The sequence below is a fragment of the Panicum virgatum genome, chromosome 7K, assembly GCF_016808335.1.
Source record: "Panicum virgatum strain AP13 chromosome 7K, P.virgatum_v5, whole genome shotgun sequence".
Classification (NCBI taxonomy): domain Eukaryota; kingdom Viridiplantae; phylum Streptophyta; class Magnoliopsida; order Poales; family Poaceae; genus Panicum; species Panicum virgatum.
Window position 1 is genome coordinate 8,884,471 of NC_053142.1, and position 71,534 is coordinate 8,956,004.

Genomic DNA, 71,534 nt, shown 5'->3' on the forward strand with positions numbered 1-71,534 from the left:
CCCCGTTGAGACAAGCTCCAAGGTTGCCGCCGATCCTCTTGCTAGTGGTGACTCTCAAGTCACACTCTCCCACGTGGAGTGCTCACGCCAAGCTCTAGCACATGATCCGGCCAGACCACTTGTTACTCTTCACATCTCGCTCAACTAGAGTTGCTCTTCGCGGCTCCCGCGGGGTGAGCACAATACCTCTCACAATCTCTTCTCCGGAGCACCGCACATTCTTCTTGCGGGCTTCAACGGAGCCTCTTGCCACAAAGCCATCTAGGAGGTGGCAACCTCCAAGAGTAACAAGCACACCGGCTTGCAACACGATCACCTAGTGCCACACTCTTACAATCTCTCAATGCAACACACTAGAATCGCTCTCTCACTTAGCGAATATGATTAGCACTAACACAAGTGAGTTGGAGGGCTCTCAAGCACTCTCACACATGGACACCAAGTCCCCAAGGTGCTCAGCCACCTCGAATGGCCGGCCACACCCTCTATTTATAGAGGGAGGCCCCAAACTAGCCGTTACCTCAAAAACCCGTCAAAACAGAGTTTTCGCGGACTGTCCGCCTCACAAAAACCAGACTATCCGCCATTCAAACCCAATGGCTAGATCTGCAATGATTATGTGTCAGAGTCGACCATTAGAGCCCTTCGCGGACTGTCCGCGCCCTATGGGCGGACCGTCCGTCGTTCAGACACTCTGAATCACTCAGAGAGGCAGCGCCTCTGGAAAAACTGAAAGTTTGAGGGGCAGACCATCCGCACCCTGGGAGGACCGTCCGCCCTTCACTTCGTGCAACCCACTAGAAGCGAAACCGTCTCTGGTCATTTTCTCAAATGACCTGCGGACTATCCACAACCCATGGGCGGACCGTCCGCCCTTCTACCTCAACTCCCACCAGAGACCCAAGACGTCTCTGGTCAATTTGTTAAGTGACCTGCGGACTGTCCGCGCCGCTGGGCCGGAATGTCCGCAGTCCAACCTTTCAGCCCAAGCTAGAGAAACAACCTCTCTGGACAATTTCTTTAAAACACCTGCAGACTGTCCTCACCCCAGGGGCAGACCATCCGCAGTACGGCCTTCAAGCCCAAACAGAGCTGCAACCTCTCTGGACAAAAGTGAATTATACTGGCGGACCGTCCACCCAACAGGGCCGGACCGTCTGCCCATCATTTCTTTTTCCCATAAGTTGATCAACATCAACTCCAACACCTTCTCCTTTGTAAATTTGCCAACACCATCACGTGAACAACACCATGTGCATGTGTGTTAGCATTTCACAATCATTTTCAAAGGATTTTCACTTGTTCTCACCATGCCACTCGATCCTAGCAACAACGCAATGTTAGATCGCTCAAGTGGCACTAGATGACCGATATGCAAACAAGTTTGCCCCTCTTAATAGTACGGCCATCTATCCTAAATCCGGTCATGCACTTCTCTACACAACCTTTGACCGGTGAAATGAAATGCCCTACAAGTCATACCTTTGCCTTGCGTATTCCATTTCATCTTCCCAAATATTGATGCCACACAAGCACCAAACTCCATCAAGCCTTTTGATCATCATCATAAGTCAACACTTGGTTTGATCTTTCTTGAATGATATGATCCACTCCATATCATCACATGACTTCTTTGGTCCATCGATCTTGACCTTGCTCGCTCTTCACCGTTACCTTGGTCTATCGGTACCAAGTCTTGCTCAAGCTTCACCGCCACGTGGTCCCTCGCTTCAAAGCCTTGACTTGCCCTTCACCATTGCAACCGATCCATCAAGCCAAGCCTTGTCTTGATCTTCTCCACTTTGGTCACATGACTCCATGTCATGTCTCATATGTAATGAGTTCCTCCATCTCACTATATGAGCATAGCATCAACCCTTAGCCATTTCTCCTCCATGGCACATGTTGCTCATACTAGTGTCTTTGTGTGGACTAATCACCTGTGTATCTCAACATAAACACTTATTAGTCAACCTAAGTTGTCACTCAATTACCAAAACCAAACAAGGGCCTTTCAGTACTGTGCTGGGCACCACTAAGGCGTGTGCAAGAACAACTGAGACGACCACCGTCGTCGGTGCGTGCTGCTGCGTTGCGCTGGTCATTCGCCGCGCCGGGAGGCCCCATACCTGGACCTCTACTTCAATTGGAGCCGCAGGGTGTGTAGGCGAGCCCGAGTAGTTGAACGCGCACTGCCGCAACAAGCTGAGCAGCATACGCATCTTTCGCACCACCCGCTGGACAAGGAACCCTCTCCCTACTGTCGGTAGGCGCACCGCTGCCTGCTCCTCCGATAATGGCCACGAGATGGCCCTGGAGACAATAGCTAGGCGCGTCTCCCTACGGAGAGACTGCACCCGCAGTCGTGCCAAGAGTCCACGCGCCGCTGCTTGTAAGCGCACCGCCGCTGTGTGAGAGGGCGCCAGCGGAACTGCTGGGGTCACCGGGGTAGAAGACGCCGGGTCCGGTGATGCAGGTTTTGGCGGCGGCGGCAGCGCCGGGGCTGGAGAGTACATCTCGTTGAGCTTACTTTGCATCTCCTCCAGTAAAGTATGGATGTCACGACAAAGGTCACGACAAAGAACTCTGGCCTCCCCGATGGCTTCCAAGGACGATGAATGTAGAGCAGCCAGCTTCCCGTCGGTCATGTCTGACAGATCACCTGGTCGTCTGATACCAATGTAGTGGCTAAGGGGGTAAACCCTAGCCGATAGTTGACAACAGAGGGAGAAGATCAAGTCCTCTCTGCCCTATGCTTGTTGGAGATTAGGAGGTTGGGAGTAGATTGATCTTATTGCTTGATTAAAAGAGATACAATCTCATCCTTATATAGATGGGCTGACTTGACCCTTAAGAAACCCTAACTTGACCCTTAAGAAACCAATCTAATCTAACCTAATCTTTCCTAAACTAGATGAGCGCTACAGTACCGCGGGTACTGTTCACGCTAGCCCAGGCTGGGCCATCCTGTGCCCAATACCCATGACAGTTCCTAACTTTGGAGAGGATGTACAAGCACAGAGATGTAATGAAGTGTCTGTTCAGTAATGAGGACTGGAGTAGGTCTAAATTGTCAAGCACAGAAACAGGGGCAAAAGTGCGAGAAATTGTGTTTTCACCCACATTCTGGAATGGAGTAGAAGATTGCATGAAAACATCATAACCACTTTTTGCTGTGTTAAGGATTGTCTATGGTGGTGTGAGGCCAGCAATGCCAGAGGTTTTTGCATGTCTGGATCTTGCTAAGAAGAAAATCAGTGACTCCTTTGCAAGCAGTCTTGGAATACTGAAGAAAGTAATGGATATTGTTCACCGGCGTTGGGCAGACCAAACGGGGCAAAAACTATATGAAGCTGCATTGTTTCTGAATCCAAACAAATATTTTGACATTAAGGAAAATGATCGTGCATATGCCTCAAGACTTCGGGAGATGTTCAATGATGTGATTGAGAAAATGATCACCGATGATGATGATTTGATTGCCAAGGTAAGCGACCTAGCTAATCAATGTGAGAACGCCGGAGGTTGCTTTGGAAAGAAACTACCAATGCTGCAGCGAAAGAGAAAGAGTCCATGTAAGTAAACTTCTATCTTTATTAGATTTCAAGCTTTGTTTTCCTTTTGTGCTTTTTGCAAAATTTGTATGGTTTATATCAGTATTGAAGTTCTCCTTTGGTGTTTTGTCTTAATTTTTAGATGATTGGTGGACTGCCTATGCTGGCTCAGCTGGAGACCTCCAAAATTTCGCATGGTGTATCGCTGGTCTTTATTGTTCTTCATTTGGCTATGATCGCAATTGGACTATGTTTGAGTGTGTAAGTACCCAAGCAGAATCAATAAAAGACAAACATATGATGTTTTATTTATCCCAGTGGAAATAGCAGTTTATTTATATCCTTTGTTTCTGTCTCTGCATTTTAGATGAATACTACATACTCCCTCTATTCAACTATTCAAGGCCCATTAAGAAATCTGAAAAATCCATCTATGCAAGGCCTATTCCTGTTTTTGCTCCAAAACGCGCACCGGGCGACGCTTCGTCGTTCGCTCGTGCCGTTAATCCCTCCCACGCGTGCCTCGGCTTCCGTTCCTCAGCGATCTGATGCTCCCGACCCTCTCCATATATTCCTGTGTGCAGCTATCTGTGTGCACAGCGGATCCGTGGAGAGTAACTGATTAATGAGGAGTTAAATGACGTTCGGTGATTAGCGAGGAAAGACTAAATGCTGATTTTGCTCTATTAATTCCTCCTTGGTCTTTGAGTCCTCAACAAAAGGGCCTTGGATAGTTGAATGGAGGGAGTATATAAAACAATTAGAGCGGAAGAAATTGGAGGATCCTGCTTACATCCGATACAACCAGATGATGTCTAATAGGTCCGAAAGGCAGCATTCAGAAGGAAGCAACTTTGACCCTTTGATCCTAGAAGACTGTGAGATGGACTATGATTGGGTTGGCATGTATGCTAAACTTTATGACAGGGATAATCTTCCTTGGAAACTTGTTGAAGAAATCACCTCTGGATCATACACGCTCAAGGCCCACTATCGTCTCAGAAGATCCTTCTATGACATGATGATTTTTTTTTTTTTTTGAAGTAATGACATGATGAATTCTGAAGATGGAGGTTCCATGTCAAGCATCGCAGATGAGACAGATTCAGACACTGAAGAAGACGATGGATCTTTTATGGCTGATGATGAAGACATCGAGGATGATTACGGCCAACAGGATCCACCTACTTCTAGTGATGAGAGTGAGGAACCACCTAGACGTATGGCTGATCCTTTTGACATGGATGAGTTTTTGAAGGACCTTTGAGACGGATGGTGATAGTTGGTACTGACAGAATGTGATGTATGGTATCTAATTAGCTTTGAGAACTCTGGTGTTATGGTACCATGGTGCTTTTGGTGGATGTTAGCATTTTATGTTTCCCTTGGGAACCTTGTTTAATGGCAAATCCTGTTATGGTACTACTATGTTAGTTAATTTCCTTTGCTGCTCTGATCTGCATCTGTGAGAAGAAGATACATATAATCGGTCTGCAGAATTAATAGTTGCCTAGGTGCTCGCTGGACTGATGTTCAGCGGTATCATCGTCCATTTATTTCGATGAAACTGTCAAATCGAGTCGTCCATGTTAATAACGTAGCTGCAGTAACTTTTTTTTCCTTTGTCTGTGCATTAAGATGTCTCTCTTTCTTCAGATACTATCGCTCCATTGGTTACTTTTAGCAAGTATCAACTGCAGGGAATACGATATGTAGCTGCTATAGGCTGGCTCTGAATTATAGTTTCAGTCATTGGTGAGGTTGTAACTTGAGCTGCGTTCTCCTGATTTCAGCTTGAATGGTTCCTTGTGCTTGTAAACATCTTAGCCTTTTTACAGCTCTCTGCTTTGTCCCATAGGCTCGTAGTCGTAGATGCTGAGCATCGCTGCTTTTCTTTTATGTGTTAATTAGGTAAGTATACGTAGTTCTTTGTCATGCTGAGTAAAGAAAATTGCTGACTATTCCTTGAGTGGAAAACTTACCTAGATGTTGTGTACAGGGTTGCTTGTTCTAACTCGAGCTCCAGAATTTTAAATGGAAAATAGAATCTGGGATCAGCTGTACAGAACGGCTCATACGAAACAATGGCGTGTATGGTGAATCTCTGACATTCCTGAACATCAAGTTCATGGAACAAAAACTGTTGAAATTTCCGTAGATGCATAGTTCTAGAGAATTGCAAGTTGTGCAGGTTGCCGGAGAGCCATGAATTCTTCTTCGCCGGTACAACATCAGTTTTGGTAGTGGCAAATAAGCTAGTGACCCGAATAATACACATCAATCGAGCTCGAAGGTGGGTTAAGGGTTATCTTGTGTTGTCCTACTTTCACATCAAATTTAACTAATATAACTTGTGGCCGAGAAAAGGTTGACTTGTCTAATTAAGCGCATCTTGACACAGCACCATGAGCGTATGACATCTTGCTACAATATCATTTGGAAAAAGTCTATTTTACTTCCATCAATGATTCACTTTGTCCGTTTAAAACCCTGAACAAAATGATGAATCAAATTACTCCTTTCAAACTATTTAAATTGGTCTAATCCACTCCCAAATGAAAATTTTCTGTTCTGTTCCTCCATCTAAAAGTTGAATTTTAAGTTCACAAATTGTGAGGTAATAGATAACATTATAAATTATGTGAGGAAAAAATTATTAGTATTCATTATATGTCCAATGTTAAACTTTACTCCCTCCATTCCAAATTGAAAGTCATTCCAATTTTCTTGGAAAGTCGAAGGATCTTAAGTTTAACCAAATTTTTTCAATAAAGTACCAACCTTTATGATACCAAATAAATACCGTTAGATTTTTTATTAAATATATTTTTATAATATATCCATTCGGTGTTATAAATTTTTGTAATTCTTTCTATAATTTTGGTCAAACTTAAAATAATTTGACTCAATGTTGGAATGACTTACAATTTGAAACGGAGGAAGTATTATATGTTCTCAACCTATAAAAATAATCATAAAATAATTTTATATATTTTTGTAACATATGATACAACATCAATAGTCACTTAGCAAAAGTTGAACCTAAAACTTAAAATGTACAATGAAAGAAAAAATTAACAAATATTTATTTGGGTGTAGATTGAACTAATTTAAATAGTTTGAGGAAGTAATAAATTAACATTTTGTTTAAGAAGTTAAATATACAAAGTGAATCATTAAGGTCAGTAAAATAGACTTTTTGCTTGCCGATAAAAATATAATAGTGTGTTGTGATTGCGAACACATCAACGCACGCTGCTGACTGCCTGCAATAACCTCCCTACCCACTGACCTGTGGGGCTATTCACTACTAAAGAAAATATTAATTGCGACCTTTAAAAATGACCTCGGAGGCGGACACGATTTCTAACCGCCTCGGTTAATGCCTGCAATTAACCGAGGTGGTCGTTTTTTATTAACTGAGGCACAAAATCGATTAACCGAGGCGGTTTATAGATTAACCAAAGTGGTCATCCTAACGTAACCGCCTCGGTAAATATATTAATCGAGGCGGGCATGGTAACTCAACCGTCTCGGTAAATCAGGCCCAGCCCGATAGCCCGAAAAGCCCAGTTACGAACACATATATATGTACTTCCTTTCCAGAAACTCTAGCTATATCCTCATTTTTCCCCACCCCTACTCCTCCTGCAGCAAAGAGGCGGCGGCGCGGACTCCCTCTCCTCTCCTCTCCTCTCTCTCTCTCTCTCTCTCTCTCTCTCTCTCTCTCTCTCTCGGACTCCCTCCTCCCAGCCGACCTTACGGCGACGGCCCCGAGCGGGTGCACGAAGGCGCGGCGCGGCGGCGGCCCTGAGCACGAATGCACGCGGTGGGCGCGTTGGATGCGGGCAGCGGGATTCGGCGCCGGCGGCCGAGGGTGCCGGCAGGACTAGCGGGCCAAGTTCTTCCTGGTGGCGCTGGTCGGCAGCAGCAGCAGCTGGGCTCCAGCATGAGGGGCCTCGGCCTCTGCGGGCGAGGCCTTGGCGCCGCGGGCACCGCCCTCTTCCCCTTCATCCTCGGCCGGATCCGGCGGCGGGCAGGCTCGCGGCGCGGCGACATGCGGCAGGACAGCGGCCGGCGCGGAGATGGGCTCGGCGGGATTCGACGTTCGCCGGTGGTGGAGAGAGCGGAGGCGCGGCGGCGGCGGCATCCCCGTGGATGAGCTCGGCGGGCCTGTGGTTGGGCTTGGCGGGCCTGTCCACAGGCTTTTTCTTTTTTTTTTATTTTTTTATTTGATTAACCAAGGCGGTTGTATTATAAAAAACCGCCTCGATTGATGCATTAACTGAGACAGTTTTTGCAACCGCCTCGGTTAATGCCACGATTAACAGTGGCATTCGCTGCGAGGCGGTCGCAAAAACCGCCTCTTTGACCGCCTCGGTTAAGATTTCTGTAGTAGTGACTATCTCGCGACCTCGTGGGCCCACGCAGTCAGTCTCTGAAGGCCCGCTCGTGGGCCGCATGAAGGAATTAGGCGCGCAGTGTCTATGTTGCCATATCATTAAAACATCACTTTTAGAAATTACACTCTACAGCTCATAATATTTTGGTGTAGTTTGCTATTAAACTCATTCTCTCTTCTCTACCTATCATATTTATTCTCCATTTATTATGAAGATACCACCTCACACTTATTGCACAATTTAATAGTGTCCAGCGCATAGGTTCTTGTATCGACACTGGATCTTAGGGCAATCCCAATCCAACACACTACTAGTAGTTTCTATACTTGCCATATCATACAAACACTATACATAGAAACTACATCCTCAATAAATATTTTTTTTCAAAATAAATTGCTATCTAATCATATATCTTCTCTCTCCTTTCTCCTCTATCTCTTCTTTTATCTTGGTTTTTGTATAGATATGGTTTTTTCATATTTTTTTCTCTCTTCGTTAACTCTCCTGGCAACATCAGTTTTTTTGCCTATGTGGTACCATATTTACTACTATAGAAATCAGCTGAGTTGGAGTGTTGAGACTGCCCTTATATTGAGATCCGATTTTTTCCTCCCTCCGTTTATTTTTATTTATTATAGTCTATATAAGCTAAAAAATTTACATAACTTATATTTACTGGTATGAAAACTATGCTGAACTTTGTGCCCTCACTCCACCAGTCCACTCCGCCAGTCCATGCCCCGGATATCAATCAATCAATCACTCCATCCGCCCCTCCATCTTCCCATTCTAATCTGCACAAAGATTGCGAACCCTAGTCGCCGCCGCCCAGGCCAACAGTCGCCCCCCCCCCAGGGCAACCGGCGGCTTCTCCAGGTTCGCACCCACCTCTCTGTCTCTAGTGCGCGAGGGAGCGAGCGATTTTGCTTGCTCGAGCCGATTCGTCGTGGGGAACCAGCGGGTTTATCCCATGGTTTTAGCCACTAAACTCTTTTTTGTTGTTGCGACACGGGATTGATTCTGCGTGTCGATTATTTATTTATTTAGCGGTCAAACTCGTTTTTTGTGTGCGCAAGATTGAACCTTTACATGGATTTTTAGCAAGCAGGTGCATTGCATTTATCCGTCTACAAGAAATTGATTCTGCACTGCATCTGTACATCTGTCATGCACACCACACGGGTGGCAGAAGTAAGGGCATTTGGAGGGAGGTGAAGTAGGGTTTTCCCCCTTTTGGAACCAAAGAAACCAAAGAATAGGCAGGGGTTATTATACATTCAGCTGCTGACAACACAGAATGAGATCAGCATCAGTAGCTAGCTGATTGCTCCCTACATTTTAGCAACTAAATTAGTTTATCTGTGCACGCGATTTACTCTACTAATCTATTCATGGATGGATTCTTGGTACCAACTGAATTCACGTATCTATACTCAAGATTCATTGCTATCAAGTGCTTACCCAAATTTCATCTCTTGCGCAGCTAGCTGAAAGGAAAAATGTCCTCACTTCACCACTTTCGCGCAGCATCTTACCAGAGGAAGCAGCCACGGATGAAGCAAACTACGCTGGGTACATTTTGCAAGACTCCCGAGGCGGTTGTTCGGGAGAGGCGCGCCCCTAGTTTTGTTCAGCCCGAGCTGTCGGAGGAGAAAAAGAAACTGCATGCCCAATTCACCAAGCTTATGACCAAGTTCCTGCAAGAAAATGACCTGCCTCCCAGTGTCATTGACAATATGAACTTTGATATTATGATGGAGGCCATTCGGCAGTGTGGACCTAACTGTGTTTCCTAGTCAGGAGGAGTTGAATGGGCCTCTCTTTGAGAAGGAGATGAACTGGGTGGCTGAGCGGAGGCAGAAGCATGAGAAGGCCTGGGAGTGGCATGGTTGCACGCTCATGGTGGATTCCTGGATCCATCCTAGGAGGAACCTTCACTTGCTCCGTTTCATGGTCGGTAGCGTGGAGGGGATTTTCTTCTTGGGATCCGCTGATGCTACCTATGCATCGGATCATCCAGATTTGCTGGCAGGCTTGATAGAGGAAAGGATTCAGGGCATTGGTAGGGACAAAGTTGTTCATGTTGTCACTGATAACAGCCATAACCTTAAGGAGGCATGCAAGATTCTAATGGATAGGATCCCTACGCTGTTTTGGACCCCCTGCGCTTTCCAGTGCTTGGACCTTATGTTGAAGGACATTGGGAGGTTGGAACAGTTCAAGAAGCGTATTCAACAGGCCAAGCATGTCACCACTTTTATATACAGGCATCCGAGATTTCTCTATGCAATGCGCGAGAAGATGGGTGTGAAGGATCCTGTGGCACCTGCAACCACTCGATATTGCACATTGTTTCTCACTTTGGAAAGGATGTACAAGCATAGAGATGCAATGAAGTGTCTATTCACTAACGAGGATTGGAGTAGGTCTAAGTTGTCAAGCACACAGGTAGGCAGGAATGTGCGTGAGATTGTGTTGTCTACCACATTTTGGAATGGAGTAGAAGATTGCATAAAAGCATCAGAACCACTTCTTGCTCTGCTGAGGATGGTTTATGGGGCTGAGAGACCAGCAATGCCAGAGGTTTTCGCAGGTCTCTATCTTGCTAAGAAGAAAATCAGCAACTCTTTTGCGAGCAATCCAGGACTACTCAAGCAAGTGATTGATATTGTTGAGCTGCGTTGGTCAGACCAAATGGAGCAAAAGCTATATGGGGCTGCATTATTCCTGAATCCAAACAAATTTTTCGACATTAAAGAAAATGATCCTGCTTATGCTTCCAGTCTACGGTCGATGTTTAATGATGTGATTGAAAAAATGGTTGTTGATGATGATGAATTGATTACCAAGGTAAGTGGCCAAGCTAATCAATATGATAGCACTGAAACTAGCTTTTGGAAGAACTTACCAACCCTGAGCCCATGTAAGTAAACTTCTATTTGTATTCAATTTTAAATTTCCTGTTCCTTTTTAGCTTATGTGAAATGGTACAACTTTATATCTTTTTGCAACTTCAATGTTATCTTTCCTTGCAAGCTTTTTATAAAATTGTTAATATGTCTTACATTTAGATGATTGGTGGAGTGCTTATGGTGGGTCTGCTAGAGAGCTCAAAAGTTTTGCTTGGCGTATCGTTGGTCTTTATTGCTCAGCATCTGGCTATGACTGTAATTGGACTATGTTTGACTGCGTAAGTAACCCACCATTAACAGCAAATAGGCATAGATGTCTTTGCCCGTTAGGAAGATAAGTTTACTGACTTCCTTTTCTCTATATGTACATTTCAGATCCATACTATAACTATGAAACCGTCAGACCGCAAGAGGCTGGTGGATAGGGCTTACCTTCGACATAACCACATGATGGCCGATAGATCTGAAAGGCAGCAGACAGAAGGAAGCAACTATGAACCTTTGATCCTTTAAGGCTATGAGTTTGACCATGAATGGGTTGGTTTGCACACTGCACAGCTTTATAACAGGGATAGACTTGCATGGCAACTTGTTGAAGATGTGACCGGTGGATCATTCACACTTGAAGACCACCACCGTCCTAGGATTTACCCCGGGCAAGGAGTTCAGATATGACTGATGAGACAGGTTCAGACACTGAAGATGATGACACTTTTGTGGTTGACGATGAAGATGTTGAGGATGACTATGGCCCACAGGATCCGCCTACGGCTAGTGATGACAGTGATGGACTAAGTGGCAACGAGGGCCCAGGGGGCGATCCTTATGACTCCGGCGATTTCTGAACTGACAAGAGTCTCCTGTGTCTTGGAGGGCCCTGGGGTGTTACGGTAGTAGTATGGTACTTTTGCTAGATGTTGGTTGATAATGTTGCCCTTGAGAACCTTGGTTAATATCAATGCTGCTGTAGGTACTGCTATGGTACCCTTGAGCACCTTGGTTAGTTAATATCAATGCTACTATGGTACTGCTATGTTGCCTTGAGCACCTTGGTTAGTTATTATCAATGCTACTATGGTACTGCTATGTTGCCTTGAGCACCTCGGTTAGTTAATATCAATGCTACTATGGTACTGCTATGTTGCCTTGAGCACCTTGGTTAGTTAATACCATTGCTACTCTGGTACTGCTATGTTGCCTTGAGCACCTTGGTTAGTTAATATCAATGCTACTACGGTACTGCTATGTTGCCTTGAGCACCTTAGTTAATTGCAATGCGATTATGCTACTAGCTAGCATGTTGTGATTTTATCTGCTGCTCTTTGAGAAGATATATATATATATATATATATATATATATATATATATATATATATATATATATATATATATATATATATAATTGGCTTGCCGCCTAATTGTTGCCTAGCTGGTGGTTCACTCCACCGATTTTCACCAATGCTTTTTTATTTGGGTCAGAGTTGTCCTTGTTTGTTGCATGACTCCTGTCAGCACTTTTTTTTTTAGTCTATGCGTTATGATGTTTGCATTTCTGGAGCGAGCTGCCTGTCCGTAAGTCCATTGCTTACCTGTTTCAAACATGACCTGTAGACATGCTGATAGCTAGCTGATGTAGGTTGGCCCCGAGTGGAATGGTTTTCCAGTCAGCAGGTTCTCTGGTTGTGATTCTCATATTGATTAGCAGGGGCGTCATTCTCGTCTTTTCAGCTGCAGTCGTTGTATCTGCATGTAATTAGAGCCCGTTTGGGTCCCGATGGGCTAAACTCTGGTCCTATCACATCGGATGTTTAGATGCTAATTAAAACTATTAAGCTTAGACTAATAAAAAAACTAATTCTGTAACCTCCGGGCTAATTCGCGAGATAAATCTATTAATCCTAATTAATCAATGATTAGCCCAAGTGATGCCACAGTAAACATATGCTAATTATAAATTAATTAGACTTAATAGATTTATCTTGTGAATTAACTCTAAGCTTATGCAACTAATTTCCACACTTCCCCTATTGTTCTATTAGGAGGGGGATTGAGTATCTCTTGGAGGTCCCAATCTCCACCACCCATTTTTGAGGGAGAAGCTTTCGGGTTGGAAGGCTAGGGGAGGACTCCACAGTCGGAAGAGAAGGCGAGGGAGTAGGGATGAAAAGGAAAATGGAAATTTTCTGTTACCGGGAATTGTTTCTGAGATTTTATCGAGATTTTGGTTTATATGGAAATGAAATCGATTACTGAAAATATGGAAACAAAAACGGTATTTTCTTCCGAAAACGAAAACGATTTCGGCCTCTTCTAACCGTTTTCAACAACTATCGTATTTAGCCGGTATTTTACCGCCGATAATACCGAATTTGAGGAGCTGTCACTAGCGGCCCAGTCGCCCCAACCCAACACCACTCACTAGACCTCTCCTCCCGTGGACTGTGACCCGCCCCCCCCTACTGCCTGTCTTCCTCCTGCCGCTCTCGCACTTCCCGGCCGGCGCGCCGGCGCCGCGCCCCCGTCCCCCCTCCTCCCCGCTTGCTCCTCTCCTCCGGCATCCCACCCTCTCTTGACCCGCCGCCGGCCCCTCCAACCTCCCGTGATCTGCCACTGCCCCCTCCGGCCGATGGGCCTCCCACAGTCCCGCCCTCCCGTGACCCGCCCCGCCCGCCCGTGACCCGCCCCCTCCGGCCTCCTGCTCTCCCATGATCCGCCGCTGCCCCCCCTCCGGCGGCGACGCGGCTCGAGCCTCGGGCGGACCGTGGACAGGCACTCGTCTCGTGGCTCGATGGCGGCCCAAGCACGACAGTGTGCGCACGGACGCTCGCCTTGGGGTTCGGCCGTGGCCGGCCGGCGTGCGAACGGGTGCTCGGCGCGCTCGGCTCAGATTGCAGACGGTCGCTAGGCGATGACGAGCCAAGCAGCTAGCAATGGCACTGGCAGGAGATGTGGTTGATAATGATAACTATTAAGAAGTACTAGTAAGAGTGCCCGTGCTAACACTACGGGTGCATTTCAGAAGCACAAAAAAACACCACATGATCCACAGTCCAAAATAAGAATTATTAAAACAACCAAAAGAAGATGTAACATACAATTATTATATTGATAAGTAGCTTGCCCGTACTAACGCTACAGGTGACACTTTGTCCATGCATATTAAAACAACCAAAAGACAATATATATTTCCATAGTCAAGCATAGAATGAAATAATTCACAAAAAAAGAGAGAATATAATGAAATATCTGTTGCACAAAATGACAACCAATTAGTTCACGAGGCACTATCTTCAAATAGACTACAAAGTTATGAAATGGTTCACATAATTATCGAAGGTATTGGTCATGTTCAGCTGTTGCAAGCAAACTCATGTCCTACAAAAGAGCATTGGAGCTACATGAGCATCAATGATTAAATTTTGCTTGGTGCACTTAAAAGAGGTTGCAAATTTTGTGTAGAATGTCAATTCAATGGAATAATTAAATTGAGATTACAAGAACACTTTAATATTAGCTACTCGTTTGCCCTTTTTGGTGTTTCGAAAAAAAGGATTATCAGAGCAGTAATTATCATCACACTTCAAAATTAAGAGTCACATCAAATTTTTACAAGGCAAGCATCATCTATTTTAAAAAAAATTAAAATACTAATAGGAGTATTAACAAATATTACCTTGTGAGTTAGCTGTCCTTGCTCTTCATTTTACATAATCCATGATGCTGCTGATGCAATATGATTATAACTAGAAGTAAAGTACTGTCGACAGCTGACGCACCTTGCAGGTTCCCACTTGCGATGCCTTGATGCCCCCACCCTTCCCCACAGAAATTTAGAGTTTACTTTGTGATGTCATCATTCTAGCAGTCTCCTATTCAATAGATCAGTGAAGCATTTTCTCCTTGATGACGTCAATAATATGATCTATAGCACTCTCATGTTGAACAGATGAGTCAGGCATTGCTCCCTATGACTTGAAATTTCTTTTCTAATACTCAATACACTTGAATTCAGTACAATTTCTTTTCTTGAGACATGTTCTAGCACCACTTTGTTTTAAAAGCAATCAGTGTGTCAAAACCATTAATGTGTGAATTATCGCTTGGTACACACCAAATTATGAAAGGGAGCAAAAAAATTATTTTCACTCAAATCATAGTTTGACGGAAAGCACTATATACATAAGAGATTGCTGAACAGAAGGTTACCTTTATCATAGGAGATTGCTGAACAGAAGGTTACCTTTATCAGAACTTCGTTGGAGCTTCACATTGCAGTCTTTGAGATATCATCTGTTTACTGAAGAATTGCATTGCTATGTGAAGTAGTCCTTAGATAGAAAGATGGGAAGTAAGAAAGAAGACTGACCTGAACGTAAAACTTCAGTTTCAATGGGAATGACTGTTGCCACAGTAGTATGACCAGAACTAATAGGTGATGAAACTACAGGCTGCGGCTGTCTAATGACCAATACTGGTCACAGAAAATAAGTTTATAAATTGTAAAAAAGAATGTTTCAATCACTAAAACTTACTATCTCTTTAGTCTATGCGAAAGCCGAGAGTGAAACTCATGCTAGTGGTTGATCAGATCTGTACCATGTATTGTAGTAAAAGAAGACATGTTACAGACAACACATGTGAACTGCCAAGCAAATTTCCATAGTAGCATAGAGCAGAATAGTATTGTTTAACAAAGTAAGTATTATGCTCCAGCAATTAAACACAATGGAATGCAAGTGAAATGCCAAGCTAGAAATCTAGAGAAAAGGAGGAAATGGAAATGCTTACATCGATATCACTTGTGGATAGACAGAGCCATTTTCTCAAAGATCCAAAGACTTCCACCTGCATGCAATACTGGGAATGATCACCAAATAGTTCAAAGCTATCAGTTCTCCAACACAAGAGAATTAACTTGCCTTGCACAACAGATACTCTTGCACAGCAACTGCCCATGAAGATTTCTCTTCATTAGAATGTGAGATAAAATTGCAGAAGCCAAGAATCTCTGCAACAAATAGTTAATATCTATCAGTACTATCTACATCAATTAAATTCTAAGAAAAATACACAGAGGTAGGACGTTTTACTAATTTCAGTGTAAGAGGGAAAGAACAGCCTTCAGCAATGCTCAACATTGTAGTCGATACAAGAAAAACAGTGGCTGAAACAACCGAATATGATATATATCTCTTTCTCTAATTAATATGCAAATACTCGAGTTTCAAATGCCGCAAGTGGCATAATTAAAAGAACAGTATTGGTGATAAAATTTAGAGTAAAATGCACCGTGGGCACCAGAACTTGCAGCGCTGTGTCAAATAGGTCCATGAACTTAGAAACCGGACATCTAGCCCCTCGAATTTGCGAACCCGTTCACCCCAGGTCCAGCCCGGTTTTGCATGGCTTGCATAACACTGTGTGGCCAGGATTTGCTACAGTAACCCCGGATTTGCTACAGTACCGTGGTTTTGTTTTTTCCTTTTCTAATTTATTTCAGCTGAATTTTGAAAAATCATAACTCTTCGATACGACATCGTATAAAGATGATTTTTATATGAAAATTATAGTCCTCGATGAGATCTACAACTTTCTAGTTTTGAGTTTTTTCATTTGATGAAGTTAAGTTGCCCAAAAAATTATACAAAAGTACAGCACCATAATAATCACGTACTTCTGTTTGTCGCACTAGAAAATTAATATATTTTTCTGTTTGTTGTCAAATGAAGACACTTGTATACTAAAATTTTAACACTCTAAAAGATCTAGATTCTTATAGTTTTAAGTTTTTATATTTGAAGTTGTTAAGATGTCGATAAAACAGTATAAAACAGCATATTAAGTACGCGAAAGACGTTGAGGCTTTATACTATTTTATCGACATCTTAACAACTTTAAATGTAAAAACTCAAAACTACAAGAATCTAGATCGTTAAAAGTGTTAAAATTTTGATATACAAAGTGTCTTCATTTGACAACAAACAAAAAATATATTAATTTTCTAATGCGACAAGCAAAAGTACGCGATTATTATGGTGATGTAATTTTATATAATTTTTTTGAGCACCTTAACATTGTCAAATGAAAAAATTCAAAACTAGAAAGTTGTATATCTCATCGAGGGCTATAATTTTCATATAAAAATTATCTTCATCCGATGTCGTATCGAAGAGTTATGATTTTTCAAATATTCAGCCGAAATAAATTAGAAAAGAAAAAACAAAAATGCGGTAACTGTAGCAAATCCTTGATTACTGTAGCAAATCCGGGCCGCACAGTGCCATGCAAGCCATGCAAAACCGAGCTGGACCTAGGGTGAACGGGTTTGCAAGTTCGAGGGGCTAGATGTCTGGTTTCTAAGTTCAGGGACCTATTTGACATAGCGCTGCAAGTTCAGGTGCCCACGGTGCATTTTACTCTAAATTTTTTTAGATAAGTTTGCATATATTATTGAGTTTTGAGACTGCATTAGGAGAAATCTCTGCAACTACCTAAGAAATACAGGGCTTGCAGTCCCGTACCAGGGGAATTAAAATCATGCACAAATTATGCAAAAGCACAACATCAGAGAGTAGACTAATGCTGACCAGGCAGGAGCAGGCAAGGAGGAAAGACCATGCATATTGGAGAGGGATCGCTGTACAGAATGCAGATTGGAGGCAGAGGGTAGCGACCTGCACATTGGATCTTACGGTGGAGTGACAGGAGGAAGCGTCAATTCCTGTAGATCCAACCGCCGCCTCACCGTTGCTTGCCGGGGGGGGGGGGGGGGGGTGTCTAAGAGCTTGAGACAGGGCGGATGAAAACTTGGGAGAGAGGAAGGGGAAAGAAGAGAGCACCTCCGCATGGGCCGCCGCCGCCGTACCTTCCCCTGGAGCTGGATCGTGCTTCACTTTCCTTCTGCCTCCGCTTCCTGGAGTCGAAATCGAACAGCCCTCCGCTTCCGCGGCGACGGCCGGCGGGGACGGCGGCGGCCGGCGCGAGGCGCGCTAGGGTTGGGGAGCGGGAGGCCGGGAGTTGTCGGCAAAATTGTAGGTGGTGGGAATCGAACCCTGGCGGAGCACTGCGCACCGATGCGGGAGTGCGGAGGGCGGTGGTGGACTGGTGGGGCGGGGCTTCGCGCTAGGGTTGGGGAGCGGGAGGCCGGGAGTTGTCGGCAAAATTGTAGGTGGTGGGAATCGAACCCTGGCGGAGCACTGCGCGCCGATGCGGGAGTGCGGAGGGCGGTGGTGGACTGGTGGGGCGGGGCTTCAACGCGTTGAAGCTGGCAGATCCGAAGAAGATCTGCCGTAGGATCGAGTTGAAACCAGGTAGCAAGCCATTTGAGCCATTGATTTTGAAGTTGTTTTCCTTGCTACACTTTGTTGGGTAAACCAGTTTTGTTATCTCTGCAGGGAATGTTTTTGCTGGGTGTCCGTAGCAAAGAACAATCGGTGCTTTAGAATTTGTTATAAATTAGATATGTACCGCACTACTGCTTGTGTCATTTACGGCGGCAGTTTGGACAACTAGCTCTAAGACAATTTCTTTTACTGCTTGTGTCTATCTTTGAATTTGATTAATGATCGTGTATGCAACTATGTCATGTACACCATATGCAACTATGCGTTAATCGTCATGTATCGGTTGGATATTTGGATTTAATGTCTTAATCGAATCTTTAGTATTTGCATATAAGATGTCATGTAGTTAGTGATATGCTCTATTGTTTGATATGTTTATCATTTTTGAAATATCGTTTTGATGGGTTTCGATCGTTATCGATGTGTTTTCAACCGTATATTTTCGTTTTTGAAATTACCAGAATACCAAAGTCATTTTCAAAAATATCGTATCGTTTTCATTTCCGATGAAAAAATATGAAAGTGGTGGAGCTTTTCACCGATCGTTTCTGACTATTTTCATCCCTGTGCCAGAGTGATCCGAGAGCCTACGGGATGATGGAAAGAAGGACAAGTCTTGTAACTCCTCGTGTCAGTCCGCACTGTTGACAATAATCCAAGAAGAAGGTTACTGACTTGCTCCAGTACCTCTGCCTGCAGAATGATTTAGAAGAAATAGACACTTGTCCCGTACCTCTGCTCGTTATCGAGATAATGCGCGACTGGTCGCGCAGAAACCAATCGCGCAACACCCTACCATATGCTAGCATGTGTAAACTGAGTAGGCGGGAGCGCACCTTCTCCATCCTTACTGGCACGTGTCCCATGCATAGTTGGCTCCCAACATGTGCAGGAGCACCCAAAAAGGAAAACTGTCCCTTTCAGCTAATGTCACTGCTAACGTAGGCATAAAATGTTAGATACTTTAATGATGAGCACCTTCGAAAGACTGAACTGGCAGAACCTCGAGATTGACAAAGTCATCATAGGCGTCTCACGGTCGACGGGTACATCGCCTACCACTAAAATAATAATGTCAGTTGAATCCTAGAATAAACCTAGAAAAATACGAGCACCCTTACCGAGTCGAGGACTCGAATCCAAGTGAATAGATTCCACCATCGAGGATTGCTGTCAACCGACTGCACCAATTAGTGTCGATCATTGTTTTAAATAGCGGGCTAAGCTATTTAGCTTCTAGTCTCAAAAAAGAGCTAATAGCCCGGCTAAATGGAGCTATAGCGGGATATTGCGGCTAAATTACACATAGAAGCAAATAACGGCATCCTCCTCAATCAAGCTATAGCCGGCTATAGCGGAGGCTATAGCTTGCTGTCAACCGGCGCGAGCGACGATTCCGTGAGCCAGTTTAATCACCGGCGCCTTTTACCATCGGGGCTTCCTAGGCTGCATGGCCCGAGCCGAGCCGATCGTGGCTTCCAGCCTCCTAACTGAATACATTAATGGAATGCGAGTGATTAGCTCACGTTAATTAGTTGGCGGTGATTTCGTGGATTCGAGTTCCCGTGCATGTAAGCAAGTTGAGTTCCCGTACGTGCATCAGTGCAAGAAGTCCATAAGGGCACCCGCAGTGTGGTGGGGCATCGCTTTCCCACTGCAGCACCCGATGCCCAGTTCCAAAAATCAAGCATTGGGGACAGTACTATTACCAATGCCCACTCTTTCCAGTCAATAAAATAGTATTATCCAATTACATGGCCGTTGGGCTCAACCACCAATGGTCACCACGGCCGACCGTTGATTTCAAAAGACACTGCATATATATAGACACATTACCATCTCCACACAACACTACTGACCACAATCCTATTAAAAAACCAGCCGTTCAAATAGACAAGTCCTCTTCTGGAAGCCTCACAAATCTGCTCAACTCCTCACTCTTTAGTTCAGATCCACAAGTTGCAAACACACAACCGCAGCAGTAGAGCCAAAATTTCCAGCCACGCCATTATCCCATGAACTACCCACCCCAAAACATTCATCCAAACTTCCATGGTCATTACCCACACAATATCAATCCATTTCCAGGTCCAAGCTACCAGAGCGTGCCTCCCACAGCAGCAAGCTACCATGGAGGTCCTTTCCCAAGAAATATTGGGCAGTATTTGCCAGGAGTTCTTGGAGGTTTTGCAGCTTATAACCCAGTATCTCCAGTGGGATCAATAGCCTCCTTTCCAGGCAGCGGAGGCAGGGGTTCGCGGGTACTTGCTGTACAGGTATGCTGGCGCCCAAGCCAGGCCCCGACCCTTGCGCCGCCATGGGCTAGCTGGGCTGCCTCCGACGGCCTGTTGCTGGTCTGCACGTGCCTTAGCGAGTACCTTTGCTTTCGTATAAAAATGAGAAATTTAATCTTGATCTGAACAATTGATATTATGAAAAGATAAAATCACGGTAAAATAAAAGTTTAGCAAAATGTCCAATTTTACAATGGATATATTGTTTCCAAGTTTACAGTGCTGGTTACAGGAGCTGACTTTTGGTCTCAAGGAAGGCAAATGGACTCAAGCTTTTGTTTCCAAATTTTAGTCGTACTACCTTTGCTTATATGAACTCCTGTTTAAATACCATCACTCTACCTATATTTTGACAAATCCAAACAAAAATATATTGCCAAATGGAATCAAAAGAAAATTTTACAATCCTGGAGCAGAACATGCTTGACAGAACGCTGGGCTCCAACAACACGATGCTGGCAACTGACAACCTCAGCTCAGATCAGTGGATGGTAGGCAGCTCATTCTCCCTCCAAGCCGAGAATCCTCCGGCGATATCGGTCAGTGAAGCCCTGAGAACGAATGGTGGCGATTAATGGTTGGCTGCCATGAATTAAAACAGAAGCCTAGAACCAACCAACTTTTGATGAGGAGAGGACGGAGATGATGGAAATGGTCATGCTTACGGCAGAGCGCAGCTCGGTCGCCGCCACCAGAGACCTCTTGCCGCTTTGGCAGCCCGGATATGGGTCTATTGATAAAAGGTCCCTCCTCTTGATGCCTATTGATAAAGTTTGGTGTATTCGATCTCGAGCCAAGAGCCCACTCAGTCAGGTTTATGCTTTGCTTTGCCCGAAAGTATTCCTCATGGTTGCAGAGGTTTTGTCAGGGAAACTTCGCCTCACCTCACCGCATGGAATCCAAGAAGCTCGCCCAGCCGAGCGAGCCGAATGCGCTCAACGTCTCTGGAAAATAGATCTGCCACTCTGTCCTGGCCGGCGTCTTCTCGTGCAGCTCCCATCGCCCCCACAGCGCACATCTCCCGTACCCGTTCGGTCTCGGATCCAGCCGCTGCTCTCCATTCTGTTCATCACCGGCGTCCGATCCGGCTGTCGCTAGCTGCCGGCATCCACTGAGTGCTGCTCAGCTCAGCTCAGCTGCTGTCCGTGGAGGACGGACGGCGGCCGACGGCCATGGAGAAACTACAATGGATTCTCTCAGCCGGGACCAGCTTCTTCGAAGAGACCCAGATGAACAACGAGCTGGACCGCCTCCGAGCCACCATGCCCAAGGCTCGCAAGCTCATCTGTCGCGTCGAGTGGGGCATGTTCAAGGACAAGGAGCTGGCGAAGCTTCTCTCGCATCTCAAGGACACCACCTACGATGCAGAGGACTTTCTCCGCGAGCTAGATGACCAGGCGCTGAGGCAAAGCATACAGGACGCTGACCGGAGCAGGGCAGGTCAGCTCCTATCTTCCTCTCTGAATCTTGCCAAAATTTGGATCCTTCGTGGCAAAGCAAGGATAAAGGAGATCCAAGATAAGCTCGACAAGGTTGTGGCTGAGATCGAGGGGGTGCTCAATCTTATGGGTCTTATGAGCTTTGAGCCATCACAGATCATGCCGGAGACGAGTTCGGTCATTAGCGCTCCGGAAGTTGTTGGTCGTGATGGTGAACGAGATGTGTTGATCGAGATGCTTGGTGTGACGATTGGGCGCGAGGCCCAACGGGATCAGGTGATCAAACTATTGGGAGTGCAACTCACTGGGGGCAATAGCTCTGAAGGTGGTGGGTCTAATCGCCGGAAGAGAGAAGCAGCAAGCAATAACGGTGTCGCTTCTACATCCAGAGCTAAGCAACCAAAAGGAAACAGCGGCAGGGCCGGACTTGCTGAGACTACTAACTGCACCAACAATGTTTCTGTCATCTCGATTGTTGGTATTGGCGGTGTGGGGAAGACTACCCTAGCTCAGTTCATCTACAATGATCCAAGGGTGCAACGCCACTTTGGTGTGGTGATGTGGGTCTGTGTCTCGGACTTGTTTGATAAGAGAAGGATAACAAAGGAGATCATTGAAGCCATCCCTGGGAAGAAATTCGACACATCATCGTGCAGTCTAAATGCTCTGCAAGTCGAATTGAAGGAGCGCCTGAAGATGTGCCCAAAATTCCTTTTGGTGTTGGATGACATTTGGCCGAATGCCAATGCATATTGGGAGGCATTTTATGCACCTCTGAGGTACGGACCTGAAGGCAGTATGGTCTTAGTGACTACAAGATGTCCAGTGGTTGCTACTCGTGTTACCACAAGCAACTGTGAGCCTGTCCAACTTGAAGGATTGCCTACTGATATATTTTGGGGTTTCTTCAGAAAGTGTGCATTTGGTACAAATAACCCAGAGTCATATCCTCACTTGCATGATATTGGTAAGAGCATTTGCACTAGGTTGCGCGGGTCTCCTTTGGCTGCAAAAACACTCGGGCGCTTGTTGAATATGAGCCTGACAGAGCAACACTGGAGTACTATCCAGAAGAGTGAACTATGGGAGCTGCGGCATGAAGAGAATGAGATATTACCGGCCCTTCAACTCAGCTATTTGTATCTGTCAGAAGAGGTTAAGAGATGTTTCATATTTTGCTCCATGTTTCCCAAGGATTATAGCTTTGGAAGAGATGAGATAGTTAACATTTGGGTGGCCGAGGGCTTTGTTGTGCCAGGGGGAAGCATGCGTCCTGAAGATGCTGGGATTATTTACTTTGATGAATTGAGAAACAGATTTCTTTTCCAAACCGATCCAAAATGCCCGAATAAAACAAGGTACGTAATGCACGATCTGATCCATGATATGGCTGTGTCCTTTTCTATGGATGAATGCTTGGTGATGCAAGATTTAAGAAACCAGAACAAGAAGAGCAGAATGCAGAATACAGTTCGGCACATGTCGATTGAGGTGTGTGGTGAGTCATTGACCAGAATGGGAGATATTCAACATTTGAATAAATTGCATTCACTTAGGTTTGGAATCAGATTTCATGTTGAAATTACCTGGTTCAATCAGCTCTCTAACATTCTATTTTTGAGCCTAAAAGGCTGCCAGCTGGTAAAGCTACCCGAAAGCATATGTGAGTTGCGTTGTCTTGATATATCTCGTAGCAGTGTACAAGAATTACCCGAGAAATTCTGGTGCCTTTACAACCTACAAGTTCTTGATGCCAGTCATTCAAAGCTGCAAAGAATTCATCAGGGCGTAACAAAGCTAATCAACTTGCGCCATCTAGCACTGCCAGCAGAATCCTCTGAGACCTTGTCATGGGTAAGAGGGCTTGGAAACCTGTCTTGTCTACGAAACTTGAGTGAGTACATAGTTGCAGAAGAGAGTGGGCGAGGGATTGATGAGCTGAAGTTCATGAATCAACTCAATGGAACGCTTTGCATCAGATGTCTTGCTAATGTTTGGAGCGAGGAAGAGGCTGCTGAGGCTAGACTTGTTGGAAAGCAATACCTCAAGGAACTTGTTCTGCAGTGGCGACAGGGATCATTAAGGTTGACACGCAGTGATAATGGAGTGCTCCAAGGCTTGCGTCCGCATTCAAGAATTGAATGCCTTAAAGTCGATGCCTTTTGTGGTGATAGGCTTCCAAGCTGGTTTAAGCCAGAAGACCTTCCAACTTTGAGAAGCCTGGAGTTTTCCTACTGTGTTTCCTTGGAAAGTTTATCAATCCCCTGCTTTGCCGATGGAACACAAACGGGTGGCAATTGCAATAATGGGACGCAGCATGCAAGCAGCAGCATCAGTCGCAACAATGGAATTGTGTCCTTGGCCTTTACACGCCTCACTACTTTAGCTGTTTTCGGATGCTGGGCGCTGACAAATCTTGAGCAGTTCTTGACCCCAGAGATACTGCCATCCATCAAGTCGATAACGCTTGAGGAGTGTGGGGATCTTGTATCAATACCGGTTCATACTTTTGTGGGGTTTGCTTGCCTACAGGACCTGAAAATATGTCATTGTCGCAAGCTGGAGTGCCCACGGGAAATGGTTCTGCCCCCCTCACTCCGACGACTCTGTATAGTGAGTTGCAATGAGCTGGACAGGTCATTCCCAGCCTGCCTAGAGAACCTCACCTCTCTCACCCTCCTGCAGTTGTGTGGATGTGGCTGGGTCAAGTGCATCCTGTCGAACTCGATCGTCACGCTCACATGCCTGGTACTATGTGGCTGCTGGGAGTTGGCATCCATCGGAGGATTGCAGGGCCTTGCATCCATACAGCATGTCGAGCTATCTCACTGCCCTAAGCTTACTGAGGTGCAACAGCCCTTCGAGAAGAAGGAACTACAGACCAAGGAGGGGAAGGAACTACTCAAATATATGCATAGATATTACAGGGATTTGGATGCAGCAAACCCAATATGGTAGTTCCAGATCACATGTGACTATATGGCTTATCGCAGCCGTATAATGTGCATCCAACGGCTGAGTTGCAGTGCATGTGAGGGGGCAGTTAGATGCAATCCAACGGCTGACTCAATTTTGATCCAGATGCCTCAGTGCCAACCATGGTGATGGTGTACTTTGGCCAACCTGCAGCTGACATATCTACCAGACCATATTTTAGAGGTATTTATTCTACCCTAATTATCCAGCCCAAGCGATGTATTCTCACTGCTATGTCAAAGTTGGTCATACGATTTGTATCACTGGGTTATTCAGCTGCTTATATTTGCGACTTTACTTGTGTTCAACTTGAGTGGGAGTCAAGTGTACTAATGCGCAAATATTGTTGCAAATGATTCGGTGATGTTCTGAAAATTTGTAAAACTAGGTGAATTCCCCACGCGTTGCCGCGGGATGTTTTGTGTTATTTGAAAATACTATTATTGGATGATGTTGGGGAAGAGTTTAGGTTTGGTTCATTTGTTTAAACAAAGTTGAATTATTGTATAAATGTGATTCAGTTTTATTGAATAGATAGGTGCGGACGATATACTTGGGAGATATTTATGTAAAGGGAATTGAAATTATTTAGGAAATAACATAGAATTTTGGAGAAAGTAGCTAATTTGTATTTGCACTTGTGGGCTCCTCTTCAGTTAAAATAGCTTGCAGGTATGGTTGTCCCTTTTTTGTGTATTGAGCAATGATCATCGGGTTGTTAGTTGCAAGGTGCTTGGTTATGTCTTTGGTCTGAGAATGGCCAGAAAAGTTAATGTTATATTAGAAAATGAGTAGTGACATGGTTGATATTTATTTCAGGGAGCATAGATAGGATTTTTGTTTACCTTTAAAGCTTCTTGCAGTTAATCTAGCAAATATTGCTACAATGATCCCTTGCTTAGATTTTTCAAGGAATTCAGCCTCGTTAAATGTTTCGCCATGTTCACCCCATAGTTGTATTTCCTGTGTTTGTTCCCTGCGACCATTAACTTGTTAGGAATTATTTATAAGAAAAAAATGTTATCAAACATGAGTGAACTATATGAAGGTGCATACTCTTGGCCTCGAATCTTGACTTTTCGGAGTTTTGTACTTGATGTTGCGCTAGCAAAATCATAAGGTCCTATATGGCTGATAACTCCTATTAAATTTGTAAGGAGTGTGTGTGAGATATGTTTTTAACAGACCAAATATGGGAGTGACTTGGAAATACCTAGAAGTGGCTTTGATGTAATGTCTTTTGATGATAACTGATCAAATGGGCAAAATTTGAATGCATAGTGGGGGATCTTATCTCCTCGTGAATCAAGACGATGGACCTTCGACTTGGGCTGGAACTGTAGCATGTACTTTTGATGGTGATAGATGCATGTCCTTTGTTTGCTGTCAACTGCAGTAAGATTTGTAAATATATAGACTGATACTTGGCCTTCAGCAAGTAAAGGTCAAAACTGTTGTGCAAGTTTCTTTGGGACAGTAATTTGAACCATTGTGCCCTGTTATGGAATAAAAGTGGAAGGCATGGATATTTTAATCAAGAAATATGGAGTAAGGTCAAATATGAAGAAAAGAATACTTTCATTTTCATCAATTATTATGCCATCAATACTGATGAGTGGATCTGCAGATTTGGATCTCATATTTTTTTGAATCCCATAGTCTTGTAAGTCGACCTAGGATCTTGCAGTCTTGTTGGCCTAAAGTAATGTCTTGAAGCTTTTTTGTCGAGGTCATGATTTTGGCTTGTCTGCAAATGAGAAAGTATAGTTTTAATATGGAGCATAAGATTAAAATAGCACGGCAAAGCTGAGAAAAAAATAGCAACATAGCAATAGACATGTGAAAGTATCAACTTATAAGAAACACATGCATGGTATGCAGAACTGAATTTGGGAATATATAAAATACCTCATTAGTTTAATGTGCACCACTGGTTATTTGAGAGAAAACTTCTGCATATACTACATTGTGTGTACAATCCTCAAATGAAGGAGGACTATTTTCTATCAAAACTCGCAACCCCTTTGGTGAAGTAATTCGTGAGAAGGCAACATATAATTGGCCATGTTGGAACACAAAACTCATTTAAGAATGGAAGTAACAAAATAAAGGAATTGCCAAAACTACCAGAATGAGGACAATTGGAGATTTATAAATAATAATAAAGATGGATCACAGTTGTTACCTGAATTTGTCAAGAAGGCCAATGTTGCTGCTACATCTAGAAGCAAAATCAATTTATGTGAACCTATAGAGAGAAAATCCAGAACAGTTTATGCAAGAGTTCATAAGAGGAAATATGTCAAACAGGTTAGGTGCATCAAACCATGTGCAAGTTTACTCACTTTTTGCTTTGATCAGGAAGCTGTGCCCTCCCTATACACGGACTCCATGAATTTGGTGCAACCAGCAGCGGGGAGATCTAAGCCAAAGCAACAATGTAGTGATCACCAATTGTGGAAAGGAAAAGACAAAAAAAACCAACCTTTGGTCCTTCGGGATATAGGCTTGGGGATGGAACAATAGAATGGCTAAAGGGGGTGGAGTTTATGTGAATGCTGCAAATGAATGCCAAGAACAGATCCACCATGGCAAGAACGGTAGCATTCATTGGCAGAGGCAGTCGAGGAGGCATACAATGAGGTGCCAAGATGCGGCGGTTGAGTGGGCTGGCCGAGTAGCGGGACTACGGGAGGCACTGCGCCTGCAGACGTGGTGGGACGGGAGCGGCGGGCATTGGCGGGAGGTGGAGCGGCGGCCGCAGCGGGAGGCGCGTGGCCGAGGTGCGGCGATTCAACGCCCTCTGCACCGGCAAGCGTGGCTGGACGGCGGGACTGCGTGATGCTGAGGCAAACTTGCGAGGCGAACAGGGGAGGAGCGTGGCCAGTGAGCCTGTACGCCGAGCAGGCCTTGCACGCGTGAGCCGTCCAGCGCCGGTTGCCAGCCCACCAGCGAGCTTTTTTTTTGGATCAACACCAGCGAGCCTTTGTGGGCAGGAGGTCCACGGGCGGCTGTCCGGGCAGGTGGACGGATGGAAGAACGGAGATGTGCTGAGAGTTACTGTGCCGTTGGATAATGGATCACAGATCGGTTGGTCAAAAATTATTTAGGTGATGTGGCTACACCACATGTCAAAGAAATAGCAATCAATGATGTGTAGTGGGAATCATCTTTATAAGAGTTATAGATATCACTTTGTTTATCTCTGATTTGGTTTCAGCCTTTTTTGTATGTAGGAACTGAACATATGAAGCCATGATGTTGGTGTAGTTATCAAACCTAAGCAGTTATTATATCTCACTAATCTTGCTGGCATGGGCTTCTAAGTGCTCTAACTTACTAGCTGTCATAATTTTAGTTTTTGGTTTGTCGATGAAAATTGATTATCTCTAACAATTTACTTTAACCAGGACAAGAACTAGGCATGCAGGTTCAAACATAATATATATCACGATCCGGACACGCCTAATTCAAGTTGTATTTGTCAGTTTTTAATTAATTTTGGCATTAATCGGTGTATATGTTTGTCAATATTCTATCTTTTGAGAGTAGTATAAGGCTGCATATGTCTGAGAATAACCTGATGAACTTGGTAGTTGTCCTTGGTGGTAGGCCACGCCAGCCTGCGGGTGCGGTCCCGGCTGGGGTGGCTGCTGCGGCTGGTGGTGGGGTGTGCCGTGTCGTGCCGCGCATGCCTCGGTGTCCCCTCGCCGCCTGGTGGTGGTGCTGGTCGGGGTGGGGCTACCCGTCGTCGTCCCGGCTCCCGCGTTCCTGATCCGGTCGTCTCTGGCCCAGATCTGCATCCCCCTGGCCTGGTGGTCTCTGGGGCAGTGGTCGCCGGTCGGAGGTGGTTCTAGCCTTTGTCGGCCTCTGCTGGCCGGGGCCGGTACCGTTGCCCTTCGCGTCTCCGGGGCTGCCGCCGCCTCCGGGCCTGCCCGCGTCGGCGCCCCTACCGACCGCCGCCGCGGCTCGCCCTCCCCTGGTGGCGTCCGCCACACTGGGTCAACCTGGCATGGAGGTTGTTCCCCGGTGAAAACCATGTCTAGTACTCCGGACCGTCGACGATGGCGCCCGTGCGTCATGTCCCTGCTGGGGGCGTCGCCACGGGACACCTTCATGCCTCCTCTGCCGGCCCAGCCTGGTGACCCCTCCTCCCGGATCGGCGTGTTCCTAGGCACGGCTGCGCTGCCTCATGTTCAGCTCTCGGCGGCCCTTGGCTTGGGGTTGGATTCCCGGTGAAAACCATGTCCGATGCTTCGGATTGGCGATGTTGGTGCCCGGTGCGTCATATCCCTGTTGAGGGCATCGTTTTGGGATTCCTTCATGCTCATGCTGCTGGCAGTCTGATTACTTTGCGGCTTGCCGTGGGTGGTCGTCTTCATCTGTATCGCCTACCTGTGCTCTATCGATGCATCATCACCATGTTCGTTGGAGCTGCGACTACTACGACGGATGCTTTGCCGCCGTTGTGCTGGCGGATGCTTTGCCACCCCTGCTTCGTTCGTCCGGCGGATGCTTTGCCGCCTTGCTACACCTACTCCGACGGATGCTTTGCCGTCATGCTTGCTACTTGTTGGTCGTCCTCGACGGATGCTTTGCCGTCGTGGTGATGTTCTGGTGGATGCTTGGCCACCCTCATGTTGTTACAGGTTTCAGTTAGCGACTTGGTGATGGTGCACTTTGTGTAGATTCAGATGCTTTCTGTCGCTTGGTTTGGCTTGGTGGGTTGAGTGGTGCCCCCCTCTTCTGTGGTCTTTGTTCAGCTAGTTTGCAGGCCGTTTGTTTTCCTGGCCTTTTTCATTTTTTCTCTATTTTTAGTCCTTTGTGTACTTGGGTAGGTCAACCTCTGGCCTGCAAAAAATATCTGTAAACTGCTTTCTTCTTAATGAAATACGTGCTTAGCCACGGTCGCGAAAAAAAAACTTGGTAGTTTCTCGACTCTTTGACATCAAGGTGTGGACCATGCATTTAACTAGCTAGATTTTCCAATTATTTATTCAGGGACAATCGGACAACATATTTGCACGTACTGATATACTATGCAGCAGAGCAAGATGCTTACTCCAAATGATTGAAATTCTAATCCTAGCAAGAGAGCTGAAGCGCACAAATACCAGTCCCAGAAAGACTAGTACACATATTTATTACATTAGATGATTCAGTCTCGATACAAATCCCTCCGTAAAGGCCGAGCGATCCAAAGCCAAAAGAGAAAAACCACAACACATCGAGAGTGCTGAATACGGATAATAAAATCCGCATACAACACTCGAGACTACACGGTAGCGGAAACATCCTTAATAGCCCAATGCCACAGGTAAGATAGGTGCAGACGCGATGATCTACTCAAAGTCTTCACCGGCGACGAAGACTGGGTCCTCCTCTGTAATAGCACAAAGGGTGAGTATAAACGTACTCAGCAAATCTAACCCCGCCCTACGGAAGGGGTATAAGAATACATGCATAAGGGTAATTTAAGGAATAGACTGAGGTTTATCTTTGCATAAAGCCAGTTTTTATACACATGCAAGGTTGTCCAGTAATTTGAATTTTTGTAATACTAGTTGTTGCCGTAACGGCAGTAATTATGAAAGAGTGTGGTTATCCTACACAAATGATACAAATTTTAATTGCTACCGGACACCCGTCCATAGCAGCAAACGGCATACTTGCCGGAATTTCCAAAATCACACACGCCTTACTCACACCAAAGGAGTTTTCCCAATTCCAAACACTAGTCAAAGTGACCAAGCCATAACTCGTACAAGACCGTGGACACTGCTATTCGAAAAGATTTCAAACTCTGTAGAGGTGAACACTTTACCCACAAGTAGGGTATCGCAACATGATCACCTTAGTGCCAGCGCGGATCCATCAAAGCCATTACCCACCATAGCGTCGTCATGCTAGTCATCTACGAGAGCTAACTAAGGGATTCATGACCTTCCAACCCATCCGGGCCACGAATAAGCATGCACTTGCTTATGCCTGCTCCTTAGCCTCTCGCTGCACGCCTGCCTCCTGATGGCCAATAGACTAGCTAGTGGGATCTAGACTAAGCCCTTGCCACACACAAGGGTCGAGTGGTTGTACGATAAATTGGGTTAGGCAAGATGACACATTGACTCGGTCCTTAATCGAGACAAGACGAACATCTTCCATACTCAGCCATAAAGGCACGAGCCAAAACTCCCAGGCGTCCCACACAAGGAACCCTGATCCGCCTCATCTTAAGGAAATCACCAACACTTGTTATTCATTAACACTTTTTCAAAATTCCAACCCATGTTTACACCAACAACACACTCACACATTTTCTTGTTGCAAAACAATTGTATTTGTAAAGCGAGTAGTATAAGTATTGAATAATAGGTCCTAAGCATTTAGCTAATATCAAGCTAATCGCGTAAACAGAGCGCACCATGTCTAGCGATAAATCTTAGGTTATATATATCATCAGCGAGGTAATGGTAAGCAAGGAGTGGCTATCCAACTGGGTTTATAACTAAATCAAGCAGCAAAATAATTCAAGTTATATATAAATATAACTGGATGCAAGTAGTATTAGACTTCTATGGGTTGTGTTTGAAAACTGGGATAAATATGATAAAAAGAGAATAGGTTGGACTTGCCGTCTTCAAAGCCTTCAGGCAACTCCTGCTCGCGGTACTAGCCTTCGAACTCCTCGGCGTTCTCCTCCTCGATCACTCCGCCAACTATGGCGAGAATGGCACAACTGATGGACAACACAAGCGAGCACAAACATAAAATAAAATAAGCTCAAACGGAGATGAAAATAGGTGTAATAGATAGTATATGATTTTATAGAAATTTAGAAAAAAGAAACAACTCATTCGGAGCTTGGATGGGTGAGGTATGGTTTTGTAATTGGTGGCTTCTAATTAAATTTCGAAAATAGAAAAGAATATTGATTAAGTGCTTCCATAATCAGTAGCACAACGTGGTCCATCCTAGTCTGTGGGAGTGTGGGCTGGACAGCCCAGCAACGGTGCCTTTGGTCCATAAAGAACCAAGCCCATTCGTGCTTAGGAGATTTTTTTTAAAAAAGGATTAACAATCTAGCCTCTATGACGAGGCATACACAGCTAAAATAACAAAGTTCGCAAAAACTAAAACAAGCACACCAGTCACTAGAAAGACTCAGAACTACTGCAAGCGATAGACATGCTTGCACTCTCCTTTAACTAAATCAAGAGCAACTATCTCAATTAGTCTGCTCAAGCTGGATAAAGCGTTCTTGGCGTGCTCCTCGCGCTGCAACTGCGCCCAGAAACGAAACCAGTATGTTCTCCTGAAGATGACCTGCAAAACCGAGTTAACTTTGATTTTGTTAAAAATAATATCATTGCGACATCTCCAAATCGCCCAGCATACAGCTGCAACCCCCACCCAGATGACACTCCTAATCTTTTTAGATTGATTAGACAGTCAAGAATTAAACATATGACGAATTGATCTAGGTGGCGTTAAACTAGTAGCGTAAAAGATAATCCTCTAGACCATTCTTGCATAAGGACAGTCCAGGAAAAGATGTTGTATAGTCTCATTACTATTACACCCGCAACATTTTTGGCTTCCTGTCCAGTTCTTCTTAGTAAGATTATCTTTAGTTAAAAGTATCCCCCTTTGAAGAAACCAGAGGAAAATCTTAATCTTTAGAGGAATCTTTAATTTCCAGATCATCTTATGTCTAAAAGGTGGTTGTCTATCTAATAAGTGCAGATAGAAAGATCGAACAGTAAAAGACCCTGAATTGGTCAAATTCCATCTAAACGTATCCGACCCATCCACCAGTTGAACATGCGCGATATGAGCTACAAGGTTTTGCCATTCAACCAGCTTATTGCCATTCGTGCTTAGGAGATAAACAGAGAAGACAATAGCTCGTGTTCCTTCCTGCCAGGACACCATGGCTGGGTTGCTCGAGCTCGAGCTGGCGGCGGCTCCGGGCATCGTTCTAGAATCCGAGGGTATGTGGAGAGAGAGGAGGGTGAGGAGATTCCACTTTGATGACTCTGGGCAGGTGAGAGGGAGGTCTGCTACGGTGGCCACGGCAGCCATGGCCACAACGGCCGGGAGCTCGTGGGGAGCTCGCTGGCGGCAGAGAGTGCAAGAACCGTCCAATTTTATACCAAATCGCCGGTCATTATTATTAAGATGAGAGCTAACACTTGCTCGTCCGAGAGCATGCTACGTGTTAATCCACATCTAAAGACACTAACAGCCTCCACATCATTCGCTCAAAATAATATCAAATCTGGTAGTCCAGGTAGGTGCTTCCAACGTACGCCCAAGATCAAGCATATACACATACCGTTTACATTCACATACATTGCCGAAGCACCATAATGAGCAGTTTTAAACCATTACAAAGGTTCAACACTTAAGTCTTACAAGTCTTGGGCTCACGAAAGACAAAACTAAAACAGAAAGTTAAAGTTTATTGTTATTAACATGCTCTCACGATAGAGATACTACACAGCAAAAGATGGAAGAGAGTGCAACAAGACCAAGGCAAGGAACTACTCCTCTCCCGCGCCTGGGTTGGCGGGATAGAAGTAGCCAAACACAGCTTCCGGCTCACCTACAACTTATGATAGGGAGCAACATGAGTACAAAGGTACTCGCAAGGCTTACGCGAATAAATAAGCAAGGATTATTCAAGGGCTTAACAAATGAGGCTTTAAGGTTAAGTAATTATTGCAAGCAAGAGCTCTATGAACTATCCTCAAGCTTTCTAGTAAAATTAATTAATCTTGCCCACCCACAACTCAAGTTTTAGTTGATTATGAGCAAAGTAAGCACTATACCAAAAAGGTACCATGAACCAACCCAACGTGCACGGAACTCTCTACGAAGAATTCGACGGACAATGAGCTTACTCATAACCGAGAGCGCGGCAATTCGAATTGATTATAACCTTGCAAGGGGGTACTTATTTACCCACACGACACAAGGACCATGCGGCTCACCCAACCGATCACATTGGATGAGGGGGTACTCGTGTCAACCATTCCCAACAAGTCTCAGCCGTTGAGGGTACAGTTAGCTTGTGCGGAGAGTCACCTAGGTCCACCGGGACACCCCTAAGCCTCTCTACATAGCCTCTTGGCCATGCATCTAGGACCGGTCCTCAATGACCAAGCCAAATGAAGTAATTGGCTCATCCATACCATTATTTCGGATATGTGGTAGCACGCTAAGTTGCTCAAAGCCGATGGCATCCACGGAAGGTCCTTAATCAATCCAAGTGGAACTACGCCCGTGATTTCTTTCTCTAAGCCCTACCATTCCGCCCGGACCACGAAACTATTCTTCCAACAAGACCCACACCGAACAAGTGCGATCAAGGATAACCGGGTAAGCGTGATGACTCGAAACCATTCCTTCATATCCAGAGATATACTGTTCTAAGCATGGCTAAGCATCTAGTCAAATTAAGTAATTAATTGACTAACATATGACAAGGACATGAATAAACAAATCAAGGAAGGATAATGCATCAAAGTAGGTACAAGAATGCAATACATAACATAATATATATATAACCCAATAATACCCAAGTGAGATAACTAAACTAAACCAAATTAAATGGGTACAAGGAATTATGCTTAGCTGCTTGTCTTGATGTTCTTCCGGCTTAACCATGCACTTAGCACCGGGCTCGGGCTCAACGGACTCGACGGGCTCAATGGGCTCGTTCTCCGACAATTCAGCCACTATAATGCATGAATGAGATGCAAGAATTAGCATGATGCTATGAGTATGCAAGAAATGATATGCCAGGCGAATCAAACATCTAACAACGTTAGACTGATTGCCTCCACCGGTCAGACTGATTGGCTCCACCGGTCAGACCAGTCACTGCCAGAATTGTAGAATTGGACTGATCGGAAGCTTCGACCCTTGGTCGGAAGTTTCGACGACCGTCTGAAGTTTCGGTTTTCTTCCGACAAGGGGTCCTCGGCCAAATCAAATTAACTACGTCGGAAGTTTCGACAAGCTGTCAGAAGTTCCAGCAAGGATTAAATAGTAGCAGCCGTGCACGCCATGGAGGATAGTGGCACGCGGTGCTGCCATTACCAGTGCTCCGGTGAGGGAACGACGGGGAAAAAGGGTGGGGAAGGTCGAGGGCTCACCGGGGAATCGATTTTGGAGGTTGAAAGGCGAGAAAGAGGGCCGGAGGAAGCGGATCGATGGCGGCTTCGAGCTTCGAGCAGGCTCCAATGGTGGCCAGCCGGGGGACGGTCTATTCCCGTCGATTCAGCAGTAGAGGAGCACAGCCGGGGTTTGGGGAAGGTGGAGGAGGGGTTGGGGAAGATGCTCGTGGAGGGAGACAAGGAACGGCGGCCAGAGATGGCTGGAATAGCGGCGGAGGCGAGCTCTGCTGAATTCAGCTCGACTCCAGCTGGAAGAGAAGGAGAAAAGGAACGGAAATAGGGTTGCTCAGAGGGGATCGGGTCAATGGCTGGGTTACGAATAAGGACATACACGGTGCGCTGAATGAGGATGACCGGTAGCGATGCCTGACGCATGGCACGCCGCGATGCGCGCAGCGGCAGGCATAGGTCGAGCGAATCGTCCACTACCCATCACGGACCGTCCGGCGTTCAAGACGTTCGGACATCCGAATGTAGGTCCGCAGTAACCGGGGTCGATAACGTTCGGACATCCGAACCGCAGATGCTGGCGGACCGTTCCCCTTTTACCCGCAGACCGTCCGCCTCTTACTCGCGGACCGTCCGCAGAGCACTTTTCCCAAACTGCCCAGACACAATCGGTCCGATCGATCGGTCTCCCCGGTTAGACCGATTCTGACCAGACGAAAAAAAGACACAACTTAAGATGCTTATGCATATGCATATGATGCTTGTTATGCTCGAATGATGCTCATGATGTTATTAGTTAAACTTTAATCATGCTTAAAATTTGGGGTCATGACAATTTTCCCCCCTTAAGAAAATCTCGTCTCGAGATTTGGATAGATAGAAAGGAAGGGACAAACTCCAGGTGGATGGAGGCCATATTCACTTAGACGAGTTAAACATCCAAGGATTGATGTACAAAGCATGGATGGTGAAATGGTACATCTCTAGAGCTTTTTCGATGATGATTGTGTCCACATATAAAAATATCTAGAAAGATGAACTTCCTTAAGATAGCAGTGTGGTAGAGAGAAAGCTTACTTATTGGAGAAGAAATCAGGGTACTCTTGTCACAACCGATCTTCACGTTCCTATGTGGCTTCACCTTCGGACTGAGTACTCCATTGAACTTTTACAAACTTCACCATGCTACACTTCACCCTTCTTTCATCACGATCGAGAATGACAATATGATGCTCCTCATAGGTAAGACCCAGTTGAAGATCAAGTGGCTCTACGTCAATGGCGTCGGTTGGAATATGGAGACACTTTTTCAATTGAGAGATATGAAAAACATTTTGGACAGTGGAGAGTGATTGACGAAGATCCAACTGATAAGCCACTATTCCAACTCTTTTGGTAATTCGAAAGGGTCCCACATAACGGGGCGCTAACTTTCCTCTTACTTGGAAATAACGTGTGCCCTTGAAAGGAGAGACCTTAAGATAGACATAATCGCCCACCTTGAAATGGAGTTCACGGCGACAACGATTGGCGTAAGTCTTTTGATGAGATTGAGCAATACGAAGATTCTCACAAATAATCTTGACTTGGTCTTCGGCATCCTTCACCAAATCTGGACCAAAGAAAGGCCTTTCCCCAGATTCGAACCAATTGATAGGAGTCCTACACCGTCGTCCATAGATGGCTTCAAAAGGGGATATTTTGATACTTGCTTGATAACTATTGTTATAGGAGAACTCCGCAAATGGCAAGCAAGTAACCCATTTCTTTTCATAGATGAGAGCACAAGCTCGTAGCATGTCTTCTAGGATTTGATTGACCCTCTCGATTTGACCGTCGGTCTGAGGATGATAGGCGGTGCTATAGATGAAATCAGTTCCCATGGCTTCATGAAAGCTTTTCCAAAAATGGGCAATAAATTGAGAGCCACGATCGGAAACAATGGTTTTAGGAACACCATGAAGGCATACAATGCGAGTAAGGTACAACTCCACATATTGCTTGGTACAACTCACCTTGGAAATGAGCCAATTTTGTTAAACAATCCACAATTACCCAAATGAAATCATACCCTTGAGAATACCTTAGTAACCCGGTGATAAAATTCATTCCCACATTTTCCCACTTCCACGAGGGAATAGGTAAAGGTTGAAGAGTACCGGCTGGTTTGAGATGCTCGGCTTTAACCCTTTGGCAAACATCACACTCGGAGACATACCGAGCGATTTCTTGCTTCATGCGAGTCCACCAAAACCATTGCTTGAGATCTTGATACATTTTGGTACTACCAGGATAAATAGAGAATTGAGAGCTATGAACTTCATAAAAAATTAGCCGCCTGAGGTTATGATCCTTCGGCACCACAATACGCTTACCAAAGAATAGAACTCCATGATCATCAATAGAGAAACATCGAGCCTTGCCCTCCTTCATTAATTCCCGAATTCGAGCCATACCCTTATTCTTCTTTTGGGCTTCCTTAATTTGATCATAAAGGTCGGATTTGACCGTGAGAGTAGCAAGATAGCCTTCTTGGACCATTCCAATACCAAGTTTTTGGAGATCATCACAAAGAGTATGTAGAGGAGGAGCTATGATCAAGCAGTTGCATTGAGCCTTCCGGCTTAGTGCATCGGCGATGACATTTTCTTTACCGGGATGATAATAAACTTCAAGATCATAATCCTTGATTAATTCAAGCCACCGACGTTGTCTCATGTTGAGATCAGATTTAGTGAAATATACTTGAGGCTCTTATGATCGGTGTAGATGTTACAATGATTCCCAAGAAGATAGTGACGCCATATTTTTAGAGCATGGACAACGGCCGCAAGCTCTAAATCATGGGTTGGATAATTTTCATGTCGCTTAAGTTGGCAAGAGGCATAGGTCACCACTCGGCCATCTTGCATAGGAACACAACCAAGACCGATGTGAGAAGCATCGCAATAAATATCGAAGCTCTTGTGAATATTTGGTTGGACGAGAACGGGAGCGGTAGTGAGATGATCCTTGAGGGTTCGGAAGGCTTCTTCACAAGGTTGGGACCATTCAAACTTGACCCCATTCTTCAATAACTCGATCATAGGCTTGGCAATTTTTGAAAAGATCTCTATGAACCGGCGGAAATATCCCGCAAGCCCAAGAAAACTCCAGATCTCGGTGACATTCCGAGGTTGCTTCCAATTAAGAACATCTTACACCTTGCTAGGATCCACGACAATACCATCCTTAGAGAGAATATGATCAAAAAAGATACTTTTTCAAGCCAAAAATCGCATTTGCTAAACTTGGCATAAAGACGATTCTCTCTAAGCTTTTGGAGGACAATATGAATGTGACAAGCATGATCTTTTTGGGTCCTGAAATAAATAAGAGTATCAACAATGAGGATGATCATAAAGACATCAAGTTTCTCTATGAAGGTGCTATTCATCAAATACATGAAATAAGCCAGTGCATTGGTAAGGCCGAAGGACATGACGGTGAACTCATAGAGACCATATCTAATAGAGAAAGCTGTTTTTGGATTGTGTTCTCTTCGAATCTTGATTTGGTGATAACCCAACCTTAGGTCAATCTTGGAGAAATAACAAGCTCCCGAGAGTTGATCAAACACGAGGAAGAGGATATTTATTATTGACAGTTGTTGGCATTTGTTAACAAAAAAAGATAAATCCGCAAGCGCACGGATGCCGTTGTAGCTTTCACCCAAGAGTATTCCAGGGTATCGTATTTATCCTTAGAGAAGCAATGGTTAAAGAAGTTGAAAGATAGCCATCACGTAAATGCTAGCTAGTATACCGAATAGACTAATATGGGGTATAAGGTGGAATAGGAGTTTTGGATAAGTGACACACATAGGAGAACTCCATGATAAGATAGCAGAGTAGACAAGCAAAGCTAGGAGGTCAACGAGAGAGGTCAAGGTTCCTATTTACTTCTCCATTACTTCGGTTCTACTCTGGTTCATACCAAAGGGGTTAACTAAGAAAAGGTCCAACATAGCGATCACATCTCGGCACATCGGAGCGACGGTACCTTTCCGATCCTCGAAAGAACTGGGAAGGGGTGATCGGGGTCAGGCCGCCAACAGCCCTACGAAACACCAACCCGAACGTGGTGGAATACAAAGGTCTGGTCGGAGCTGTCACCTCCGGGGCTACCACAACTATCCGTGGGGTTGGGCGCAACCTCAGGTAACTGATAGTATAGAAACCACGTCTACACTATCGACTACTACTCTAGCCCCATATGAAAACCAGAGCATTCGGTCGAACGGAGATCTTGTGCCAAAATATAAACACTACACTTAACCATGCTTAACTAACGCACTAAGGTATGAAATAGATAATCATGACGGCATTTCAGTAAATAGAGAAGATAAAGATAAAGCACTTGAGTCTTACAGAGGTGCCGAGATGCCAGACCTCCGAGGACTCCTCCGAAACCTTGTACTACTCTCCCTAACTCCCAACTCCAACTAGTACTACACTACTACATCTTGGAATGATGGTGTTGCTCCTTGGTGGTGTGTGTTACCAGAGAGGTTATACCCCTTTATTTATAGGATGCTAAAGATGAGCACCAACGCTAGCTAAACAGTATGGGACTAATCATTTATGCACACTAGCGCTACTGCCGTTTTGAACATTGGATTCTGCGTCTATGGGCTGCCTTCGCCTTGCGCTTGGGCTCCTGCACGGTCCTCCCAGCTGGACCTGCTGATCGCTGGCTGAACCGGGCCGTGTCTGCTGCTGGCTCGGTCATCTGGCCAGGCCTGCAGCTGTGAGCATTGTGCGCACAAGCGCCTGGGCCACAACGTCCAACTGCAGCAGGACTGCTGCTGCTTGCTCGCATGTCGGCCACCGTTGCGTGCATGTAGATTGGAGAAGCACGTGGGACCCAGTAGCTCCCTTGTATACTCTATATACTATACAGCGTGGGGAGGGCGCCCTTGGAGGGATTGAGCTACCCCTGAGCGACACGTGCCATGGCAGGAGGAGCCCGACGTGAGTCGTGGAATCGGCTATTCCTGCCTCCACGCGCTGCAGGTGATGCCTCGCTTACGTGTGGGGTCGCTCGGCCCCAGCTGCCAAGACCTCCACCGCCTTGCCGGGTTGCGGGCCCTGCAGGGTTCCGCTGGACTCCTCTCCACGGGGCACTGCCGCTAGTCCTTGCGTTTTCTTTCCCCTCTCGCCGAGGCAGTATAGGGTTTGGGGAGTGGCGGACCTCATCGTCCTCGGAGGAGCCCATCCGTGTGGGGAGGCATCGGCAGTGCGGCGGCGAGCAGGAGAGGCGGACACTATCGGTACCTCGCCGCGCAGCCGCCGGAATGCGCCGGCTCTATCGCGGTCGCTCTGCTCTCTCCTCTGCTGCGGTAAGTTCCAGATCTGCGCAACATTGTCGCATCCCCTGTTTGTGCTCGCGGTGGTCGTTCTCTGTTTGCCGGTGAGCATGTGGCGGCGCTAGATCTGTTGTTTCCTCCGTCGTTTCCTGCTTTTTTGGGTTCCTTGGAGTGCGCCCGCCCCGCGAATCGGTGCTTCCCTTTGCCGTCGGAATCGGGATTTTACCGTCCTGCTGCTCTGCGCCCTGCCTTCTCCGTTTGTGCGTGTGTGCTTGTGGCCGCGGCCTGCGATTTTTTTTGCTGCGGTTCTCGTGCTGTTCGCACTGCCCTCCCTTTGCATCTGCTTAAATGTAACAAGGTTCCTGGGATTCGCATAGGCTGAGCGTACATCGATTTGGCCGTTTGCCTTTTTGAGTTCCTAGGATTCGCATTGCATTTGGTTCCTTCTAGGTTCTTCTGATTGTTAGTTGCTAATGTGGTCTACCGTATAGGTCCCCTGCCTGAGACGTGTTGCAGTCCCTGCCGTGTTTCTGCATTTCGTCAGGTGCGTTTACTGTTGTTCTTTGCTGCATTTTCGTTTACGCTGCCTGCTAATGCGTTTTGGGTTTGTTTCGTTGTCATGTTCTCTGTGCTTGCTCCGTTTGTCTGGAAACTTTGTTTCCCGGCTGCTCAAATTATGCGTGTTCCTTTTACGTCCACTCTGCCTAGCCTCTTCCCGCTTTCGTCCTCCTTATGTGAGATGTGTTTTCATATCCAAGGGTTTGGATGGATGCTCCTGCTCCGTCGCGGCGACGTTGCAGGGAGCCTTCCAGTTGCGGTGCCAGGAATGTGCGTGCTAGGTGCCCTGCATCGGATCTGGCTGCCTTGCGCCGCCGGCGTCGAGAGGCAGCTGCTGAGGCCACTTTGGCTGCTCGTGTGGGTGCTGGTTCTGCCAGGAACGTGCAGTCACGGCTGGCACTCCTCCATGTTCCTTTGTTTCCACAGGCCACTGGAGTTTCAGCTCCTGCCCCTGTTTCTATTGCCCCACGAAATTACATAGCGCTTAGTGAGTTGACCTGAGAGCCCACCAATTTTTTTTAGGAATGTCCTTTGCTCTGTGTGATTCGTTCTCATGTGCTCCTTTTGTTTAGGAGACCATTTCTGCCCGCTCGTGCCTGTGTCTGTTGCTAGAGAAAATAGAGCCAGACGAATGGCCAGGAATAGGAACAGGGCTCGGATGAGGAAAGGTTCTGTGTATTTGGCCCCGATTAATCTTTCTCTTCTACAATATTTTTTCCAATTCAATTAACCAAACTGAAATTAGACTTTGTAGACTGTTTACTTCCTGCATCTATTATTGAGCCTATACTTGCCTTCCCAAAAGAATATGCCACTCTGCTGAAAGGTGCAACCTCCCACCATTTTTTCAAATGGTTTCTTACAATCTGCTGTCCATATTTCCTGCCTGTCACACCCTAAAATTTTTGAATTTCAGGATGTGATTAAAATTAAAAATAAAACAACAATTTTCTCACAATTTTACAATTTTCACAACATTTATTTTTCTTCACAGAGAATTTAGTGTAAAAGAAAATAAATATTGGTTGTTTTTCAAATTAAATGATGTTGTTCTTCTGGTGATGCATTCATGTCACATGCATAGTGTTGTTGAGTGTGAAAACCTTTCAAAACGTGTTCTATCATCAAAAGTTCTTCCCGGGAATTATCCGGATTTTTTTGGATTCTTTTCCCATTTTCTCTAGAGCAAACTCTAATTTTTAGAGGCTCTTCCAAATCTTCTCATGAGCTCCAAATATTTTATTTGAGTTCGTTAGGTCCCAATATATTTCTAGGATTGTTCCTAGAATTTTCGGGCCAATTGGAATATTTTTCGGACTTTAAATATGAATTCTAGATTTTTCTAGAATTATTTTAATTTCGAAAATAATTAATTCCGAATTTTAAATGGGTTAAGTCTATCAAAAGTACATAAATCTTTAATGGACCTCAAGGGCTCATTCGTGTGTTCCCTAATGGGCTAAAGGCACGTAAAGCCCATTAGCATGGGAGGGAGGTTTAGTACCACATTGCTAGTTGATGTGGGATGGTAAGACTTTTCTCCCTATATATTAAACCAACCTCTCATGGCAACACCACACAAAAGTATAGACTACCCATAGGGAGGCTCCTTGTTTGGGAATCCCTAAAATAATCTTTTCCCCAGAATCCCACCATCCTCCGCATCCGTGTATCTCCGGTGAAATCCGACACCACCCTAGTGCTCAACTCGTCGTCCTCTTCGTCGTGGTGTCTTCCTTCTCGCGAGATGTCGCCATTTCGCCGTCAACCCCGTGCCTTCTCCTCGACAAGTTCACCGCCCCAGAGTTTCGCAAGGTAGCAAGGGAGCTCTCCGACCTTTTTTCCCTCCCCTTCTCGCTCCTGCGCGCGTGCCCGCGCCCGCCGGCACTGCTCCGCCGCCGCTTGCCACAGAGCCGCCTCCTACCGCGCGCAAAACCCTATCCTCCACCGCCGCGCCGATTGGAGCTCGGAGCCGCTGCCGCGTGGCCGTTCTGTCGCGCCCCCGCCATCTTCGAACCATCTCGGAGCTTCGCGTCGAGGTAGAGGAACTCGCCGGCCCGTTTCCCCCTCCCTCGCACTTGTTTCCGCCCGGTCCTGCTCACCGTCACCGCCGCCCCACCATGAGCCGCCGCGAGCTCCACTCCGGCCATGAGAGCCCGCGCTGCTGCCCTAGATCACTTTCCCGCCCCACGCGTTTGCTCCCCGGCCTAGTCACGCTCGATTTCGAGCCCCGGACGGCCGTTTTCGGCGAAGTTCGGAGACTCTCTGCCGTGCGCCGCCGCCAAACTCCCTGAGCCGCTAGAGGCCATCCGATCGTGATTCAACAGCCCAGATTAGATCCATCGTGAGTCAAACCTATCAAATACCGGTCAGCCATGGTGTTTTTGCAAAAGAGCCCTCCACTTTTTCCGAAATCAACCCGCGGTCCCCTCTAGTTCAAAAATAATTATGTACAAGCCCTTTTCTTTTCAGTTTGGCCCCTACCTTTTTGTAAAATAGAACCCGCCGTCCTTGAGCTGGAGTTTTGCACGCTAACCCCCAATTTTAGGGTTTAATTATGTTTAGGTCCCTAGTTTCTTCAGATCTAGCTCCTGGAAGCTCTGTTTCTTCGCAAATAAGTCCCTAGAAACCTGTTTTAGCCATAACTTCTTCGTTTCAACTCCGTTTTCAGCGATTCTTGCGCTCACGTGATCCTTGTGACGTGTGCAATAGCTTTATCACTTTGTTATCTTCTGTGAGAACTCTTTGTTGTGTCTTATAAATCTTTTTTGTTAGTTCTTAACTCTATAGTTAACCGCGACTAGATCCCTGAAGCACCGTTTAGTCTATAGAATCGTCATTTCAGTTCCGTTTTCCGCGTTTCTTGCGCTCTCGTAACCATAGTAGCGAGCCCTATCCTTTAGTACGTTCTTTTAAAGCCTTTCTTTGTTTTGGTGTATTGTTCTTAGTTGTATCTTTTGTTTGTTGCTTTGTATGTTTGCTCGTTGATTGCCCCAAGTAGAAGGATCGTCGTTTGAAGATTGAAGATCAAGTTCCTCGAGTGAGCAAAAGCTGAAGAGCAGTGAAGAGCAGTAAGAGTAGCTTTTCGTTGGAGAAAGGCAAGTGACCCTAACCATACTTCTGTCTATGCTTATTTATGAGAATACTTGATTTAATTGGAACATGGAGAACCACCCAAGAAAACCGTACAACCACAATACTATATGGCTCTGGTCTTGGCTAAGTAACTAGATGATCTATATGTCGTGCCTGGGGTGTTTGATTGGTGGATTTTTGGGTTATTGAGCAATGAGGAGCGGGTGAAGGAAGCTTCGTCTTCTGAGGTACCGCAGGAAAAAAGGGACCAGTGCGTACATATAGTGATTCTTTGGAAAAGCCTCGTAGCGTCCCTATGCAATCACACCTCGGAAGTGTGGTATTGTGCCTGATCAGCACATATGTGTGGTTGGGTTCAAAGTTCTTCAGAACTTTTACGCGAATTGTGGTGAAAGTGTACAACCTCTGCAGAGTTAAAACTAACCGGTTAGCCGTGCTCACGGTCAAGAGCAGCTTGGACTCTCACATGATTAATAAACTTAAAGATGGATATAAATCACATTCTGGTTATTTCTTGTGGCTTTGCTGAGTACCAACAATAAGTGTACTCACCCTTGCTTACTGCTGCTCAGAAGGAAAATTGATGTGAAGTCTTTTGAAGATGATGCTGAGTTCTAGGCATATGCAACCCCCAGTCGATTGCCTGTGAAGTTTGGAGTCTTCGTTTCCAGGATAAGTTGTATAACTCTGATAATCTTTTATTTGTTGTAATTCTCTTTTACGTGATACTGTTACTGATTATTCACTTATAATGTCTCTATATGTATGAAATTTGATCCTGGCATACATATAGTTATGCATTCGGTTTTGTTCTTAAAACCGGGTGTGACACTGCCTGTACATCTTAGCCTCTTAACTTTCCATTGTAGAAATGTATTCTGGCCGATCTTACTATGGGGGCCGGATCTATGAGACCAAGCATGCAACCACCTTCTTCTGTAAGTTACTGCCCTCATAACAAACCACTATTTGCGAATTTGTCATGCAATTCCACAGCACAACTATTGACTAAACCATCATCTGGAATGTCTTTGCAGGAGGAGGCCAACTTTCCACCCACTGTAGACACTATAGCAGCCACTCCAGGTACACATGGATTCTTTTGCGTGCTTTAACATTTAGCGCGGATAGTGACAGTATGACACTACCTTTTGGCAATTGCCGTTGTGACATTCTTTTGGGTGCCTCGCCATGAGACGCCGCTTCAAGGAATTCTCCAGATTAAATTCCCCAGGACAACCAAACACACAGTGCCTTGGAAACCAGCCTGGAAATGATGACCACATTACAATAGCAAAGAACCTGACTCGCCTTCTCAGCAAGATATATCACCCAAGAAGAACCTGCTCAAGCTTGCCTGCTGGTTTCGACTCTGTGTGTGTTGGGTTATCCAAATCTATTGTTGCAACTGCAAATTGTAGGCTACCTGGTTTATGCTTGCTCCTTCAGCATCACGGCTAAACCTATTTGATCAGGCTAGGAATTTATAAATCCACCTGTGTCAAGCAACTCTATATTGCCTGTGATCCTTGAACCTTAATCCTATGTATGAAAGTTGTACTCTTTGTGGTATTTTTCGGTTCCTCTACTTCCCAGAACATGTTGTGTACCATGTTTGCAGATATGTGCATATCAACTGAAATGCAGTTGCAGATCATATGATCATATAGATAAAAAAAAGATCATGCGGTCAAATATAGCTTACAACTCCATAACAGTTCCACTCACCATCAACAGGCAACGAAACAAAGAGACAAAAGTTCATGCAATCTATCACACCAATACAATACATATATTCATATATGTTCTTACAGACAACTCAACATACACACCTAAACAAATTGCAGTACACATACTCAGGCGTACAAGCCACTGCTAAACATTAGCTCCTACGAAACCCATACACAGACAAAATGTAGATGCCACAGCCCACAGCAATCATCTCAGTCCTCATCCATGAAGTCCCTCGACAGGTTCTCCATGGCAGCGGTGCCATCCCAAACATTCTCCTCAGCCCAAACAGCAGCTCCATGAGCAAGTACAGCAATGGAGTTCCTTGGAGAACCACTAACAGCGTCCAGGGTGATCTCTTCAAGCGTCTTCTGAAGCGTCTCAAGATGATCGAGTGACTGAACCCAAGCAGACCTAAGCAGTCGATTGTTCCCGCGCAGCTTTTCATTCTCCATTCTCAGAACTTTTATCGCATCAAAATTGAAATCCTTAACTACAACACTGAATTCGCGTTCCGCGGCAACAATCAGAGCATGAGCTGCCAACTCCTCTGCACCGTCCTTACTAACCGATGGTGAGCCCATTGCCTCAAGAAGAGTTAGATCATCAACCTGATCTGCCAAGGGGACAACCACAAAACCCGTGGCCACATAAAGGCCGTCAACTATCCTAAATGAATAGAAAGGACTGGATCTTTCTAAAGCCTTTACCACAGCGTTCAGAATCACATGATCAGACACATGCACAACAGGACCTCCTACACCAATACAGAATTTCAGCACTTATGCAACCAACTAAAACACAAGATCAAAGCACTTCACCTTCAGATTGCTGACCCAGACGGATGCTGCAAGCACCAAGAACGACCGCCATACCTTCAATGCTCTGCCCTTAAGCGCTACCAGCCTTCAAAAGCACACCAAAAACAACACCCCACTATCTCCGTTGCAGCAGCTGCAATCCATTCCCCACTAAAATACAGTTGTTGCCTTGGCAGCAACGAAACCGGCTGCCCAAACCGACCTAACGGTGACTTCGCTGAAACAAAACCAGACACAGGAAACCGACCTCTTTAGCTCATTCCAGCCCAAACCGGCAACTGCCCAAGCCCAAATCAGCGGTATGGCCCAAAAAGAGGAACTTTTGGGCCGTTCTGTTTTGCTGCACCTCTCCAGATAAGCGCGGCGTGTGGCGGAACCACCCAAAAATACTGGGCCCGGGTGCACTGATCTTTGTTGCTAAGCAACTCTGACCCAATTTGGCACTCACCGGTAGTTCCTCGAGTGAAGCCTCGATAAAAGCCACGCTATTCCAGGATCAGCAGACAACACTCACGCGAAGGTGAGCCCAGAGATTACAGCACAGAATATTTCATACATCTCAGAGTGATTGCAGCGGAAAGAAATTTATTACAAACCATGTTCAGAATAGTAAAGTACTACAGAGTTCCATCTACTCAATTTATTCGAGTCTCATTGTTCAGCGGAAGCATTAAAAGATAGCTAGCGAAAATACGTGACGCATCGATAAGCCTGTACGAAAGCATCACTCAGTAGGAGGATGATCAGCGCCAGCTGAAGGACCATCCCACTCAACAGACCAACCCGGAGGCAAGGTGCACGGCCAAGTAAGACTCGCAAACAGATCCTCGAAGTTAGTACCTGAAAACAGTGCCACAAGCAAGGCTGAGTATACTAATACTCAGCAAGACTGACCCGTCTCCGAATATATCATAGTCCGATAACTAGACATGCAAGGCTTTTTGGTTTGTGGGGTTTGTTTGCCAAAAATGCCACTAAGAGTTGATCCTTATTTTCAGATTTTAATTAGCCATCTTCTAGTTAGATTAACCATTCTAAATTTGCAACTATCTCTACTTAAGCATGGTAGAGCATACATTTAATCATACAGCAGTATTATCAACATTGGTTCCACTTGTTACTCTGTGTGACCGAAAACATTAAGCAATCTCATGCCGTGAGAGGCGGACGATTCCGAATCGAATTTCAACCTGGCCAGGGGAACCTAGACCACACGCATGGGGATCGACTTCGCTCCCGCCCACGCTACTTTTCCCCTTTCTTTCCAGTCCGTGGATCCGGGTTACCCTCCCCGACTACAGAGCCCGACGTCTCTGCACCCGTACGTCGCGACAAAAATATAAACCCTACTTCTACCAAGAGGGTGAATGGTCGTTCCACTCGCCGGTCCAATCAGGTACTTAAGCTTACCGATTATCATATTTCTCGGTATGTGGCTAGTACTTTCAAACGCTTAACGAAATGAGCCACACACCGCGACCTTAGCCATTTTGACTACACCAGCGGGGTATCACAACTACACAACCCTGCCCGTTGTCCTTATATTTTAGCAGGAATTAAAGTCAATCAAATTCCTATTTGCTCGAGAGAGGCAGGAAACCACTCGACTTCTACCGTACCTAATTAGCATGGCATCTAGTCGATAAAAAGATCCGGTAGCAAACATAGGTACCTAGGGATCATGCATCTAAAGTTTTCGATCAACGCCTAGAAAACATAAATGCAGAAAAGAAAATTAGTACAACACAATATAAGAAGATAAATGAATAACAATTAAGAAAATAGTGGGATTATGCTCCGGGGCTTGCCTTCTTGGGCACTGTCAGGCAGAAAAGCCTCTGGGGCTTGGCCCAGGTCTTGAGACAAGTTAGTACAGTTCAAATTGACCTCCTGATCCACACGAGAGTCCGCGGGCACCAGTTCGTAGTCACCGTCCGCGAGATTAACCGTTTCTATATGCAATGCAAGATTATGAGTTATTCATGAATAACGATTTCTTTCCTTCACGATAAAGTTGTAGTTCAACAAAAGTGAATTCAAAGGTGATCTTATCAATTTCATTTCATGGGCAGTCATTTATAGAGTAGTAACCATAATTATGTTTCTTCATGAAAGAGTGTGGGTTTGTTTTTCCTTTCCAAAATTAAAACATAACATGCTTTCATTATTTCATAATAACAACTCTACTCATAAGCTAGTGATGAACAACTAAAGTAACACAGATTCAACTTAAGTATTTATGGTATAAACTTCAGCCTTTAACCCTAAAGCAATTACTATAACTATACATATAAGTAGATTACTCTAATTGCTTCACCTTTTTGCACAGAACGTTTGACATAGTTTCGGGTGCCACAAATTTTACGAGAACAACTTTACAGCATATACTCAGTACTGAAATTTTTCCAGATTTTATACTCTTATACAGCAGAGGTGACAAAAAGAATAAAATTAGCAAGCTTTTAACTAAGATTAATTCTATAGAGAGTTTTACTAGATATATGGTACTCAAATTTTTACCAGAGCCTATTCATCAGCTAAACATACTCCAAAAAAATTATCGAGCTTTATAACCACCAGATAAATTAGTTATGCATTTAACTTAACATGAATTAGCATAAATTTCTCAAGGTGCATTTAACCAGTACTGCATATGAACATTTTATTACAGATAGAACATACTCTAAACAAGATCATGTCCAAAAATCAAGATCAGTTATGGTATAGATTACTCAGAACAAAAATAGTAAATGTAGCCCTAAGATACTAAGCATGATTATTCACCAAAGCAAAACTCAGTAACTGCAGCTCAAAATTTTTAGACAGAAACACAGAGCTAAAAATAGACTTCACAAATAAATATATATTTTTCTGAGCATAATAACTAGATATGATGAATTAAGTTAATTAAACAAGCATAAAACATGGTATACAACAAATGAACTCTAATAAATCTGAAATTTATGTGTTAGCAAGGTTTCAGTTACACATGTTGTTGTCATAATTTCCAGAGCAAGTTCTTGTGCATAATTTCCAGTATTAAATCGAGATGGCTAGCAACAGATTAGAGAATCTTGATTGTTCCAACATGATAACTATTTTGGTTGGGTGTCATCTTTTTACTGTGATCTTAATATTCCATTAGTGATAACATATCAAAAAATAAAGGTCATTTGTTGAGTAGAACTTCCTGAACATGCATAGGGTGATTTTCTTATTCTTTTTCCCAGATTAAATTTGGTTGAGATTCTGCAAATGTGACTGTTACAAAATTTGTAGATGTTGTTACAAGGATTCCAGATCAGTTAAGTTTACATTTTTACAATTTTTCTGTGATTTGTTTTTCATTTTAGAAGTTCACTGCAATACACTGGAAATCTTGCAAAAGCACCCTTGAACACAAAAAAGAAATTACAACCGGGCCATTCGCCGGCCTTCTCCGCCGCTGCAGCTCGCCCGGTGGTGTTCTGCTAGGCAGGGCTTACCGGGGCTGCAACGGGGAGGCGCGTGGGAGTGTAGGGATCGAGGAACACCTACCCAGGTCGGCGTTCGAGTGTTTGGTGCACGGAATCGAGCTCATCGGCGTCAATGGCGGAGCAGTTGTTCGGTTCGCCGGCGTTGGAGGTGAAGGAGGGCTCGGGGTAGGGGAACAGGGCGTGAACGAGCACCATGTGAGCTTGAGGATGCGCCTGGGGTAGCTGTCGTGCACGGACTCCCTCTGGGCTGGCCGGTCCGCGGTGAGCCCGAGCTCGCCGGCGGCGGCGCAGAAGGGGAACGGCGTCGGGAGAGGGATTGGGTTCGATTCCGCGCGCGGGGAGCTCAACTGGAAGGTGGAGAAGCTGCTGCGGTGGTTGTACGGGATAATGTAGGGCTGTGGTAGCCAGTCCGCGCGAGCTAGATCTCGCCGGCCATGGCGGAGCGGCGGGAGTAGGAAGAAAGAGGAAAAGGCGCGTGACGGTGGAGCTCTGGGGGTTCTTATAGGCCAAGGAGCTCCTGGGTGACAGGAGTAGCGCCTGGGGGCAGTTCATTTGGCCCTGGATGGCTCGACGGCGGGCTGGCAGGCGAGCGGGCGGCGCTGCGCATGGTGGGGGTGGCGTGGCGGCTCGAGGAGGCATCTGGGACGCGTGTGCGCGTGAGGAGGTGCCAAGGGGCGGGCCAGGTGGCGCTGGAGGGTTTTCCCGGGTCCATTTGGTCGTGGCCGCGCGGTGGATGAAGTCCACCGGCGGCGTACGGCGGGCGGCGCGAAACAGAGCACCAGAGAGGAGAGAGATGGAGGTGAGGGCCTTTCTGCGATTTCTAAAATTCCAGGGACCTCTCGGTAATCTAAGAATATTTCCTATTTAGAGGGCTCAAATGAAAAAGTGTTGAATACCACTTTTGCATAACTTTTCAAGATCTACAACATTTGTGTTATGCAAAGTTTCATTTGAAACTCACATTTTGAACTAATTGTAAATTTACAAATTTGCACAAAAGGGCTTTGATTTTAATCAGTTTTTGATTTGTTTTTGGCTGAAGTCCAATTGAGCACATGTCAATTGAAGTACCTCTCATGAGCCAACTAAAATTTTGTGCACATTTTTGAATTAAAAATTGAGTAGCTTTTCACTCTTTTTCTTTTCTCCTTTAATTTCTTTTGTTTACTTTGACTTTTATTTGACCTCTCCTCTTTGAATTAATTGCTCACATTTTTCTTTTAAGTTTAAAATGTGGTGCAGTGATTGTATTTAAGTGTACTGACACCTGAGGTGTCACACGGCGTAGCGCGCAGTCTTCCTAGTTTTACGTACTTGATACTTGACTTGACCATAGCCTGGTGCACGTGGACTTATGAGGGCCTGACATACGTGAGCTGAATTTGGAGAGTGTCCTTTTAATTTCCAAAATTGATATCTCTCTCTTTCATCCAAGAGTATCAAATAAACTATCCATTTGTCCAATACCCGTTGTGTGCTATTTAATATCCTTTTAACTCGCATTTTAAGTATATCCTGCAAAACAACTCTAAGAACCAAAACTTGTGGAACTTGTTAGATAAAAGATCTATATTGCTCAAATTTATTTTATTTGTTATCATTTTAATATATTTTGGCGGTTAAATTTATGCAATAAGAACCACCAACAACGGTGACCTAATTTAATGGATGGTAATCAACACACATCTGCAAACTATCATCTTTCTTCTTCACAAAGAGAGCCGGGCATCCTTAAGGAGAGGAGCTCGGACGAATGAAACCATTGTCCAACAAGATCTTGAGTTGTTGCTTCAATTCCTTCAACTCATTTGGTGGCATGCGGTCAGTGCGTTTGGAGATAGGAGCCGTCCCGGGCATAAGTCCTATGACAAACTCAACCTCACGATCAGGAGGCATACCTGGTAATTCTTCCGGAAAGACATCCGAAAATTCGCACACCCCGGGAATATCTTCCAATGCAGTGGCTTTGGTACCCGTCAAAGCATAGAGACAAACTTCCTTCTTGGCAAGAGAGAGTAGAACCCTATTCCCGGAGGGGTGCAAAAGATTGATGGTGCGTGGCCCACATTTGATAACCCCATCATGTTTTCCTAACCAATTCATCTCAAGGATTGCATCGAAACCCATCTTGTCTAGGATGAGAAGATTAGCATGAAAAGTGACTCCCTCAATGAGAATTGGAACCCTATCCACAAGGTTTCTAGAGATGATCTCCCCATTTAGTGATTCTATATGGTAGGGTACTTTAGGTTTTGTATTGAGAGTTTACTATGCAACATGAACTTCTTGTTGATGAAAGAAAGAGTTGCTCTGGAATAAAAAAGAACAAAGGCGGGGTGGGAATTTATTAGGAGCGTACCCATGAGTACTTCGGCATCCTCTGGAATTTCTTCCGCGGTGGTGTAGTTGAGACGGCCATGCTTAGGAGCTTGTTGTGGCTTGGCTTCCGGACGTGGTGCTTGAGGTGGAGGGTTAGTGGGCCTAGGTGCATTAAAGGCACCATTTTGTCTTGGAGAGGGACAATTCTTGGAGATGTGGCCTGCACCACCACAATTGTAGCATGGACCCTTTACAACAACATTTGGGTTGCTCCAATAGGCATTGGCCGGCCTAGGAGCTTGTCCTTGCGGAGGTGGAGGTCGGCGCACAACCCACATAGGGCGTGGAAACTGAGCACCCGGCACACGAGGTGGAGGAGGAGGAGGTCCCACATGTGGACGTGAGGAGGTACCACCCGTCGAGGTAGGAGCAGGATGCTTATTCTTGGCTTCAAGTTTCTTCATCTTATGCTCGGCCCGGATGGCAATATTCACCAAGTCCTTGAAGTCATCAAACTTGGTGGTGGAGAGCTTGTCTTGCAACTCTTCGGAGAGCCCATCATAAAAGCGTTCTTGCTTCTTGGTATCGGTGACCACTTCTTCAGGTGCATATTGGGAGAGGATATTGAAGACATTGACATATGCCACCACATCACGATTTTCTTGAGTAAGATTGAGAAATTCCTTCTTCTTGATGTCCATGACGCCCTTGGGGATATGGAAGGAGCGAAAAGCCATCCGGAACTCCTCCCATGTGAAGCAGTAATCTGCGGGCCGTGAGGACTTGAGATTCCACCACCAAGCCCCAGAGGCGTCATAAAGTTGATGAGCTGTAAAAAGAACGTTCTCATATTGATCATTGAATAAGACCAAGTTTTTCTTCAATGACATTAAGCCAAAAGTCCGTATCAAGAAGATCCTTGGAGCCACGGAAGATGGGTGGATTGGTGCGGAAAAATTCCCCAAACTTGTTAACTTGAGGTTCATCCCTAGGACCTTGATTGCTGATGTTGCTAAGTTGGTTGACTATGTGCCCAAGGAGTTGAGTTTGTTGAGCAAGGACGTCCGCGAAGGTTGGGTGAATGGGAGGGTCGGGAAGGGGGGCATTGTTGTTGTTATTATTACCACCCGAACCACTAGCACCATCCCGCTCGGTTCCCGAACCTGTTATCAAACAAAATAGGTTAATGATCGGGAATGAAGGATAGAGAACAATATTCAAAAGAAAGGCAGAAGGAAAATGCGTGGATAAAAATCGAACATATGATCGACACAAGATTGATAATTGGGTAGCAAACTCTAAGAGAATGGTACATTAGATTCATAGTTAGATTCACTATGAGCACCGAGATTGGGAGACTAAAAAATCTAGCCTGCCACACTTTAAGTGGATTTGGTGTAGATTTGGAGACCAAAAGAGAGAGTATGCATGCATGCGAGGTATGAGTGCAATATGACATCTCCTCACATCATTTCACACAACACACAAAGGGCACACCTTAACGTTTTAACACTCACTCACGACTCGAAACAACCACATTGCCCAACAACGCTATAACCCTCCTACTAGCACTTAGGACAATGGGTGATTCCCTGCTTCTCAACTCCGATAGATGGCTCAAAAGATTTCCAGTAGGCAAAAGGGTCCTCCTACGCTCCCGATACTCATGAAGACAAGAGGGGTTAAGCATATTTTAATTAAACAAGTGAAGCAATAGAAATAAAATAGCTCTAGGACAAAGGAAGAAGGATAGCAATTGACCTTAAGTTCAAATTTTAACAAAAATAAATCTTAGTGTAAGTAATCAAATTTTATTTTACCCTCATCCCACTAAGAAAATTTTAGGTTCACTTCATGAAACTTCGGCTTTGGTACCCGTTGTAAGAACCACCCAATTTGACACCATTTTAGGCAAACCGCCAGTCTTTATCATTAAGATGAGGGCTAACACGTGCTCGTTCGAGAGCGTGCCACGTGTTAATCCATATCTAAAGACATGAACAACCGACACATCATTCGCCCAAAACAATATCAAATCCGGTAGTCCTGGTATGTGCTTCCACCATACGCCCATGATCAAGCATATACACATACCGTTTACATTCACATAGATTGCCGAAGCACCATAATGAGCAGTTTTAAACCATTACAAAGGTTCAACACTTAAGTCTTACAAGTTCAACATAGGAGGGTTCAAACTTCCATTACAAGCCTTGGGTTCACAAAAGACATAACTGAAACAGGAAGTTAAAGTTTATTGTTATTAACATGCTCTCACGATAGAGATACTACGCAGCGAAAGATCGAAGAGAGCACAACAAGACCAAGGCAAGGAACTACTCCTCTCCCGCGCCTGGGTTGGCGGGATAGAAGTAGCCAAACACAGCTTCCGGCTCACCTACAACTTATGATAGGGAGCAACATGAGTACAAAGGTACTCGCAAGGCTTACGCGAATAAATAAGCAAGGATTATTCAAGGGCTTAACAAATGAGGCTTTAAGGTTAAGTAATTATTGCAAGCAAGAGCTCTATGATCTATCCTCAAGCTTTCTAGCAAAATTAATTAATCTTGCCCACCCACAGCTCAAGTTTTAGTTGATTATGAGTAAAGTAAGCACTGTACCAAAAAGGTACCTTGAACCAACCCAATGTATGCGGAACTCTCTACGAAGAATTTGATGGATAATGAGCTTGCACATAACCGAGAGCGCAACAATTCGAATTGATTATAACCTTGCAAGGAGTACTTCTTTACCCACAAGACACGAAGACCATGCAGCTCACCCAACCGATCACATTGGATGAGGGGGTACTTGTGTTAACCGTTCCCAACAAGTCTCAGCCGTTGAGGGTATTCCTAGCTTCCGCAGAGAGTCACCTAGGTCCACCGAGGACACCCCTAAGCCTCTCTACATATCCTCTTGGCCACGCATCTAGGACCGGGCCTCAATGACCAAGCCAAAGGAGGTAATTGGATCATCCTTATCATTATTTCGGATATGTGGTAGCATGCTATGTTGCTCAAAGCTGATGGCATCCACGGATGGTCCTTAATCAAACCAAGCGGAACTACGCCCGTGACTTCTTTCTCTAGGCCTTACCATTTCGCCCAGACCATGAAATTATTCTTCCAACAAGACCCACACCGAACAAGTGTGATCAAGGATAACCGGGTAAGCGTGATAACTCCAAACCATTCCTTCCTATCCAGAGATATACTATTCTAAGCATGGCTAAGCATCTAGTCATGTTAAGTAATTAATTGACTAACATATGATAAGAACATGGATAAACAAATCAAGAAAGGATAATGCATCAAAGTAGGTACAAGAATGCAATACATAACATTATATATATATATATATAACCCAATAATACCCAAGTGAGATAACTAAACTAAACCAAATTAAATGGGTACAAGAAATTATGCTTAGCTGCTTGCTTTGATGTTCTTCCGGCTCAACCACGCACTCAGCACCGGGCTCGGGCTCAACGGGCTTGTTCTCCAACGATTTAACCACTATAATGCATGAATGAGATGCAAGAATTAGCATGATGCTATGAGTATGCAAGAAATGATATGCCAGCCAAATTAAACATCTAACAATGTTAGACTAATGGCCTCCACCGGTCAGACCGGTCACTGCGAAAACTGCAGAATTGGACTGATCGGAAGTTCCGACCCTGGTCGGAAGTTTCAATGACCTTCGGAAGTTTCAGGTTTCTTCCGACAAGGGGTCCTCAGCCAAATCGAATTAACTGCGTCGGAAGTTCCGACAAGCTGTCGAAAGTTCCAGCAAGGATAAAACAGTAGCTGCCGCGCACGCCATGGAGGACAGTGGCGCACGGGGCTGCCATTACCGGCGCTTCAGTGACGGAATGGTGGCGAAAAAGGTGGGGAAGGTCGAGGACTCATCGGGGAATCGATTTTGGAGGTTGAAAGGCAAGGAAGAGGGCCGGAGGAAGCGGATCGATGGCGGCTTCGAGCTTCGAGCGGGTTCTAATGGTGGCCAGCCGGGGGACGGTCTATTCCCATCGATTTGGCCGGAGAGCAGCTCGGCTGGGGTTTGGGGAAGGTGGAGGAGGGGTTGGGGAAGATGCTCATGGAGGAAGACGAGGGACGGCGGCCGGAGATGGCCGGAACAGTGGCAGAGGCGAGCTCTGCTCAGTTCAGCTAAACTCAAGCTGGAAGAGAAGGAGAAAGGGAACGGAAACAGGGTAGCTCAGAGGGGATCGGATCAACGGCTGGGTTACGGACAAGGACGTGCGCGGTGCACTGAACGAGGATGACCGGTGGCGATGCCCGACATGCGGTACGCCGCGATGCACGCAGCGGCAGGCACAACCAGTCGAGCGGACCGCGCGGTACACCGCGATGCACGCAGCGGCAGGCACAACCAGTCGAGCGGACCATCCGCTACCCATCGCGGACCGTCTGGCCTTCAAGACGTTCGGACATCCGAACGTAGGTCTACAGTAACTGGGGTCGATAACGTTCAGACATCCGAACCGCAGATGCTGGCGGACCGTCCGCCTCTTACCCGCGGACTGTTCGCGGAGCTCTTTTCCCAGACTGCCCAGACACAACTGGTCTGACTGGTCGGTCTCACCGGTTAGACCAGTCCTGACCAGACAAAAAAAGACACAACTTAAGATGCTTATGCATATGCATATGCATATGATGCTTGTTATGCTCAAATGATGCTCATGATGTTATTAGTTAAACTTTAATCATGCTTAAAATTTGGGGTCGTGACAGGGAGGGGGGAGGCGGCGGGTTGGGGTTGGTAGAGGAGGGTCGGGAGGTGCTCACCGCCGAGGCAATTGAGCTGAGATGGTCGCACGTCGGAGATCGACGAGTTGGTCTCTATGTTCTTCTCGATGGACCGAGCTTGGGGATGGGAAGCTGGCGGAGCGGGATGGCTTGGCGAGCTCAATGGTGGTGAGGAGAGCCGCTTAGGGCACCTTTTATAGGCGGCGGAGGTGAGCTCGGCCGGTGGCTCGACCGGCCGTCTTGAATGCTGGCGACTGTGGCCCTTGTCCACTTGTGGGCGTCGTCGAGCGGCGTGAGCGACGTGGAGAGCAAAAGTCGGTGAGGACGGCAGCAGTGAGGTGGGAGCGCAGCAGTGGGCGGCACGGCGCGGTCGCGTCACGGGGCTGGGGTGAGAATGCGTCGCGTGGGAGGGTGAGAATGGCAGGGGGGCCTGGCTTGGTGAGGTTGTACGCGGGAGCGTTGCAGATAGCTAGGAGGCACAAGTAGCAACAGGTCTGCATGAACGCGTATGCATGTTAGATGGTGCGTGAGTGCGGAGAAGAAAATGGAATTAGCATGGTGGCTTAGAGAAAAGGGAGGATTAGGCTGCAATGATGGATTGAGTGGCCGAAAATATTTGGATAGGGATTAGGCATAAGATAGGGATTAGATGATATAAAGAAGTTGAGCTTAAAAGATTAGTTTTACAATAGATTTTGAAAATAGTTTTTGAAGTCAGAGTGATTTTTGAATGTGAATATTTAGGCTGTTACAAGAGCACCAGCGGCCGCTAGCCCAGTTGGGTGGGCGACGCGCTCGGCACCCTGCCGGCTGCAGTTAGAGTCCCCATGGGGGCAGAATTATTGGCCGGAGGTGGCACCGTTTATCTGCGTGTTGAAAAAAATCTTCTCGCTAACTCCACGCTAACTCCACTTTAAAGATCTCCTCGCTAACTCCACGCTAACTCCACTTTAAAGCACAGGTCTAAGGTCGGTCCAGTCTCACGCGGGCTGTGGTGCCGCTGTGTACGGGTGGAGTGGGGGTTTGGAAATTTTCTCGACCTGCGTGATAGATTGTTTTCTACTTTAATTACAATGACATCGGGGAGGTCTTACCCGGCGGGTCGAGTTTTTTTTAGGCTGTTACAAGATCGTATCCCCTCTTGGTATAATTTATGGTATTGTCTTGGTTACGCACGGCCGTATTTTATCCCACCCGCCCGCTCACCCGACGCGCACGCCTCGCCTCCCCACGCACTGCATCTCCTTCCTCACGCGCACGCGACCGACTGCACGGCCTCACCTCCCCATGCGCCACAGCTCCTCCCTCTCTCCCCTCCGGCACCGGCGGCAGCAGCGCCGGCGAGGTAGGCGGGCTGCCTCCTCTTGGATCTGCTTTTAGGGTTCCGGCGAGCTCTCCCTCTCATCTTCCCTAACTCCGGCGGGCTTATTAAAGGAAGGTTTGGAGGGAGGAAGGCCAGCCAGGCGATGGGGATGGCTGGCGGGCGGTTTAGGGTCCCTGGCGGTGGTGGAGGCGGCCGGGCTAGGGCGGGGCGGGCACTACTACAAAACATAGATATTGTAACACACTATTGTAACACACTGATCAATGTGTTACAAAAAAGTTTTATTGGAACACAAAGCTATGTGTTACAGATGAAGGTTGTAACACTTACACTCATTTTATAATTTTGTGTTACTAACAATGGTTATAGTAACATAAAATTAATGTTACAACTAAAATGCTACAAGATGGTAGTATGTTGTACTCCCTTCTTGAAAAAATAAATCAACTTCTAGCAAAAAAGATACAATATTGGGACCATAATTTGCATATTAATACTATCTTACTTTTTCAACATCCAGCAAAAAAAATTATGGTAATAAATATTAATACTATCCTACTTTTTCAACATCCAGCAAAAAAATTATGGTAATAAAATGAAAAAAAACAACCACATGTGTACTCCAAGCAGGATCGAACCCAAGAGGTTCACGTTCATAAACCAAAGCACTATCCACTAATCCCCCGCGTGGCTTGATTACGTTTCTCTTGCAATTGGTGAAAAATAAGCTAGGTGCAGATCTGGCTGATGTTTGTTGGGCTTGCTTTCCTGTGATCTGGAGGTGAATATGAGAGACAAGGATGCATAACAAATTTTGAATCCAAACTATTTAGAATTAAAAAATATTATTTTTTAAAAAAATTACAATGGAACAAATGCAGCAAAATAAGTATAACCAAAGCCATACTAATTTATTTATCCAAACTAATTATTTTGTACACAAAATACCCTGATAGTTATATGTGTTATTTGTCGACTACCCTAAGAAAGAAAATTAGGATCACACGAACATTTTTCTCATAAAAATTCAAGTGTTTGACTGTTAGTATATTATGAAGGTCTAGTTTTCGTAAACCGCTCTACTCCCTCCCACAATGTGGATTAGGTTCTCTGGCAGTTCTTCCAAGTCCCAACTCATCCCCTCCAGCTAACCCGATCATCTCATCACGGCATCAGGTTGCTCGCGCGCTGCCGCCGGCAGCCAACCCGCCCATCTCGTCGCGGCATTAGGCTACTTGTGTTCTGTTGCATGCCCTCGTTGTCGTGGCCCCGCACGCTCGTGCGCCGTCGCCGATTCCCGCAGGTCATGGCGGCCGGCCGGCAGCATGCCGAACGCTTGTGTACTGCCGCCAGTCCCGCCAACCACGCGCCCACAATCCCGCACAGGCGCACACTCTTGCGCCGCTGTTGGTCACCGCGGCCGGATGCCTGCACACACGTATGCTGCCGCCGGCCACCGCACCTCCTGATTGTCGAGGCCGTTCTTTATGATCTTGTCTTGCAGATCGTGAAGTTGGGACGTGATGGTCGCTGTTGATCCATGGTGTGACGAACTTTGGCTTCCAACACACACAAGGTGTTCGACTGTATGTCTCAACAGGTAAATACAAGACCTCTATTTGCACAGAGAAATATCAACATTGTGAGATTACAAAACAAACCTACTACTTGAGATCATTGTAGTACTTCGCAGCTAATTTTAATACATTCTTTAATTTTATTTCAGTTTATTTCTTGGCTTAGAAGGGCAGGCCTGGTGCAGTAGTAGAGCCTACCGTCTGTAACCGGAAGGTCCCGGGTTCGAGCCCCAGCCTCTGCACATTTGTGTGGGTAAGGCTTGGGGCTTAAAGACAACCCTTCCCCAGACCCCGCACAGTACAGGAAGCTTACGGCACCGGGTATGCCCTTTTTTATTTCTTGGCTTATGATCCTCTGCTGTATACTTGGGCTTGGTTTTGGGACATATCCATTCCACACCACCACCCACCTTGTAGGCATTGAATCACCATTTGCTGCTCAGTGCTCCCAGGTGATTACCCTTCAGATTTTGATGTTCAGTAACCAAATAGATATTATGTTTTGAGCAATAAAAGAATGTAAGTTGCAGGTTAATCTAATGAGCTCTGGTATCCTAGTCGGGGCTTTAGTTCCAATTATTTCAGTGGCTCTTAATTTGATTTTTGTTTGCTTCTATTGAAGATCGATGGGAATGGAGACCAGTTGAAGTAAAGCCTTGTTTATTTGTAACAAGAACTTAATTCTTCATGTATTCATGTCAGGCAACAAATTTTCATTTTATGTTCCTGTAGCAGATGCAAAGCTGATTACTGCATCAAATGGATTTCGAAGATGTACTTCCTTGATGCCGATACTAATCACAGGAGAGTTTCGATCCTTCTTATTCCATTTATTATCCAACAGACTTGACTTCAGACAGTCTTGTAAACATATTGTTAGCTGTCTTACAAAACAATGCTTCACTCAGTCTTGCTCATTTGTTTAAAATTAGGGCAACAAATGAGAGGGTTGTTATAGTTCCCTGAAACCCGTCACGGTTCTTAATTTAATCATAAAATAATTATTTATTTGATTTCCGTGTTATAGTACCGTCAACATCTTTCTATTACCTACTCTAGTACTATGCTACTATTACCGACTTATGGTTGTCACTTCGTTCTTTGATTCGCCATGTTTGGTTAAATTTGTTAAGGGTATAATGGTAATTGTACTCTAGTCTAGGGTTTGGGGTCCCCTCTTCTATATATATGTATGTAGCCCTTTGGGCATATCTTAATATGGTATCACAGCCACGGTTGAAATCCGGTAATCCCCCGTCGATCTCCGCTGCGCCGTCCCTGGGAGGGTGGGCGACAACTCTTCCGTCCAGCCCCCCCAACCCATTTTTTTTAGGTAGTGTCGCAGCAGCAGCAGCAGTTCCGGCGCCTCTGTCCAGCCCGTCGCCGCTCGCCTCCTCCGCCGGCGCATCGTCTCCGCCGTCTGTCCACCTGCGCCGCCTCGATCCGGCGCCGTCTGGCCTCGTCTCCACCCGTCTGCACCGGATCTGCCCGTTGCAAATCCAGCCGCCTCGTCGGTCCACGCCTCTTCCGCCGGCTGTCTTCGTCCTCGCGGTCGGCGCAGCCCGTCGCCGCTGCTGTCGTCTGCTGTCCACGCGGCCCATCGCGGATCCCGCTGCTGGAGGGGACCACCATCTTCCTCTCTGTCCGCGTCCAGCGCGCGCTGTCCGTCGCGTCTCCCTCTACCGCCACCCGTCGCGGCCTCCCTCCCCCGCCGGTCGCCCGTCCATCGTCACGCCTTCTTCTGCAGCAGCAGCCGCATATCTTTCCATGGATCCATCCGCTGGCCTGCTCCGCATCATCCGTCCACCTGCGTGCGAGCCGCGGCCGGCCGTCAGTCCGCCTGCTGCCTCTATTTGCTCAAGTCGCTGGTCCTCCTGGTCGTCCTGCAGCGCCGGTCGTGGAGGCTTCTGCACGTGTGGAGGAACAGCTGTTGGCCCTCGATCTGCTGCAGCCATGAGCCTATTCCTAGCAGTGATATTTTCCGTCCTCTGCTCCTCTCTTCTCTTCCATCAGTCACATCCTTTGCTGTAGCTTCGTGCTACTCATTTGGGAGAGAACAGAGGAAGTGATTACATGTCAATTTGTGCTTGTTCTTGGCTCATTATCATTTGCTACTGCTTTGCTGTCATGTGGCCTCTAATTTCAGTAGCAGCACCTTCTTGTTTCCTGCTGGTTGGCCTGCCTCTCGTGGTTGTGCAGGTGATCTTCCACCATGTCATTGCTAACTGATGCTTGATCATCTCCATATTTTGTCGCTGCTGCTGTCTGTCTGCTTGCTAGCGTCTTAGTGTTTCTACTGTATTCATCCAAGTCAGTGTCGATCCAAGTCCACACACACTCATTCAGTTCGTCAAAGCCGTGCATGTCCACAATTTCATTGTCAGTCAGCCAAAATCTTTTTTTTATTTTATGGTTAGTTAAATCACGTCGATTTAGCTAATCATCTTCATCGTTGTTGATGCGACCTTTGCCCTCTTGGTTCCTTTCGGAGCCGTTTTGCTCCGCATCATGATCAATGACCGTCTATTCATCGTCATCAACACATGTCCTCTTGCTTGCCGTCTTCAAGCAGTGATCTCTCATTCCTTCATTTTGGCTGGTTTGACACATCTCTATGTTACTGTCGGGTTCAATTCTCCAAAGCAAGGCTCATGTTTGAGGAGTTGAAGTACTGGTTTGTGAAGACTTGAGGTATTTGCTGAAGTACGGTTGTGAAGGCGATACCCTCTTGTGGAGGAGATCCTTTTCTACATCGACATGTTCAAGAGTTGCACGCTTCGACGACATCTTTGATTTCAGACTTTGGATGTATCAATTTCATGTTTATGTTTGAGTCTAGTGCTTAGTATCAACTCTCCGAATGCAACGTCATTGCATTCACGTTGCATTTGAGAGGGGGTGTTAAGGGTATAATGGTAATTGTACTCTAGTCTAGGGTTTGGGGTCCCCTCTTCTATATATGTATGTAGCCCTTTGGGCATATCTTAATACATACACACAGTTCAGTTCTCCTTCCTCTCCACTTCCGTAATAAAATTAGCTACTTGCATCATGCCTTGCGATTACAGTTTTATGGTCTAAATATTGCAGAAAAAGCTTTGCAGTCCATTGTTCATATTTTATTTGATCGATCATTTTAGGACTTTACTTTCTCTAATTTAACCCAATGCATAGAGAGCCCATTTTCAATGTTTCATGTATATGAAAAAATGTACCATACATTCTGGAATCTCATGATGGATTTTTTTTCTTCGTTACCTGCAGGTTCCACAATGCTACCTTTCACCCATCTTTTGGTGTTTGCTGTACGAGGGTATCAATAGGCAAAGGATTTCAAGGAATATATAGAAATAGTTATATATATTTTCAGATGTTGGTACTATGAAATTGTACTATCGTACACGAAATATGTATCTATATGCGTTGAGTCATTATAAATTAAGGAGTTCTATGAATCAGTCATGTTTATTTATATAATTCAGTGTACAATGGAGTTATTGTTTCTCATTGTTTGAATATTGTTATTGTGTGACATGTGATGCTTCTCCAAATTTTATTCAAGAATATAAGAAATTATTTTTCTAGTGAGTATATTTATCAAAATGCATTTGCAGCTAAAACTATTGTGTCACTATAGATTAAGATTGTGTTACTAGAAGCTAGTGTAAGCTAGAAAAAGTGTTACTAGCTTCCTTTGATCCATGTTGCTACAGCCAAAAAAGTGTTACTAGGGCATGATAAGCAACACATATTCGTACAAACAGGAACACATTCATAAGTGTTACAAGACGGTTGTAACACATTTTCTTATACACAAGAACATATTATATGTGTTACTACAAGTTGGTTGTAACACATTTTCTTGCAAACAAGAACACATATATTGTGCTACAATAAACCTTACTATAGTAACACTGAAATTTGTAACACTTATCAATTGTATTACTATTTGACTCAGTAACACTTTTCCTTATCTACAGTAACACAAGTTGGTGTTACTAAAATCTTGTCCTGTAGTAGTGGGGGGAGCTCCGGCCGGGGGGGGGGGGGGGAGGCGGCTGCCGCGAGCCGCTGCCACGGAGCTCCGGCCAAGCCCTAGCGCGCCACGGCGGGGTTGGGGGCGGCGGGCGGGGGCGAGGGCGAGGAGGAAGAAGGGCGAGGACGAGAATCTGGCCAGAGGTAGAAGACGGCCGTGCGTTAGGCAAACGCATGCACAGCCGTGCGTTAGATGTGTCCATAATTTATCTTCTCACTGTCTGTGTGGTAGAGAGAATTTTAATCTAATCCTTGGAATGCACCTCATGTTTTCGAATTTGGTTAAAACTTATCGATAGGTCAATTGCTTAACCACAGTTCAGTAATTCAGTTTCAGTTTAACCATCCAGACATGTTCATCTGTTAGGCTGTATTTGGACGTGGATACTCAAGGTATTACGGGATGTATGTATGCATTTGAAATCTTTGCAATTGTTAGTCCTGTAAAACTACTGGTTGGAGTGCTGTACTGCTGTGGTCCTATGATTGCCTGCAACATCATACGGCACTGTGTCATTGATCAGCTCAGATATGTTCTCAGCTACCAGTGGCACTCTTTTCAAAATGGGTAGCTCAGTTGCAGTTTTTTTTATAGCAAAACTTCTTTATTATCTCATTATCTGGGTAGTGAACATTTCAATGCATGTAGACATCAATTCTTCTTTTGGTGACATGTCTTTTGGTGGCTTACTGACCGTTCAGTTTTTTTTTTGATGGCGATCGTTCAGTTTTCATTGTACTGCAAAAGGAAAAAGTCTATATCACCCCCTCACCTATGGAGGGTGGAATACATAACCCCCAACCTATGAAACGGTCTATATCACCCCCTGAACTTTTTAAAACCGGTCAAATTACCCCCTAAAGCAGTTTTGAAAAATCATAGTAAACTCGTAACATTATTATAGTGCATTTAAGGAACCATGATGTCTTTTTGAACTAACTAGCATGGAGAAGCATATCTCTAGAGTTGGAATTGGCAATACATCAGTCTTGACTGCAGAAAGGAATCTGTTTAGTAGTGGTTTACATCATAACATTTTTTTGTATTAGCTAACGTTGTTTATTTCCTCCTTTATAAGAGCTTAAGGGCATCCCAAATAGTTGTCTGGTGCTGATATGGCAATGCTGTGGTTAGCACTTTTCAGTTGCCTGCTTAACAATTTCTTAATTGATCCTTCAATTACTATTGACGCAAAAATCAATACACTGGAATCCGAGGGCAAGTATTCGCCGAGTCACGGAAAGTCAACCAAGCGTGCCAGTCAATTTGACCTGAAATTGACAAGGGAGAAAACAAAGTCAAATTCGAGAGCGTATCGGCTGGGATTCTGAATATCTCTCAGATGGGCGTATCGACATGCTTTGCCGATACTATAGACGACAAAAAGATATTAAATGCAAGCGCTTAATAAACGAGCGTATCAGCAGGATCAGCCAATACAATAAATGACAAAACCAGCTTTGAACAGCCGATCATGTATGTATAACAAGATCTAAGCTACGAATGTGTAGCTCAGATGATGTGAAGCTAAAAAAAGATCTAAACCGGCTCTTGAGATAACAAAAGTGTTACTCCAAAACCTAAAGCCAATCTAATATGTTTCTAGATATGATAATGGCCAAAAAGCATAGGAAAACCTACAAATCTAGTTGATATCAATAATTGGTAAATAAATCTAGACGAGACGACGGCGATGCGCCCGGAAGTCAAGGCCTAGATAAACTCGATAACTTTTGAATAGATTTGAACGAAGCCACAGCGATGCGCTCGGTAGCTAAAGCTCAAATATACTCGGTAAAACAAAAACTCACTAGCAAATCAAGTCGCTCGAATGTGAGGCGTCATTGATCAACTTGAAAGAACTCGTCGAAAAAAGAAGAGAAAAGGCGAAGTCGCCGAAAAAATGCAAAGGAATTGTAAAGTTTGTTGTATTGGATGTGTATCAAGTTTTTTCCGGTCCCTTACAACTGATATATATAGCCTAGCGCTATCAAGTCCTAGCCGATTACGGCAAACATTACTTGACCCTAAAGAAAAGATTACCTAAAAGATAAACTACTTAAAATATTACAACCAAATCTTCAAGATTTTCGTAGAGTCTGGATCCTCTTCTCCTTCCTTGACCTCATCGGCAACTCCCCATCGGCTGAGTACCAGAGCGGATGAGTCAACATCTTCGAAGCATATTCCACTGGTCCATCGGACAGACTCCATCGGCCGATTTCAATACTGTGCATCTTTTGGGTTCTTTCAAATCGGCCACCTTCTCTTCACAGGAATCACCTTCCTTGACACGTGTCAAAAAATGGTGTCAACACATGCCCCCCAGTTTCTGAGTAATTTGTTTTGCTCCGAAATTAACTCTAATAATGCCTGCCAACGTTTAAACGGATCTCTGTCTCTTTAAACAAACAGTGCACCGAACCCCCATTTTTGTCCTCGGGAAAAGGTTATAAATATCTGCGTCTCCTCTTTCACTGGCACTTCTACTGTAGCATTATCTGCCTCCTTCTCTGCTCAAGAACACATCTGCTCCGCCGCCACCATCGCAACCAAAACACTCTCTAGGGTTTTAAATATTCAAGTCCAAGAACTCCTCCCCCAGCAATGGCGTCCATTTCCGAGATCCCAGAGGTACATTTCTCCTTCCCCACCTGTATCTCTGCTTTCTATTCCCCTTTTAATTTCTTCAGTCACGTCTCTTATCTCCGCCCTTTTTCTTCCAGAATCTTAGGGGCAATATGATTATTCCACTAGAGAACCAACCCAGCATGATCTGCCTAGGCCCCATGGGAAACTCAGATCCGACTAGTATAATTAATCTGGAAACTAACAGGATTCCCCTTAAATCTTCCGACATGAATTTGGATTGGACTCAGGCCTTCAGATCTTGGCCGAGCACTACTCCTGGGTGGAGAAATTGGTTCCGTAGGATAGCCAACTCTTAGAGAACCAATTGGGAACAGTATGATATCAGCCAATGTCTGAACTTGTCTTTATCGGAGATGATTAGAAATGAGCTGATACTCATATCGACCTCTTACTTTTGGTCTGACGCCATCAACGCATTTATGTTTAACCTTGGGCCAATGACACCTACCCTGATGGATTTTGTGATGCTCACTGGCCTGAATATCAATGCTCCTGATAGACCTTTCCGTTTGCTAGAAAAAGCATCTTTCAAGATCGAAACAAAAAGCATCGGTGGATGGAAAGGATATATCGGCAAGAATATGAAGACCGGATCAGTATCTGACAGAGAGCATACTGTCTTTCTCAACATGTGGCTTGAGAAATTCATCTTTTATGGCAAAACAGTTGGCCCAACAAATACTAATCTTAACCTGGCAGAAACTCTGGCCAATGGCAATCTTGTCCCTCTCAGCAAATACCTTCTGGGGTCAGTTTACCACTTGCTTCATCAAGTATCATTCAGACTCAGGAAGAGCCAACCGATCATCAACTTGGGAGGCCCTTGGTGGTTCATTCAGTTGTGGCTGCATATGTACATGCACAAAACTATGGCAGTTGAATTGTCAGAGATAGAATTCCCATCAGAAAACTTCTCTGAAGAAGAAGAAACCGTCACTCGCTGATGCACATCATTTGGTGAAGCAGTTATTATGATTGCCAATGACTCTAAGACCCTTGGCATTACTAACCTTTTCAAATCCTTCTACAATGGGTTCCTAGAAATCTCTACTATCTGATTTGCATATCAGGAAGAAAAAGTTATGTATGAAAATCTCTTCAAGTTCCAGTTTGACTCATGGAAAACTGATGAAAAAGCCACCAAGATCTTGAAGGAAATAATCTCCCCAAGGGTATTGCCAGTTAACTTCACAACTCGTAAAGATGTCCATAGTTATGAATTCTATAATTCATCAGTGGCAGCCAGGCAATTGGGATTTGGCCAAGTGCCACCCTCTCTCTTCTTTGTCGGCAAAGTCCAATTCAGAGAAGCTCTCAATAGCTCTCTCTCTTATAGTCGGCTGAAAGATCTGGAGCCTGATATAGACATGACACTCTTAGCCGATTGTCAGATTTCACCTTTTGCTACTACCCTTTTCATCCAATGGTGGTCTGAATGGCAAGAGCATATCTTCTGCAAATCGGCCAATCTATATTGCATGGCTCTGGACAACAATTACCAATAAGGCGAGAATGAGGTACAATTCAAATTACCTCCCAAAACATCTCAACATCTTTCATTTGCAGCCTTTGATTTCTACTCTTTGCAGGATAATGATCGGAATCCTCCAACAATTAGTAGGAGTGGGCAGCCGATCAACTACACCTTGCCAGCCGATAAGCCAAATATTGGCTATGGTGCCCCAACTTTGACAGATGTGGCCACTGGAAGAAAACGCAAGGTATCTTACACTAAGGTAACAACCCGTAAGAAAAAGAAATCTTCAGGCCAATCTTCAGCAGCAACAACACTTCAAACAGATGTTCCAGTCAATCTTCTTTCTTCTTCAGAAGGTAAAAAAAACTTGAATCCTTTATGACTCCACTTTATCTGAATGCTGATCATATTTCCGTCTCACAATCAAGATACCCCTGAACACCAATCCGAAGAAGAAGAAAATCCTCGGAAAACACCTCCTCCTTCATCACCCATCATTCAGGTATGATTCTGTTTACTCAGTAAGTATCTAAATCTTCTCATGATTTTGAATCTGGTATTATTTCTTTTTGGTTTCATCAGATGCAGCATTCGCCTCCAACTCCCAGGAAATCCAGGGCAGACTATCCATTGATACATGTACGATTTCAGAACTCGCTCATGAACATGTTCTGTATATTTCAGACAATCATCCTTCAGCTTGACGACCATGCACTATCTGAATTACTTGGCCAGCCAAACACTGCAATCCCGAGCTCTTCATCGCAACCCCTCGTCCCTGCTGGCTCTAATCTAGAAGAAATACGCCTGAAGCAGGTAAATAGATATTCTTTCTGTTGGCCGATCCCATTACTCTTTTGTTTCCATCGGCCATCTTAATTTTATCTTCTTTTCAGGCACAGGAGTCCCCGAACAATAGTCTATTCTCTTTCCATATTGGAGCTACTTCTCAGGAAGAAGGAGAAGAAACATCATCGGCCGATTCAGCTGTATTATCAAATGAAATCAAGGCCAGACTCCAAGAATCCCTCCAATTTCTGAATCAAGACATCGGCCAACTGATCAAGAACGCACAGCCGATCCGCGCCATCTTGGAAGAACTGGAGGGCAAACTCCCAGAAGTAATCAAAGATGCACTAACTCCTGCAGCCTTCATCGAGAGCCACCGCGCACAATTCAACAAGGCTAAAAAACAACTCGCCAATCGTCGTCGGCAAGAAGAAATCATCAAACAGAGGGACAACTTCAAAGTTTTAGCAGAATCGGCCATTGGTGAAATCAAGTCCCTGAATGACACCCAGGCTAGCATCTTGAGGAACAAAGCTAAATTGGAAGCTGAACGTGATCATCTTCTGCAAGAACTGAATCGGGTAAACCAAGCAATAGATATCGCAGATCACGATCTTTCTCAGATTCCATCTGCCATCACCAAACTCCAAGAAGACAAGCAGAAATACGCTCATCAAGCATATCAACTCCATAAGAGTCTGTAGCCGATTTCTAGCTCATCGGCGGATAATAATCAAGTGATCGCAAACATTGATCAAATTCGCCTGCGTGCGATAAAAGAAATCCGAGAGGCTCCAGGATTACTGTAAAGGCACTCCATGTATTGTAATCTCCAGGAATTGCAAACACATGATCCATTTTGAGAAACTTTGTCTTTTTGATTTATTGCTCTAAGGGCGACTCATATCATGTTGGCCATATTACAACCGATGCATCCAACTTGCGACTCGGCTTTCACATATTTTTTGCACTAAAGGCAATACTTCCTAGTATTGGCTATAATTTACAAAATCCGGCCGATACTACAATCGGCCATACCCCTCTTTAATCAAGACTCATCCGAAGAATCTCCTGACTTCACCGATGTAACTTCATAATCAGCCATCCGAAAGAAATCCTTCTCCCATGCTTGACCAGAAAGATAATTCATCCGATCATAACTCACTATATGGGCTTCAGCCGATGCCATGCTGAATGATGAATTGGCCGATACTATTTCAACAATGTCATCAACCCACTGAATCAAATATTGATGCATAGTAGATGGAATGCAATAATTGGCATGTATCCAATCCCGACCCAACAGCAAACTATATGTACCTTTGCCATTAATAACGAAGAAAGTAGTGGGAAGGGTCTTACTGCCAATTGTGAGTTCGGCGCATAATGCCCCCAAAGTAGGAGATACGACTCATTCGAAATCCTTGAGCATCATATCAGTTTTTGTTAGATCATCTTGATTCTTCCCAAGCTTACGTAGCGTAACATAGGGCATTATATTCACGGCTGCACCTCCATCAACCAACATCTTCGTAACAGGCTTGCCATCAACGAATCTCTTCAGGAACAGTGCCTTAAGATGCTGCCTCTTATCATCTTCTGGCTTCTCAAATGTTGCTGGCAATGGTTCCAAATTTAACTGTGCCATGGCTTCCTCTAATTCTGGTTCATGATCTTCATCATCTGTCGCCATAAACTCTTTCGGCATTATAAAATCCATATTAATTTGCGCAGCCGATGATCCAAAATCTTAATCACCATCGGCTCTGGGCTTAGCACGCCAAACTTGTGACCTGATCCCTTTCTTGCGCAGAATCTGTTCTTGTTCTTCCTCAATGACCTCTGAACACGTCGCTTCTGAGACCTGGTCAAACCCCCTGGACCCTATTGAGATTGATCCGTGCGATCGGGTTCACGTTCTGGATCTCTCCGCATCGGCTGATCATCTTGCACCCTGTCATCGGCCACCTGTTCTAGCCGATCGTGTATAGGCACTCTTCTCCCAGCAGGATCACGTAGCATTGTCCTGCCCCCCAGTCGATCGTGCACCGATACCCTTTTTCCTAGCCGATCATGCACAGGAGTACGCTCACACCGATAGGCCTCATGACGTAACTTTTCATATGATCGGCTGCCTTGACTATTGCATTCGGGACAATCATATGCTGATGGCAATGTCAACCCTTCTTTCCAGCAGTAGACAAAGAAAGGACACCTCCAATGATCTTGCTCGCGTCGCTCCTCTTCTTTTCTACGTTGCCGCCTTTCACAATCAAGCTGAAACTTATTCAACAGCATTTGAGACGTTACATGTCTATGTGGTGCCGATGAACATTCAACATCCTTCAACAGACCCTTTCCTTTGACATCATCGGTCGCTATCTGCGCTTTAGGATCAACAGCTCCAGATTTCTTGGCCGATGATGACGTCAAAATCTTGGCTTGAGGAGAACCTTCATCTCTGGCCACATCAACCATGTTTGTGGCAAAAGGATGTCCGTCGAT

General features: G+C 45.2%; 3 protein-coding genes and 2 long non-coding RNA genes across 8 annotated transcripts; 2 read left to right on the forward strand and 3 right to left on the reverse strand.

Moving 5' to 3' along the window:
- Positions 1-14,022: 14,022 nt before the first annotated feature.
- On the reverse strand, positions 14,023-15,714 carry LOC120639732. Its single transcript, XR_005661635.1, has 3 exons — positions 15,236-15,714; positions 14,543-15,166; positions 14,023-14,244 (listed from the first exon to the last, which is right to left on the reverse strand). It is a non-coding gene; the product is annotated as an uncharacterized LOC120639732 (long non-coding RNA).
- Positions 15,715-21,368: 5,654 nt separating this feature from the next.
- Positions 21,369-25,274, forward strand: LOC120639733 (disease resistance protein RGA2-like). Its single transcript, XM_039915619.1, has one exon. The coding sequence runs from the start codon at positions 21,679-21,681 to the stop codon at positions 24,901-24,903; it is 3,225 nt and encodes a 1,074-aa protein (XP_039771553.1). The 5' UTR covers positions 21,369-21,678; the 3' UTR covers positions 24,904-25,274.
- Positions 25,275-25,420: 146 nt separating this feature from the next.
- LOC120639734 lies at positions 25,421-27,924 on the reverse strand. 2 transcript variants are annotated; one of them, XR_005661637.1, is made up of 7 exons: positions 27,559-27,924; positions 27,267-27,343; positions 27,107-27,169; positions 26,135-26,668; positions 25,978-26,062; positions 25,767-25,897; positions 25,421-25,671 (listed from the first exon to the last, which is right to left on the reverse strand). It is a non-coding gene; the product is annotated as an uncharacterized LOC120639734 (long non-coding RNA). The 2 variants fall into 2 exon arrangements; XR_005661636.1 differs by having other exon boundaries at positions 27,407-27,923.
- Positions 27,925-40,076: 12,152 nt separating this feature from the next.
- Positions 40,077-45,647, forward strand: LOC120639735. Of its 3 annotated transcripts, XM_039915621.1 has the most exons (7): positions 40,094-40,431; positions 40,890-40,942; positions 41,157-41,443; positions 41,529-41,624; positions 41,711-41,782; positions 44,922-44,990; positions 45,090-45,647. In XM_039915621.1, coding segments are annotated over exons 1-7 (624 nt in total). In that variant the 5' UTR covers positions 40,094-40,386; the 3' UTR covers positions 45,092-45,647. The 3 variants fall into 3 exon arrangements, 2 of the variants coding, with proteins under 2 accessions (XP_039771554.1, XP_039771555.1); XR_005661638.1 differs by lacking the exon at positions 41,157-41,443 and having other exon boundaries at positions 40,115-40,431; XM_039915620.1 differs by lacking the exons at positions 44,922-44,990; positions 45,090-45,647 and having other exon boundaries at positions 40,077-40,431; positions 41,711-41,907.
- A 266-nt stretch (positions 45,648-45,913) lies between these two features.
- On the reverse strand, positions 45,914-46,964 carry LOC120642869. Its single transcript, XM_039919471.1, has 2 exons — positions 46,605-46,964; positions 45,914-46,540 (listed from the first exon to the last, which is right to left on the reverse strand). The coding sequence occupies exons 1-2, from the start codon at positions 46,654-46,656 to the stop codon at positions 45,996-45,998; spliced, it is 597 nt and encodes a 198-aa protein (XP_039775405.1). The 5' UTR covers positions 46,657-46,964; the 3' UTR covers positions 45,914-45,995.
- Between the last annotated feature and the right edge of the window lie 24,570 nt (positions 46,965-71,534).

Bases quoted from the DNA above. Each gene is read 5' to 3' on its own strand.
- LOC120639733 (XM_039915619.1), top strand. From the start codon at position 21,679: ATGGAGAAACTACAATGGATTCTCTCAGCCGGGACCAGCTTCTTCGAA.
- LOC120639735 (XM_039915620.1), top strand. From the start codon at position 40,387: ATGCGCCGGCTCTATCGCGGTCGCTCTGCTCTCTCCTCTGCTGCG. The intron at 40,943-41,156 runs GTGCGTTTACTG...TTCATATCCAAG, and splicing joins GTGTTTCTGCATTTCGTCAG to GGTTTGGATGGATGCTCCTG. The intron at 41,444-41,528 runs GTGAGTTGACCT...CCTTTTGTTTAG, and splicing joins ACGAAATTACATAGCGCTTA to GAGACCATTTCTGCCCGCTC.
- LOC120642869 (XM_039919471.1), bottom strand. From the start codon at position 46,656: ATGGCGGTCGTTCTTGGTGCTTGCAGCATCCGTCTGGGTCAGCAATCT. The intron at 46,541-46,604 runs GTGAAGTGCTTT...GTATTGGTGTAG, and splicing joins TCTGGGTCAGCAATCTGAAG to GAGGTCCTGTTGTGCATGTG.